At 40.0% G+C, this 72,089-nt stretch overlaps 2 protein-coding genes across 3 annotated transcripts; both read left to right on the top strand.

Annotated features, from left to right (window-relative positions):
• The first annotated feature begins 14,774 nt into the window (after positions 1 to 14,774).
• On the top strand, positions 14,775 to 44,025 carry LOC137006990 (tripartite motif-containing protein 16-like). 2 transcript variants are annotated; one of them, XM_067368218.1, is made up of 4 exons: positions 14,775 to 15,234; positions 32,656 to 32,742; positions 42,930 to 42,971; positions 43,180 to 44,025. In XM_067368218.1, exons 1-4 carry the CDS (start codon positions 14,856 to 14,858, stop codon positions 43,728 to 43,730), a joined length of 1,059 nt encoding a protein of 352 aa, XP_067224319.1. In that variant the 5' UTR covers positions 14,775 to 14,855; the 3' UTR covers positions 43,731 to 44,025. The 2 variants fall into 2 exon arrangements, with proteins under 2 accessions (XP_067224319.1, XP_067224329.1); XM_067368228.1 differs by lacking the exon at positions 32,656 to 32,742 and having other exon boundaries at positions 14,783 to 15,234; positions 43,180 to 44,018.
• Positions 44,026 to 54,528: 10,503 nt separating this feature from the next.
• On the top strand, positions 54,529 to 60,410 carry LOC137006884 (zinc finger protein OZF-like). Its single transcript, XM_067368025.1, has 3 exons — positions 54,529 to 54,618; positions 55,133 to 55,325; positions 59,080 to 60,410. The coding sequence occupies exons 2-3, from the start codon at positions 55,133 to 55,135 to the stop codon at positions 60,057 to 60,059; spliced, it is 1,173 nt and encodes a 390-aa protein (XP_067224126.1). The 5' UTR covers positions 54,529 to 54,618; the 3' UTR covers positions 60,060 to 60,410.
• The last annotated feature ends 11,679 nt before the right edge of the window (positions 60,411 to 72,089 follow it).

Raw genomic sequence — 72,089 nt, 5'->3', positions numbered from 1 at the left:
TGATTCACTGCCACCTACTGGCGGGTTTATTTTCAGGTTTAAAGTGTCTTCATTTTTTTAATAATTTCACAGTATTTAACGTTTTATATTTTCAACATTAAAAACATTTTATGCATCTGTAACTGCTCTTGAATAACTTTAATAAAGATTGATTATTCTATAGTTTTACATTTGATTACAATTTCTGTACCTGAAAATCTCCTGTTTAAACCTACATGAAAAGCACCATTTATTTAATTTATATGTTTGTTCTGTTGCATTTATTTGTGCTATTACTCATAATTTGATTATTTGTAACTATTTTATTACTTACTGTTTATTTGTCTAACAATATTTAAAATATAAGTTAATGTAGTAGCTTTTGGTGTGTCATAACCCTATTTATTGAGGTTAAATGTATCAAAAACAATGAAAACAATTGCTATGCTTATTTTATAGGCCCATTTTCTTGTCTTTTACTTTTATTAATTTTTTGTTGTGGGGCACGTGAAAATTTTGGTGGGGAAAGTAAAAATTTGAACCACTGGCCCGACCGCATTGGAACTGCATAATTAATCGTTAAAAGTTATGGTCCCACCCCTTTTACTGTTAGGTCGTTTGTATCCATTACACGTTACCCCACCAGGTGGCAACAAGTGACAGTTAAAAGTGCATTTGTCATGGAATCATTCTCAATTTAACTCAATCTTCTTAATCACAAAGCCTTTTATTTTACGTGAATAAATGGTATTAAAAAACATCCAAATCTATAGGTCTGTCATATAAAATACACAAATACACCCAAGTGAAAAAGTACACTTCCATAATGTACTTAAAGGAACTAAAGTGTGCTATTAATATACTTTTTTTTTTTTTTTTTAAATACAGAGACAGTATATTAAAAGTACATTTTAGTTCATATTCATGGTGTCTCAATATAGCAGTTGAGTACACTTAGATGTTCTTAAGATTATCGTAGGAAGTACTAAAGAAGAATTTTAGTATATAAAGTAAAGAAAGTAAAGTAAAGAAAGTAAAGAGTATGAAGTGCACAAAAATAGAGAACTTTAAGTACATTATGGAAGTGTACTTTTTCACTTGGGTATCACTGCATGAACAACACATATACACATAGTCTGACATATTTTGCACAGGCTATTTAGAATTAGAACTGCCTACATCAGCCTTTTGTTTTTCAGAAATAATGCAATAAAGTATCTAAACTTTCATACACACAATTTTACTCTATTTATAATTTCATATAAAAATATACAAAATGTTATTGTCTGAACATGTTTCTTATGATGCTGAAAATTTGATCATGGTTACAACCTTAATACAAAGGTTTCCTTCTGCTTTTTTGGGAAGAAAAATCTTTTATGACGTCTGAAAAGTTCAACTCCCTCAGTACATCACTTTCAATTGACATGCGTGTCAGATGATTAAGTCTTTCTTGCTCCATTGTCGAGCGCAGTCTGTTTTTTACCAATGTCAGTTTAGAAAAAGAACGTTCTCCAGAGGCATTAGTGACTGGTAAAGTTAAAAAAAGCCGCAGGGAAATGTCCACGTTTGGGAATACAGTGTGAATGTTTCTTTTACGAATTAGCTGTAAACTCTCCCTTGCTGATTTAACATCCGTATTCTTAATGTACTCCTTAAAATGTTCCAATTCATCAAGGAAATCTTCTTCTAAGTCAGAACTGTATTTATTTTGAAGCAGTGCGGCAGATGAGCGAATTTGTTGCGGCGAGAGTTCAGTAATCTTGTTTAAAAATCCAAACGTGTTGTCCAGTCCTTTGTAGGACTCGCATCTCTTGCTTAACTCTGCAACAAGTTTATCAATGATAACATTAAAAACATTGACAACAAATTTCTGTCTTCCTGACATTGCAATCTCACAATCTGCGCTCAATGACTCGTCCGCTTGTTTTTTGCGTCGTCTGGTTCTGTGTGTGTCTGCCTTGTAATTATGTTTGACACTTTGTGACAGTTCTTTTGCTCTCCCCTCAAACATGTCAAACTGGTCACGAAGGCCAGAGATGAAGTCTCTCAGTGATGAAATGAGCTGATGTGCTTGTGACAGGTCCATTTCAACTTTTTGCAGGTACTCACTGACATTATTACATCGCCTTAGAATAGTGTCCCACATAATAGTGAGAAAAGCTACCTCGAGATTGTCCATTTTGGTTATGGAGGGTTTCTGCCTCGCTTGCGTGTAGTTATGTTCTGGTTTTCGTCCTCTGCAATTGTTTTAAGAGTGCCATGAATGTTTTCATAGTTTATATACAATGCATGCACTGCCTGGGCATGTGCTGACCATCTAGTCTCTGATAAAGATTTAAGTGTCTCTATTCTCCCTCTGTCATTGCAGTGCAGTCCAGCTGTTAGAATTTGCCAACGCCAAGTAGACTTTGAAAAAAAGTTGAAAAGATTCTGAACAAAAGTGAAAAACACATTTGTTTCGAGGCAACAGTCCACTGTATTTACTCCAACTAAGTTTAAAGAATGAGCAGCACACGGAACCCATTCTGCCAATGGGTTGATCTCACGTATGCGAGCCTGGACTCCTTTATACAAGCCAGCCATATTGGAGGCGTTGTCATAGCACTGACCTCGACAGTTCTGTACGTCAATGTCCATTTCATTCAAAGCTGCAATGACTGAATTAAAAATGGACTCACCAGTGTGACTTGTTATTGGCAAAAAGGTAACAAACCGCTCCTGTATCATACCCTCAGGTGAGATGTAGCGCATAATGACAGTCATTTGATCAGTATGCGCGATATCTGGAGTTGAGTCAACACTTATGGCAAAATACTTAGCTAGTTTGATTCTGTTAATTATTTCTGAGTAAACTTTTTCTCCCATTAATTGCACAAATTCTTCACAAGTAGTGGTTGACAAGTATGAGGGAGTGCCTCTACCGGCATTCCCAAAACGAGCAATGTGATCACTGAGAAATGGATCAAACTGACTAATCAACTCAAGCAATCCCAAGTAATTGCCATTGTTTTGCTGACCAAAAACATGCGTCTCGCCTCGAAATGCAAGTCCACGCTCAGCTAGGAACTTCACAACGGCCACAACCCTTTGTAGTACACTGACCCAGTAGTTGCATTCTGTCTGAAACTGTTCTCGTAGTTCGTTGTCGATCTGCCCTTTCTCTGCAGTTCGAGATCCCCACACAAACATACACCTGTGATGTGACTCAGAACTCTCATGCTCGGCCACACGCTGTTGTGCGTGCTTCCAGTCATTAAAGCCACAAGAGGAAAACGGGGAATCTTTCTTCTCAGAAAACAAGAGGCACACAAAACAAAATGCACGTCCCTTCGATGGAGAATAAAGCATCCATTCCCGTGACACAGATTCACCATTTGTAAGCTTGCGTGTGAAAAGGCTTTTAGAAAAACTCCGTTTCTGGTGTTTGTACTGTTTTTCTGATGCAGAAAAATCTGCATTTCTGTTCTGGCATATTAAAGGTCCTTTCTCAATCCAGTATTCCCTGGCTGCTTCTTTAATGCAGCCCAGCAACCTGGATCTGTGCTTGTGTAATCCGGTTGATTTGAGGGTGAAGTTGGTACTTGTTCACTTGCCGTGTCATTCTCCAAGCTTTCCTCAATGCAGTCATTTAAGATGTCAGAACTTTGTGGTTCATCATCTAATGTCAGGCTGGGGGCTGTGTAAGATTTGAAGAAGAAAAAAAAGGAAACGTGATTTTAAATATATTAAAAATGTATTAAAACATTTTAACAATTCCATAATTAATTATTTAACTTACTTTGTCATATAAAATTGTACATATAAAAATGTGTAGCATTAAATTGTATGAGTTAACGTTATGCATTACAAACTAACATGAAATAACAGAGAATGAAGGTAAATAAGTGTAGGTGAATGTACACCTTTACAAAATGTTCTGTGTCTTTCCGCTTGTGGATCTTTCTATCAGGCTGGTAAGTTCATTTACATTTTTTACAAATCTTAACTAAAATTAAGGCCTACAGCCAAATCACAGCCATGGAGATTCAACTGTATGACAACAGCACTCTTTTTTTAAGGTGATATTTATAAATAGACAAGGTATGAATCTTCACTGGCCTGGATTTGATTTGAATTCGATTCAGAGGGTAACAATTTGATTATAAAATGATTATTGATGCATTATAGTGTACAGATTATCATTAACCAAATGTAAATAATTACTGCATAGTCTTAAGTGTATTCATTACAAATAAATATATTATTAATGCTACAAAAGTTTAATCAAGAGCAGTGATTCCCTCTTTGTCTTTTGTTGTTTGATTACCATTCATGACATATACAGCAGCATGCTCATTAAGACCTAAATCACGGATGTAATATGATGTAACACATCAGATATTTTTCGTATGTGCGCCACAATTAATTCAGTATTGCATGATGTCTGTGAGGGTTTTCTGCACACGCGCTTAGGGTGTGTCAGTCAACACGAGTACAGAGATCTTTTTCATGACTTATTATTGCGATTAAAAAGTAGTTTTAACATCAAGCACGTCCCACATGATTTTCTCATTCATGCATTTTCTTTTAGTAAAAAACGAAATGTGCCCAAATATCTTGTTTTAAAGAAGTGATACGAACATCAGGCGCAATTAAGTGCTTGCTTCTGAAGCCATACGCAACTTTAATATATGTAACAAGAGTGCTTTATTTAAAACATCATGTTAATATGATAAGGCCTATTTAATTACATGTATGCAGAGTCGTTCGCATCAACATTGCAATACATAAAAATTATTATAATCCACAGCTCTAGAGTGGTGGCTAACTAACTACTGGGAGCTCAAATAAGTTAAGTTTAAAAGGAGTTAATTATTTTGATAGACTATCATATCTAGCTACTGCTGCTAGCCTGCTAGTATATCACAACCTACCTGTAAATGGTGGTGATTCCCTTTCCCCTTCACCATTATCTGCATCTTCATCTTTCCCTGGGCCTGCGTTAAAATATGATGTTAGTTTCGGAATTTTTTTTAACAAACTGTTCTGACGTTCTACTTTATCTTGTGCTGTTTTTCTTTTTTGCGAACCACTTTCATATTTACGAGACATTGTTGTCGCATTAGATTAGCAATTAGATTAGTTAATGTCATCATTAGAATAGGCGGCAATTATCTTATTAAGAATTCAACGTCTGTATGTCACGTGAGTTCGATACAGGCCAATCACTGAATGCCTACAGACAATGATGAATTTTATTGGATTTCAGACAAGACATTAAATAATGCCCACTGTGACTGATGATTGCAGGGTTCATTGAGTGAGAGGGTTTGACTGACACTTCTCGAGCAGGACTTGCAACGCCCGCACGTGCATTCAAAGCAAGTCGATAAAGCGTAATTTTAAAGGGACAGCCAACGAATTATAAAATCCGATTACAATATTTTCCAGCATCATCGGGGCCCTCCCCCAGCCCGGGGCCCTGGGCTTAAGCCCAGGTAAGCCCGTGCATTAATGCGGCCCAGAATGTCAATACTGCAAAATACACCCAATGTTACAGTCACTGCCCTTACCGTCCAGAATAAAAGAGAACATCCCAATCCAGTGAAGGGATTTGTGGAAACTTCTAATTATTGTCATACAACACTTGCCTTGCATTTCAGGATGAAAAGACAAACATTTCAGGTGAAGGATAATCCACTTCTTACCTCCGAGACTGTGTTATGATCTATATTATTTTTATTGGTTGTATTAGGCTTATCATTATCACTGATCACTGTTGTTGTGGTTTGATATTGTAATATTTACCATTATATAATCATAGTATAGAAAAGTTTATGAAAGTGTCACTTCACAATACAACAGCAAAATATATAAATATAGTATTTTTATGTGACATTAATACCCGTTGTGCGAGCTGTCTCTTTAATACCGCGTGGTTTATATACATCTTGCTGCTGATTGGGCTGACATTTCTGACACACCCACCTAACAAGAGAAAACATATCTTAAACCCGTTGCTCACCGTTTCCAGGAAACATGTCGTTCAACCCGGAAAATGTAACAAAACGTTGTGCTTGAACATGTCCCATGTTAACAACTTCCCTTAGTCTTGTTGACTCGGGCTGCGTTCCAGTTTCAGCTTCCCTCACTAACTTCCCTCAGTCTCGTTGAATCAGATGTACGTCATTGCTTACGTTGCACGAGTGCCCACTTCTGGCAGAACCTTTGCAATGGGCTGAACTGGAACGTCCTAAACCCTTGATCACTTGATATCCGGTATGGAGCTGATTTATTATTTATTTTTCCTCTTTCAAAATTGTTTAATACAGCATTCTATATGTATATATGTGTGTTTTAAATGTTTAAAAAATAATTAATATAGGTCTATCAAGTGTTTGTGGTGGGGTAACGTTAGATTAAACACGATATGTGGTGATGTGCGAGTTAGCGAGTACTTTGTGTGTCTTGTTCATTATGTTTATTTTCATATAAAAGCAACATAACTTAAATTACATCCAGTTTATCAGCAACACAGCGCACGAGTGTGAATCCCGCGATATCCGCCTTTGATTTCGTAGGTTCTGATCCACTAGGAGAACAGAGAACTGTTCGTCTGTCCTGCACTTTTTTCACTCCTCCCCTCACTGCAGCCGCATACTCTCTCAGCTGAACTTCAGGTGAGGCGCATCTCAAACAAGCCTAATATCATGTGACCTACGACGTTATCACAAGCGCAACAACTTAAAAGATATGAGTGACATTCATCTATCTGTAAATATCTTGATGTTGATTAAACTGCTTATTGGTCTTGTTGAAGAAACAGCTGCCTGTAATTTAGTAATTGTAGTACAACTAATATAGTTTTAATTTAATTTAAAGTTAGTATATTTTTATAATGTAAGTTAATTTTTTGCTACGAAATAAACAAACAAATAAATAAAATAAATAAATACTTTTTATGCGTTATGATGTATTTAAAATATTTAACCTTGTCATGTTTTATGTCTGTGTATATAATGATGTTTACAAACATGTTTTTTCCTTTTTTTTGCCATTATTATAGTTCATTTTTAAAGATAAAAGCATGGTATCTTCCTTGATCTTGTATGTAATTATATGTCCTGTAATAAAAATAAAGATATGAGTGACAGGTGCACTAACACCGCACAGCACCAGTAACTCAACCCTACCTAGAGCAGTTTTCCTCAGTGTTAACAATGTCTGAAGCCAAAGAAGACATCAGCAGCTGCTCGAAGATCTCGCCTTTGGAGAACAATGATTTTATACATTTTTTAAAATGTAAGTATAAACTACTTTAAATTAAGATTACCCCAGAATGAATTGCTTTGCTAGACCACCCCAAAATTTACACACAATAATATTGATAAATGCTGATAAACCAAAAATTATATTACTTTTCATTTTACTTCAGTAAAACAAGCAAAAAGTGATATTTTGTTATATGACACAGCTGTGCATGAACACACACTAGACAAATACAGCTGATGTGAATACATCTCCATTTACAGTCAAGCAATGCATTAATGCATGAAGTAATACAATATATACATTTACTGACAATAGCATAATTAAAAAGTAAAATAATAAAAGTAATAATGACAATAAATAAATGCATATGAACAACAAACAAAACAAAGCTTTATTTAAATGTATTGCTTTAACAATCACATATTTACCGTCCTGTTGTCATCTCAACACAGCTGTGCCAGTTCTGCAGCTTTATTCTGATGAAGCAGCTGATGAACACCTTCATCCATCATGTCCCTCACTGCTGCTCTTCTCAATGGAGACATCGTTGATCCAGAGGATGAGGAAGACCATGATGATGGTCCTCTGAACCCCACAACCTTGAAGCAAGAGCGGGAGAAGATGTGCGGGACAATCTGTGTCTGCTGCAAACATTCATGTGCTCTCCATCAGCATGACTGAATAAACAGATTAAAACATTTTACACTTCATTCAAGCACAAACGCTGATTAAAGCTGCTTATTTCTTAAAGTTTACTTTTTCAAGGTACTATAATATAAATGCATACATACATTTCATAGTTTCTATTTGGGGCATAAAGGGTTAATTCACCCAAACATATAAATTCAGTCATTATTCACTCGCCTTCATGCTGTTCAATCCATCTGCTCATTTTTTTTCTTTTTCTGAACACAAAAGGTGATTTGTCAAGTTTTTCCTGTCAGTTTCTGCTCATACAATATCAGTAAATGAAGCCTGACTTCCAGAAGCTTCATGACATTATTTGATGATGCTTTTGAAGCTCCAGTCTATGAACAGAAACCAGCAGAACAAACTGGACCAAAATCACATCCTCACTGTCCTCTGGATGTCTAGATGCTCTCTGAGGATGAAGAACTAACTGTTATTAACTCCAGGGGTCAAAGTTCAGTGTTTTGTAAAATTTAAGGCTGCCAAAGAAAACACAACTTTAATCTGTCAACATTGCATACATTTGTAAAACATTAAGCCAGCACAACAATATTTTTTGAGAAACAGTCATATGCTGTAGGCTATTTTGTCTGTCATTGGCTAAATTGTTAATCATGTGAGCATTACTGAAGATTATGGTATAAAAGCATTCGATTTGTGACACTCTGAACATACAGATACAGCACACACTACAGTGAAGCTCAGACCTGTGTCCATTTAAATCATCATACTCAGATGTCATAACTTTTTTAGGAAATACTCTGAGATTTGGACAATGGAGGAACTTGAAATAATATGACAGATATGAAAAGAAATAACATTGTATAATAGAACCACTGGGCTCTGTAATTTTGAAAAGGAGAACACTGATAATATCTTAAAATATAATTTCAACATTTTATTTCATATTTAACACCAAATAAAACAAAAAAATATATATGAAATGTTACATTGCAGTGTTTCCCACAGGATTTTGTGAAACTATGGGGGCACGTTTGTCATTTATAAGGTTTTGTATATTTTATATATCAAATATGATTCAACAGGCTTTGAGGAACATTCATTTGTTCATCTCTCAATCATCATTTGCATTGCATTGCATTGTGTTTTGCCCCCCACAGTAAAAATTATAGAGCTTTCATCATAAAACGAAGCATCTTCTTATTAAGATATATTGTAAGAGATATACAGTGACAAATTATATTTATATGCATTTTATGAAAGTAGTCTGCTGTACTGTTATACAGATCTCATTGATTTACATAAATAATTTTTGCTTAGTTTTGGCCTCTACAGCACACAATAGTCGCGGATCAACGTCATCACCACTTAAGCTTCCTCAAACTTTATTTAGAAAACAACATGCTACAAACAACATTTTATAAACATGCTCGCTGATTATGATCTGAGCTGTGTATGAATACTTATCCACTTTTTCATGAGAAATGCTGTCCAAATGTCCCGTTTTTAATGATGACGTCTAAAGTCCCCGCCAAAGGAAGTAGCCCCTTTTAGCAATTTGTTAGCAACCGTCGATTTTAAGACACAGTAAAAGTTTTAAAAATCACAAGCGGGTTATAACTGGTGTGTTTTATGTCATAGATCAAAACGTGAAAGTATTTAGAGGCTTTGTTAACCACAGACCTTATTTCAGGCGATTTAGCAAAAACCCATTCAAAAAACCCATAGACTTGACGGCGTTAGAACCGGAAGTCCTAAAATGCTAACTCGCTTCCGGATTTTGCCTACAAAAACGCGTCATTCCTGAGGCACTCTATTGCGGTGGTTAACTGACTGACAGATGCATTGCCGAATCAGCGCCGCAAACAGTTGTTTATCGATCGATTCACGTTCAATGTAATCTACTTCGAAGTGGGCTTTCCTTTGGCTGAATGTACGTTGTGATTACACACTGCCTGTTTTATTATTGCTGACCACCTATCAAAATCTGTGTGGCAATGCTGCGCGAGTGGAGTATCCTTCACCTGAAATGTTTGTCTGTTCATCCTGAAATGCAAGGCAAGTGTTGTATGACAATAATGAGAAGTTTCCACAAATCCTTTCACTCGATTTGGATGTTCTCTTTTATTCTGGACGGTACCCAGATAGCACACGTACGTCTGCAAGACGTCTGTTAAAGATCACTTCATCTGGAAAGCATCTGCTGTTTACAAACATCTAATAGACGTCTTTAAGATGTCAGGTTTACATACATTCTAAATCATAAACATCTTAAAGACGTCTTCTAAACGTCTATTTGACATCTGACAGGATACGTCCTATAGACGTATTCCAGATGAGCAAACACCCTAAATAATACGTCTTCCAGACGTAAACACACACATCAAATAGACGTCTCCGAGATGTACGTGTGCTATCAGGGTAAGGGCAGTGACTGTAACATTGAGCGTATTTTGTAGTATTAAACACGTATTTATACCGATTTCATCAGTCTCTGAAAATTCTTCAAAAAGAACACAAAGAATGTCCTTCTCAGCTGCCATAGTTGCAACTGCTGCGTCATCAGAAGAGGGTGTTCAACACACCACCGTTTCTGTTTAAAAACGTTTTTGTCAGGGCTGAATGCAGCCATGATGTTGGTTGCCTTACGGGCAAGAACTGTAGACAGGATTCAGCATTATGGTGAGTTCCTGAACCTGTGAGATATGTTGATATTGAACAAATATGTCTTTATTATAGTTTTCAATCCTGCAGGTCATTAGACATGACATAGAATAACTCCAAGACATGGTGGTGCCTAAAGAAAAGTCTGGATTACAAAAGTTAAGTGATTTCAGCATTTTAACTAAAGGTAACCTTAAAAATGATCCTAGCATAAAATATTTCAAGATTGTTGTAATGGTTTTTATTTGGTAGTTAAACATTTACATTTGAACATTAAGGGTTTTATATCGTAATGAATTTAATATTAGATTCAGTCTTAGGAGGCCATTGGAAAGATTATTTGTGCTGTAAGAGAGAGAGAGCCTTAGTGGAAGCAGGGATGTTATCTGCTAAAGCTTAAACAAAACATAAAGTAATGATATCACAACCAAAACAATCCCAGCTGACTCTTTTAAAACTAATTTATAATGATCAGACATGCTTTAAAATGGTTAAGAGACCATGTAAAGAACTAGGTAAAACCAGAAAAATGCAACATTTAAATGTTTTTAGAGTTAACACCAAAAATCAAACCTTGAAAATGAGCGGCTAATAGTCATGTGTGTCTAGTATGTGTGTGTGTGTGTGTGTGTGTGTGTGTGTGTGTGTGTGTGTGTGTTTTCACTGGACTTTGTTTTGTATTTGTTAGTTCAAGGTACTATTCTGTCCCTACCGTGTGTATATTGTCACTAACCTCTGGAAAGAGTGTCATTACAGATGGGTTAAATGAAATGACAAAACTTTAAAGAAGCTGATAATTCTGACTGAATCTGATGAAAAAGAGGATACAGATGAGCTTTAATTATCAGTTCTGTCTGCTAAAGACTACTTCTGTCATTTATGATGTTGATTTGAATTACATTCAGGATTAGTTTAAGCAACGATATTTTGTTGCTCATTTGGATTTCTGTTTCTAAAAAGGCAAAAGCTGCTGCCACCCAAACAAGGGAGATTGTGTGTACACGTTATCTGAAAATAACTCTTCTAACTCTCTACAGAGCATGAAATATTTTGCTTCAGAGGCAGAGAGGCCTATGTTATTGAGTGAGTGCAAGAAATTATTTGGTGATGGTATTTTTTAATTTGTAAAAGAAGGGGGAACAGATTTAGGATTTAAAGGTGCACTAGAACACACAGATGTAATATAAGTCTAAGGTGTCACCAGAATGTGTCTGTATATTAAAAAATCTATGGGGTATTTCACAATGTTTTAACTGCCTATTTTGGGGCGTAATTAAAAATGTGTGGCCCCTTTAAATGTTCGAGCCCCCCGCCCCCGAGCTCGCAACTCTATAATACACTGAATAAACAAAGTTCACACAGCTAATATAACCCTCAAAATTGATCTTTACAAAGTGTTCGTCATGCAGCATATCAGATCATGTAAGTATAGTATTTATTTGGATGTTTACATTTGATTCTGAATGAGTTTCATAGTATGCTCAGTGGCTAACGGCTAATACAGAATGAAGTTGTGTTTATGAATTATACAGACTGCAAGTGTTTAACCCTCGACCACATAGTGTTGCCATATGGCAACATACTCTTTGTGTTCATTTCCTTGCCACCGTCTCTTTAAAAGAACATTCTCGTTTTTCTTGTTGGTAAGAGAAGACCTTAGTTTAGCCAATGATGTGCTTTGGTTAAGTCACATGACATACATTTTTTCTGTGGCACGATTTCTGACAGTCTGCCGTCTTTTGTCGGTAGTTGCTGAAAGCAAACTAAAACGTCAGTAACAAACAAAGACCCGCCCATGTCATTTTCACAAAAAATCTCAGGTAAGGTATGATGACATATTCACCACTTTTTTTTTTAATGAAATTAGTTTTTGGTAAATTGATAAAATGTCTGAATAATGGAATGGCATTATTATTATAATAGGTTAGATAGCTAGCAAAGGTCAGCTGCAGTCTGTTAAGCTATAACAATAAAAACATTAATGCTAGTGATATAATGTTGATTAGTTGTATGTTAACGACTGCCATGGCATTTGTATTATGGATTAATTCAACATCGGAGACCTGCCTTCCCACTGCCTCCACAGCCAGTATACTGGCCCAGACCAACCACTGGCCCACCATGATGTCTCAAAAACTGTCTACATTTGCAATTTAAATAATATTCACAAAAAAACTTAATTAAAGCGTAATATATAGCATTATTCAGCAAAAGAGAATGGAATAAATAAAAGCACATGATTTTGGAAAATAAGTATAAGGTATTGTTTATAATTAATATTCAGTATTAATATTATAAAGCCACAAGAATATTTTTGGTGCACCAAAAAAACAAAATAACGACTTATTTAGTGAAGCATCGGAGCGTTCTGAATCAGCATGTTGAATCTGCTGTTCGGAGTGTTCAGGTGACCAAAAGTCAGACCAAAGTCACGTGATTTCAGCAGTTTGGCGGTTTGATGCGCGATATGAATCATGATTCGATACACTGATTCATAATGCTCCGAAGCTTCCTATATAATGATTTTATGATATATTCTTAGGGCTGGACAATTAATCGAAAAGTAATCAAAACTGAAATTCAGAACCTCTAACTGACGTAATTTTGCCTTGTCGATTCTTTCGGTTTTTTAATCCTGTTAATACTTCCCTCTTAAAAACATACTATGTGACTCTGTCCCGTCCAGTCTGTGGCATAAAAGCAAAAAATGGAGGTGAATGTCATTTCAACACCTTGTGGCATGCGAGCGGTGAGCCTTACGTCTTCATTAAACTTTGTCAGTTGTATTTGTTTTATGGTTTGGACATTCAAGCGATTGGACGATCGGATGTGTGTTGTTTTATCGAGCTACCGCGCTTGTGCAGCTGGATTATGGCACAAACACTCATACAAAACGTTAAGATCGCGCACACAGAGAGGAACGCAGAAACTAGTTGTCAGCGCTGTCCTGTGATTTATCACTAAAGTAGCTTAGAAACTCAAAACTTATAGCATATATTTTTCTACTTTTGAAGGAACTATTTACAACTATTTACCCACAGCTGTACTACAACTGTACTAATTTATCTTTAACTGATTTACAACGAGCAGAAATCTGTAAGGAAAAAATATTCCACCTTTAATAGGCAATCATATTTACAGTACAAACCTTGTCAGTGAACTATGAAGGCAAAAAAAAAAAAAAAAGAGAGAAACAAAATAATCATTCATTAACCGTAATCGAGGTAAAATGTTTAATTAATTGAGGTTTTGATTTTAGGCCATAATCGTCTAGCCCTATATATTCTGATTGTAAAATATGTGAAAGAATGTGTTTTGTCACGCGATGAGTTTTCACGCCAATTCAGAGCTGTCAGATTTACGAAATCTTCCCCGAAATACATAAACTTTATTGTTTCATAAACAATGTGCATCTGATATGCATAAAACACTTCATCAAATTCTATAATTAAAAGGGTTATTGTTGCAGCTTCTGTAGACATCAGAGAATGGAATTTGGTTTTAGAACTATAAACTATAAATGCCTTTTTATATGCAGTAGCCTACTTAATTTTATTTAAACGTGTATTTAAATGTCTGAAACCTAAAATAAACCTGATGAGGTCAAAAACACTGACACTGTCACTCCTCATGTTCGCTGCATTTCAGGAGAGCCAGGGGAAAACACCGTATTATACACAAACCTGTAGGGTCACTGCAATAATGAATGATCGAAACTCTTTGAATGAATTGAGCACAAATCAAATAGCTGCGTTGCTGTTTCCTCTGTCTGTGTGTCTCAGAAATCAGAGCTTGGCAAGAGTAAATCAACTAAAATACTACATTATACAAATGTTCTAGTATTTGATATGTTTATTTAAATTATTTATACCTTGTACGATATAATACATGAATTAATGGAATAAGCACAGCAGGATCTCAAACAGCCGCGTTTCGTCACTGTGCGGCTCTCAGAATCCAAACTACAGTCAATGCAGAAAAAAACATGTTGCAAACATAGAGGAATGCATGTCTAGTACTGGATAGTTTGTGCTGTTATTAAGCCCAAAGTTCAGTGTTTTGTAAGATTAAAGCAGCCAAAGAAAACACAACTTTAATCTGTCAACATTGCATACATTTGTAAAACATTAAGCCAGCACAACAATATTTTTTGAGAAACAGTCATATGCTGTTGGCTATTCTGTCTGTCATTGGCTAAATTGTGAGCATTACTGAAGATTATGGTATAAAAGCATTCGATTTGTGACACTCTGAACATACAGATACAGCACACACATCTCCAACACGCTTTAGCTAAAGCATTAAGAATGAAGTTCAGAGTAGCTGTTCTTCTGCTTCTGTACAAATGTCTTGTATTCGCTCCGAATGTCATATTCGCGACAGAACCTGCCGTCTCAGGATTGACTTGTCCTTTGAAAATATGCACAGATGTACTGAAGGAACTTGGAGCCACAGAGAAGCAACTAAAAGATCTGGAAATCAGACTTGCCAAGAGTGAAGCTCAGACTGAGGAAATCAAAAAGGAAAAACAAGCTCAGATTGAGGAAATCAAAAAGGAAAAACAAGCTCAGATTGAGGAAATCAAAAAGGAAAAACAAGCTCAGATTGAGGAAATCAAACAAGATCTGGAAATCAGACTGGCTAAGAGTGAAGCTCAGATTGAGGAAATCAAAAAGGAAAAACAAGGTGAGACGTGATTTGAAAGTGATTGAAAGCAGATTTTTTTTCTTTCAAAAACATGAAAAAACAAGAAATTCAACTATATTTTTCATTTTTCGTTCAGGGAACGACTCTGTGTCCATGAATTTGGCAACTTACGTGTGCTTATCTCAGAAATATTATAGTTATACTAGTTTATCTCAGATATAATAATTCACTTCACACCTGCACTTCACAACTACCTAATAGCCAACAGCTTTGGCTCACTGCCTGTTTTATTATTGCTGACCATCTATCAGAATCTGAGTGGCAATGCTGCTCGACTCGCTGGACAGCACAGAGATATATTGAAAAGAAATAACATTGTATGTATCAGTTATTGTTCACAGCACATCTGTTATAGTTCTATTATGATTTTTATTCATACAACAGATGGATATAATAATGCCATTATCTCAAAGAATGGTTGTTTCAGTATATGACTTTAGTGAAATATGAATTTGAGGCTAATGATTTTAAGGTGAACTTGTTTGAATTGAATAAAACCCTGAAATAAGACTTTGTACAATAAACCACAGATGAAGGGTTTTCATATTTACTGTCATCTACCAGTGTCAGAAATTAACTTTCTCTTATGAAACAATCGATTTACAGGGTATTTTTCTTTTACCTTTTATATAGAATTTATTTCCTAATCTTATTAACCCTCACACATTATGATACACATTATGATAAATCCATAGAAAAATATTTGATGCTTTTTCTTTTCTTAGAATGGCTTAACTTGAAGTGCTGTAAAAAAAAAAAAAAAAAAAAAAAAAAATGGAAAAAAATATTATTTTAAGGTACTTTATAATATGTTGCAATATGGCAACAACGTACAATAGTGGAAGTAAATTAGAATAAGTGTAAGTGTATATAGTTAATATTTTCCTCAGAAAGGTTGTTTGTATTGAATCAATTGGTGCTATTATAAAATTTAGCAGTAAATATAAACAACACGGTAACACTTTACAATAACAGTACATGAATAATCATGAACTAATACCTGAATTAATGGTTACTTCAACATGAACTCATGGTTAGTTAAGATATGAACTAATAAAGAGTGATCCTTAACTTCGACAGGAGTCATAAGGATTCATGCATGAAAACAGAAGCCTTAACTACGTGTTAATATATGTTTGATAATTAATGCATTAATTAACATTTAGGGTAAATGAAATAAATCAGTCTCCATAAGAGTAAACAAGAAGTACTCTGAATTTGAATTAAACGTGATTTAATACTGTCATAATTTACAGTGTAATATCATAATCTGCCATCTGCAGCTTTGTGACAAATAATTGCAATGGCACATGATTATTTAGCCATTAATTCCATAGATCTGTCTAATCAAATGTGGGAAATAGACTAAATACAACTAATAAATTTAATTTGATCTAAACTGTTTTCTGATTTTTATAGTTCATTTACATTTATTCATAGCTAAATAGTCATAGTTTATTCCCAGAACTAAAGTATTGTGACGTTTTGCACTGTCCCAGAAGAAACAGACAGGAGACGACATTCCAGTTTGAAAGCACCCAACGGGCTGTGGTTTATTTACTGAACGTTTACAAACTAAAACTCGAGTATTAGGAGGTGTCTTACTTCCCCAAAAATAATAAAACGCAGAAAAAGCTTGTCCCGCTTGACCAACGTTCCACCCCATTCCTCTCTTTTTTTCCCCCGCGGGCTGTGTTAGCCCCTCCCTTTAACTCTTTTTTTCCCTGAACACCTCCTCCCAACAGCAAGTGAATGAAGTAAAACACATTTATAACAAAGAATAAACAGCGTCATCGCACAGTAGTGTTGTCAAAAGTACCGACTTCGGTACCTAGTCGGTACTGAAATTTTGAAAACGTGACGCTTTGAGCGCTGTTGAGTGGATTCGTAAACATCTCTGATTGGCCGTTGTTTTCACGGCTCATCGGATATGTCTGTGATAGGCTTCAATGATCAACGCTGTAAAAATGTTGTAAATAGTCATCAATTAATCTCTTCACTAAGCGCTTACACAGATACACACGGGAGTGTTTGAAAGCAGGCGTCTATCGCGGATCGGTCCACTGTTAGATGCCTGCTTTCAGTCGCTCGCGCTCCCACTTTCAAAACGCTTTCAAATTCAAACACTTCCGTGTGCTTTCTAATGCTCCCACGCGCTGATCATTGTAGCCAATCACAGGCATATCCGATGAGTGCGTCAACACAATGGCCAATCAGAGAGTTTATGAATCCGCTCAACAGCGCTCAAAGCGTCACGTTTTTAAAATTTCAGTACTGATAGGTACCGAAGTTGGTACTTTTGACAACACTATCGCACAGTGTCATGATCACTGTCAGTTCCTGGACTACATATCCCATAATCCTCCCTGCCAACCACCTGCACTCACTCACACATCAATAACTAACACTAATCGCCACACCCAGCTGCCATGCATTACTTGGACTATATAAGCCAGTCACACACACTCACACTTTGCGAAGTCTTGTTTTCCCTGTGATACATTTCTGAGCATTATTATCCTGTCTGCCTGCCTGTTTACTGAACCTGTTGTCTACCTTCTACGATCCTGTGCTGCCTGTCCTGACCCTTGCCTTGTCTGCTGTTCTGTGAATGATATCTGCCTGTCCTGACCATTGCTTGTATCCTGACTACGATTCTGCCTGTCCCTTGCTGTTCCTGTTTGTTCCCGTTGGACCCTGCCTGTACGACCACGCTCACTTTTAATAAAAGCTTTGCAATTGGATCCCTGCCTGAGTCCAGCTTCGTTACACACAGTATGTAGGGTTTGTTTCTGGCGGGACACTCATTAGTGGCGCACGCTAGGTGTTCTCTTGGCGCGTTTGTTGTGTTGCTGGCATTTTAAACTAATAAATGTTGACTGCTTTGGTAAACTGAATTAATAATTAAAGACATATTTACATGTATGTTTTATTGGGATTTTCAGGAGGTTATGTCCAGTTATTAACTGTTTGTCGCGACCGTCAGTGAGAGTGCCCGTATCAGTCACTAGAGGGCACTCCATCCTGGACTCTTGTTTTCACCCCATGAACTACATTACCCATAACGCACTGCCGGACTCATTATCTCATGATCACTTCATTACACACACCTGTTTTGTATTATGTTATTAGTGTCTGTCTATTTATACTGAGTTGTTTCTGTCCTTGGTGTGGTTCGTTGTTTTCATGTTATGTGTACTTCTGATTCCCTGGTTTTCTTGTTTGGTTTTCTTTGTTATTTTTTGTTCCTGTTTGTTTGGACTGTCTACATGGATTTTGACCCTTGCCTGGTTTTGGATTACGTTTCTGGATTTCCCCAATAAATACTTATGCTGCGATTGGATCTACCATCCTTGTCTTTGTGTGTACCGTGACAGAACGAACCAACAGAAAATAGATCCAGCGGCATGGAGTTCCGGATCCCTTTCCCGGTCCACGGTAAGGAGCGGATGGCTCAACTTCGGGCATTGAGGGCCCTACGGCAAGACGGATGGGAGGTAGGCTGCTTTGCCAAGGTCTTTTGGGCGATGACGGTGGGGCTGAGTTACAATGATACGGCTTTGAAAGACCTTTTTAATTGCTGCCTTGATGAGCCGTTGCCCCGATGTGAGACGGAGGGGCTACGGAGTGTAGACTTCTGGAGATTTGCCGCTTATCTCAGCCGTCGGAGAGAACGGGCTTTGCAGAGTCATCCTCATACGGGCACGGAGGCCGTCACCAGTGTAAATGTTCCAGCCCATGAGTCCATTTCAGAAGGCACAGGGGAAGTGGGCACTGAGCCTCAGCTTCACCCCAGTAAGGGGAGGAGGAGAAGGAAGAAGGCTTCCTTCATCTTTCGAGGCCTGGAGGCCGCTCCAGCCAGTGAGTCCACTTCAGAGCCCGCTCCAGTCGGTGAGTCCACTTCAGAGCCCGCTCCAGTCGGTGAGTCCACTTCAGAGCCCGCTCCAGTCGGTGAGTCCACTTCAGAGCCCGCTCCAGTCGGTGAGTCCACTTCAGAGCCCGCTCCAGTCGGTGAGTCCACTTCAGAGCCCGCTCCAGCCGGTGAGTCCACTTCAGAGCCCGCTCCAGTCGGTGAGCCCAGTTTGGGTGAGCCACTGCCTCACTCTCGTAAGCGGAGGAGAAGGAGGAAGAGGGCTTCCTCCGATCTGCAAGACCCTCTGACCATAGAGACTGCTCTGGCCTCACCGAAGCGCCTTGCCCTGCCGACGCCAACGAAGCGCCTTGCCCTGCCGGCGCCAACGAAGCGCCTTGCCCTGCCGGCGCCAACGAAGCGCCTTGCCCTGCCGGCGCCAACGAAGCGCCTTGCCCTGCCGGCGCCAACAGAGCGCATTGCCCTGCCGGCGCCAACGGAGCGCCTTGCCCTGCCGGCGCCGCCGCCGCCCAACCCTCCTGCCCTGCCGTTGCCGTCCAAGCCTACTGCTCTGCCACCATCCAAGCCTTCTGCCCTGCCGCCTTCATCCAAGCCTTCTGCCCTGCCGCCTTCATCCAAGCCTTCTGCCCTGCCGCCGCCGCCAAGGCCGTCTGCCCTGCCGCCGTCATCCAGGCTTCCTGCCCTGCTGCCACTGCCCTGGCCGTTGGAACTGCTGAAACCCGCCTGGTCAGTTCCTCCAGCGCCGCCCTGGCAACCAGCCAGGACTCCAGACCCCAGGGAACCCGCCTGGTCAGTTCCTCCAGTGCCGCCCTGGCATTCAGCCAGGACCCCGACCCTCTTAGAGCCCCCGTGGTCTGTTCCACCGGCTCCCCCTGGCCTTCGGTTGGGGGCTCTGGTCCTGGCCCACCATCCCTCCCCCTGATCCACCTCCGGTCCACCTCCCTCCTGAGTTTTGGGTGTTTTTTTGTTTTTGTTGTCTGGTGGAGCATCTGGTAGCCGCTCCTTTGAGGGGGGGTAATGTCACAACCGTCAGTGAGAGTGCCCGTATCAGTCACTAGAGGGCACTCCATCCTGGACTCTTGTTTTCACCCCATGAACTACATTACCCATAACGCACTGCCGGACTCATTATCTCATGATCACTTCATTACACACACCTGTTTTGTATTATGTTATTAGTGTCTGTCTATTTATACTGAGTTGTTTCTGTCCTTGGTGTGGTTAGTTGTTTTCATGTTATGTGTACTTCTGATTTCCTGGTTTTCTTGTTTGGTTTTCTTTGTGTTATTTTTTGTTCCTGTTTGTTTGGACTGTCTACATGGATTTTGACCCTTGCCTGGTTTTGGATTACGTTTCGGGATTTCCCCAATAAATGCTTATGCTGCGATTGGCTCTACCATCCTTGTCTTCGTGTGTACCGTGACACTGTTTTTGTATTTTTGTCGTTTAAATGTATATGCTTTGATTAGCATTAGCTTGTGGACGTGCGCTATTTTACATGTAAATGTTCCTTATGTGTGTCTTTACAGGTATGTTTATGGCTTGCTTTCAAGTCCATATATGTTCAATTATATAAATAAAAATAAAATACAAATACATTTTATTTAGTTTTTTGTACCGGGGTGTAAAGGAATAAGGATGGCACTCTTAGTGTTTATTCATATATTAGTTAATGATTTGTAAGTGCATCTGTCATGACTTTACTTGAGCGGGCACAATCATAATTAACTCATTATTAAAGGGATAGTTCACCCAAAAAAGAAAATTTTGATGTTTATCTGCTTACCCCCAGGGCATCTAAGATGTAGGTGACTTTGTTTCTTCAGTCGAACACAAATGATGATTTTTAACTACAACCGTTGCCGTCTGTCAGTTGTATAATGCATGGCAATGGGAACTCAATCTATAAGAGTCAAAAAAACTTGCACAGACAAATCCAAATGAAACCCTGCGGCTCATGACGACACATTGATGTCCTAAGACACAAAACGATCGGTTTGTGCGAGAAACCGAACAGTATTTATATAATTTTTTACCTTTAAAACCCCACTATGTCCAACTGTATTCATCAATCGATTCGTGATGTCTGATCGTGCTCTGACGGAAGTGATGTCTTGATGTCTTGACTCATTGAAGTATATGCGCGAGACATCACTGCCGTTGTCAGAGCGCGATCAGACCTCACTAACCGATTTCTCAATGCTGTTGGACAGAGTGGTGTATTAGAGGTAAAAAATTATATAAATACTGTTCGGTTTCTCGCACAAACCGATCGTTTCTTGTCTTAGGACATCAATGTGCCGTCACGAGCCGCAGGGTTTAATTTGGATTTGTCTATGTGTGTTTATTTGACTCTTATAGATTGTGTCCCCATCCACTCCCATTATTTGACTGACAGACGGCAACGGTTGCAATTAAAAATCATCATTTGTGTTCTACTGAAGAAAAAAGTCACCTACATCTTGGATGCCCTGGGGGTAAGCAGATAAACATCAAATTTTCATTTTTGGTTGAACTATCCCTTTAACTAACCCTATACTAACATCAACTAATGGTTTGTTAGTGTATACTTATGTCATGACTTTACTTGAGGGGGCACATCGTAATTCATCCACTGTTAACTACTTACTGAATTCAGCTCATGATTTATCATTAACTTATCAAATACACTTGTACTAACACAACTATATAAGTATTCAGCCCAGTTAAGTGATGTTGTGTGACTTTTCATAAAGTCAGAGAATGGAGGTACAGTATGATCACGGCATGTGTCTGGATGGAGAGTGAACTTCTGAATCTGATCCCAGCAAACGTTCCCTGACCTTAGTTCATGTTTCCTGTTCGGTTATTTTTTTGGGAACGATTCCTCAGGAACTGATGTAAGTCACAGTAGTTTAGTTTGATAGGAAAGAATATCACAAAACATATTAAGACTTTTTAAGATAAATTATTAGTGTATTTAGTATTTTATATGTTTGATAAGGAGGATCAGTGAAAATAATGACAAACTAATCCTGTGCCTTTCAGTAATGTTTATAATGAAGCTGCTGATGTCAGTAATTTAACCCTTTGAGCGGTACGGTTCCACATATGGGATTTCGAACGTTCAGCGACGTCACATAACTGCCAGATTCAAACTGTGCTTTCGCGCTCTGGCTGCGAGACAGACGCGCGCGCTCTTGTCATATATCACAGCTATGCAGTGTTTTCAGCCACATAATGTTTATTTTAAGGTTTCAGACATTTAAATATGCATAAGCACCATTAAAACAATACATTAAGAGTTTATAATTTACACATTGATGTCCGACATCAGTGGAAGCAGCAATAACAAATATAATTTGGTGACATTTATTCATATTAGACACACATAATGGGCCTAAGTAACTATAAAGTTTACTCTATTATTCTTCCAGTTCACCAGCCACTTACTTGCATATATTTCGGAAGAAAATTATGAATTCACCTGCTGTAAATCCGACTGACAGGACTCTGTGAACTGCAGCGCAAACTAAGATGGTGGCGCCCATCTCGCATTATAGATCAAGATAAAGATAATTTATAAAGGTTTTAAAACGACAAAGCACACTCACTTACACATATTTGAGAATCGGAATATCATATAGTTGATGACATGGTAAGCAATTTTGCGAATATTTTAAATAAAAAAGGAAAAACTAACGGCTAACGCTGCACTGTTGGAGTGATTTATAAAGAATGAAGTTGAGTTTATGAATTATACAGACTGCAAGTGTTTAAAAATGAAAATAGCGACGGCTCTTGTCTCCGTGAATACAGTAAGAAACCATGGTAACTTTAACCACATTTAACAGTACATTAGCAACATGCTAACAAAAGATTTAGAAAGACCGTTTACAAATATCACTAAAAATATCATGATATCATGGATCATGTCAGTTATTATTGATCCATCTGCCATTTTTCGCTGTTGTTGTTCTTGCTTGCTTACCTAGTCTGATGATTCAGCTGTGCACAGATCCAGACGTATAATCCCTTTCATAATGTTGGGATCATGGGCTGGCATATGCAAATATTGGGGTCATACATAATAATGATCCAGACTGTTACGTAACAGTCGGTGTTATGTTGAGATTCGCCTGTTCTTCGGAGGTCTTTTAAACAAATGAGATTTATATAAGGAGGAGGAAACAATGGAGTTTGAAACTCACTGTATGTCTTTTCCATGTACTGAACTCTTGTTATTCAACTATCCCAAGATAAATTCAATTTTTGATTGTAGTGTATTCCAAGTTCTTATGATCAGTTAACACTTGGAAGGGGTGTTTGGCACCCTCCAACCAATGCCTCCATTCCTCCAGGGCAAGCTTGACGGCCAGTAGCTCGTGGTCACCAATGTCGTAGTTGACCTCCGCCGAGCTTGCGGGAGAAGGCGGCGCATGGATGGAGTTTACTTAGCGTCCCCTGCTGCTGAGATAACACCGCTCCCACTCCTGTGGTGGAGGTGTCCACCTCTACGACGAATGGCAGGTCTGGATCGGGGTGGACGAGGAGGGGAGCGGTGGTGAAGGCACTCTTGAGGGCTTCAAAGGCGTTGGTGGCTTCCTGGGACCAGGACAGAGACTTGGGCTGGTTACGGAGTAGATTGGTGAGTGGATGGACTATGGAACTGTAGTTTTTGATGAAGCGGCGGTAGAAATTAGCGAAGCCAAGGATGTGCTGGAGTTCTTTGATGGTGGATGGTGTGGGCCAGGAATTGATCGCTTCCACCTTCCCCTTGTCCATCCGGATGCCACTGTGATCAATTATATATCCCAGGAAATGGACAGAGGGCTGATGGAAGGAGCACTTTTCTGCCTTGAGGAAGAGATGGAATTGCCGTAAGTGTTGGAGGACCTCCGCAACGTGGTGGCGACTTTCGGCCAAGCTCCGGGATTATATGAGGATGCCATCAATGTACACCAGTACAAACTTGTGGAGGAACTCCCAGAGCACCTCGTGGATGAAATCCTGGAATACGGAGGGGGCGTTGACCAGGCCATACGGCATTACCAGGTATTCGTAATGGCCGTTGGGCATGACGAAGGCGGTCTTCCACTCGTCCCCCTCACGTATCCGGATGAGGTTATACATGCTGTGGAGGTCCAGCTTGGTGAACAAAGTGGCACCACAGAGATGTTCCAGAGCCGCTGGGACGAGGGGAAGGGGATACCGGAACTTCACGATTATCTTGTTCAGTGAACGGTAATCAATAAAGGGCCGCAAGCCTCCATCCTTTTTCGCCATAAAGAAGAAACTCGAAGCAGCAGGGGAAGTAGACGGGCGGATGTATCCTTGGTTAAGGGCCTCTTCGATGTATTCCTCCATGGCTTTCTTCTCCGGTACAGACAGGGGGTAGATTCTTCCCCTAGGCACTGGCTCACCTGGTAACAGATCGATGGCACAGTCCCATGGCTGGTGTGGAGGCAGCTTGGAGGCTTGTTGCAGGCAGAAGACGTTGCTGAAGGGGGCGTAACAGGATGGAATGTCCACTGAACGGGCGCCCTAGAACCACGTCAGTGGTGGAATCCTCCCGAACCAGCAGATGGATGTCTTCCACGTGTAGAATTCCCACAAGGAGCTGAAGGGGACCCACACATCGGCTGACCTTCTTACGGCTCAATGGTTTGCCCGTGATGGAGTGGATTTGGTAGATGGTCGGAGAGGGCAAGGTTTTGAGCTTCAGTTGTCGACAGAGGGAGCCGGAGATGAAGTTTCCTGCTGACCCTGAATCGAGGAGCGCCATCACTGGAACAGATATATCAGCGGCAGTAAGGTTTACAACAGTAGTGAGTGGTTTCATCTTCTTAATGGAGGGAATGATAGCACTCACCATGGGACGAGGAGGGCGGATGGGGCATGCAGAGATGACATGCCCAGGAGCACCACAATATAAACAGAGATTCAGGGTCAGCCTTCGTTGACGTTCTGTGCCGCGTCACCCCCTGGGTGGTTTCTGCCGCGACCACGTAACACTTTCTTGGTCACGAGCCACTTCATCTATTCATATTATTCAACTCCTGTAAAAGGTTTACCTTTATAGATTCAGGAGGAGTCAGGTAGGCATATAATATTTTCTTCTTAGATTATATTATCTCAGGGTCTACTTCTGATCACTACCGTTCCTCCTAGGCCTACGGTTCAGATATCAACCAAGCCTACCTGGGTGGGGTGGGTTAGCCTTCCGTTCAGTGCACCACAGCTAGCTCTTCGCCCTCAGAGGACAGCTATGCCTGCTAATGCACTCCCATGGCCCACTCTGTTGCGACTGGTTGGCAACCTTGACTGACTTTGTAAAGTCTGTCGGGATATCTTTATAAAAATCTATCTTTTTCAGACAGTCAACTTCTGATACCCCAAATGGATTCTCACTCTACAACAATAAACAGACTGAGACAATACTATCAGAGTTTGAGGGCAGTCCCCATTCTCATTTTATTATTTCTTGCAAAGGCAAAAGCTAAATACACCACTCTATGCCAGCTAAGCTGGAAGTTCCATGGGCCAGATAAAAAATTACATTTTTAAAGCTTACCCTCTTCTCTATTCAATATATGTTCTTCTCTAAGAAAATCAGGTGTCTTCTTTGATGTTCTGAGGGTTGTGGTCTGGCGACGGCTTCCGCTTGCTGCTTGCTTGTATGCTCTTTCTTTCTTCAGCAAAAACTACACAATATTCTACTACTACTCCTAGAGCTATTGAGGCCCGTTTTTATATTCTCTTTTAACGCATTTTTCTCTTCATTTACACACATGTGGTTTCTTCTTGCGTTAGCATATTACCTGCATGCGTCAATTGCTATGTTACTTGTCTATCACTTTTTTTTTTTACTTGCGTCAATGCTTTTTCAGTTTGCGTCAAAGGCTTAAGCAATACACACATTTATTTATTATACATTTTTATCAGATTTCTACCTTGCTAGACATTTATTTCCTAACTGTCTTCATTCTTATCAGTTACACACAACAATATTTCTCTCCCCAGAACCCATGTTCACCTACACACATAATGCAACATTTGTCATTTTTCCAGGATGTGGTATACACTTCACTCAAGCCCACAGCATGTGTTTTTGTATGTCTTGTCTTATGAAAACTTCATAGACCCCAGAGATTCTTCAAGTTTAGCAATTTTTGCTTTTTATTATATCTTTTAAAATCTTTATCAAATTGTTTGGAAGAGAACACTCCATTTCTCTTGACAGTTCATTAGAAGAGAGTCGAGAGTTATCAATTTGCATGGGTTCGCTGGCTGGTTCTGGAGGGCTGACGGGTTCGGACCAACGGAGGAGGATTTTGGAGAGTGGCTGGCCCTGGTGTTCTTCGATACACGACTGCATACCAGAGCCTACGCAGACGGCGAGCTGGATGAAGCGTTCGAGGCAGATGGATTCCTCATATGCAGCGAGATACAACCACACTCTGGGTTCCAACCCCTGACAAAAAGTGGTGATGAGGGCTTGTTCGTTCCATCCACTGGAAGCGGCTAGCGTTCTAAACTGCAAGACATAATCATTCAAGACATTGATCCTTGTTTGAGGTTATAAAGTTTCTCGCCAATCGAAGAGTCTGCAAGGGGCTTGCCGAACACTTCACGGAAGTGTGAGACGAAGGAGGAGTAGGATTGAACAACTGGACCTTTCTGTGTCCAGAGGTAATCTGCCCAGTGCAACGCTTTACCTTACAGTTGAGAGATGATGAACGCTATTTTCGCCGTGTCGTTGGGGTAGAGATGCGGTTGCATCTCCAGGACCAGCGCACATTGCAGGAGGAATCCGCTGCAATCCTCCGCCGATCCTGAGTAGGGCACTGGTTTGGCCATGGGACTGGCGTGAACCACAGGTGAAGGAGTGGAGACAGTGGTTGCGAAAGCAACAGCGGGTGACGGTGGTTGAGGAGTGAGTGCTTGGCGCAAAACGTCAACGAGCTCTTGAAATGGATCCGGGAGACTCATGTTGATATCCAATTGGTAGTGTCCGGTCCTCTGTTACAACACAGAAGGCAGACAGGTAAGTAGAGAGCTGGAGTCCTTGAGGTAAGCATTCAGGTAAGTGAAGTGCAAACGAAACCGGACAGTGAGTGTGTGTGAGTGTGGTTCTTAAGTAGTGCTGGTGATTGCAGTGGTGATGATGTGCAGGTGGCGGTGATTAGTACTCCGGGGATTGAGTGCGCTGGTAGTGGTAAATGGTGGAACCTGACGTGTCTGTGACAGACGTTTTGAGCACTTCAATTTGGAACAACCCTTCAATATGGCGGCCATGATTATTTTCACTCTGAAGTGCCCTTAGGAGGGCAACATATCCCGTTTGGAATGCACCGTATATCATGAAAATTAATGTGGCCACCTCCCTGATCAGTGCCCTGACTACTGAACTAGGGAGCTGAAGCTGATTGAGACGCATCCTTTAGCTCCGCCCACGGCATGACGGTAGACACGCCTCCAGGAACGCTGCTTTTTACAGAAAGACTCTGTACAGCATATCTGTCTTTTATAAATATGATAAAACTAAAGACTCTTCAAAGATATGAAAGGTGCCCTCAAATGAAAAATTGAATTTACCTTGGCATAGTTGAATAACAAGAGTTCAGTACATGGAAATGACATACAGTGAGTTTCAAACTCCATTGTTTCCTCCTTCTTACATAAATCTCATTTCTTTAAAAGACCTCCGAAGAACAGGCGAATCTCAACATAACACAGACTGTTACGTAACAGTCGGGCTGTACGATAGATTGTAAAAAAAAAAATATCATGATATTTTTAGTAATATTTGTAAACAGTCTTTTTTTTCAATTATTTTTTTGATTATTTATTTTTAACATTTTAATAACATAACGCACAGAATAGAAAAAAAAAATATAATAATAAAATAGAAATTAAAAACAAAAAAAAAACAAAAAAAAAACAGCAAGTTAAATCAAGTCAGTCCATGGTCACAGATCACAGTTCAACCTTTGTAAATGTTATGTAAACATGCCAAACATTGTAGTGTCAGAGGTCCATAAGCGGTTCCCATATCTTCCTGAAGGCATCCCACTTATTTTTTAGGACATATGTGCGTTGTTCCAGCCTTAAAGTTTCATTTAGGATTTGTTTAAACAGATTGAATGATGGGGGTCTCTGTTGTTTCCAATTGAGCAAGATGCATTTCTTTGCTATATACAACATTAAGATAATCCTCTTCCTGCATGTGGTGTCCAGTGTCTTGTCCAATTCAGTACCAAAGAGGTACAGTGTTGGTGTAACGTCCAACGGGGTTTCCACAATCTTAACAGTTAGATCATGAACTGCCTTCCAGAAATGTTTTAATTTCCTGCATTCCCAAAAAACATGCATAATTGACCCTTTACATGTTTTACAACGATGACATCTGGGGGATGAATTAGGAAACATTTTACTTAAGCGGAGCGGAGTAAGGTACATTCTGTGCATGAATTTATAATTTTGTTCGATTATTTTATTACAGGACAGTGAGGAAAAAACATTCTGACATATCGTATCCCACTGATCGTCATCAAAAGCACATCCCATATCCTTCTGCCATATGTTCCTAAGTGGGGTTAAGGAAGAGCTGTAATGATCCAACAAAGTGCTATATATTTCAGAGATTTTTCCTTTTAATGATGTTGATTTTACCAAAATCTCCTCAAGATTTGTTAGCCCCAAAGATAGACGTTTTTCCCCTTTTAGGGTGTTTATTAGATGGCGAATTTGTAAGTATTTATAAAAGTCCTGTTTCAGAATTTCATATTCTGACATTAAAACAGCAAAGGACTTGAGCGTATCACCATCGAACAATTGTTGGAGTTGGTATATGCCATTACTTCTCCACTCTGCAAACAAAGAACCACCAATAGATGATGGCAGATCTGGATTTAGGGATAAGGGGGAAAGCCTGGAGATTTTACCAAAATTCCCACAGAACTTGTTTGTGTCTTGCCAAGCCCGAAGAGTGTTGTAAACTACATACGTTTTTGTTATTTGATGTAGTTCCTTTATGTTGTTAATGAATGGTAGCAAGGTTGTAGAAATAGGAGTACAGAATTCTTCTTCTATGTCTATTCAGACTGCACTATTACGTCTTTGCACCCAGCTAATAATGTTCTTTGTCTGGGCGGCCCAATAGTACCTCTGTAAGTCTGGTACTGCCAGTCCCCCTTTCTCTCTGGATTTTGTTAAAGGCTATTCTTGGTGAGGAATTTTTCCAGATGAAAGAGGTTAACATTTTGTTTACAGATTTAAAGAAAGTTTTATCCAAGTAACAGGGCAGTGACTGAAATAAATAACTAAAACGGGGCAGAACATTCATTATAATTACATTAGTTCGTCCAAGAAATGAGATGGGGAGCAATTTCCAATGTTCTAATTCTTCTTTAATCTTTTTAAGCAGTGGAATGTAATTTATGAGGTAGAGGTCCTTAAGTTTTAGAGCCACATTCACCCCAAGATATTTAAAGCTGCTTTGAGCCCAGGTGAACGGTGAGATTGCCTTGAGTCTATTCGAAACTGACGAGTTAATTAATAATGCATTGGATTTTGTCAAATTGATTTTATAGTCTGAAATTGTTCCAAATTTAGTGATAAGGTCTAATATTGCTGGGATTGATTGCTCTGGACTAGTTAAGTATAAAATTATATCATCGGCATAAAGTGAAATTTTGTTCTGTGTTTTCCCGATATTTATACCAGCAATCTCTTCATTAGCCCATATGGCTTCTGCGAGTGGTTCAATTGCCAAATTAAATAAAAATGGAGACAAAGGGCACCCCTGTCGACAGCCTCTAAACAAATCAAATTTTTCAGTGAGGGTAACATTTATACATACTTGGGCTTGTGGATTGCTATACATAGTTCTGACCCATCTAATACATTTTTCACCAAGATTAAATTTCTCCAGAACGGCAAACAGATATGACCACTTGACCCTATCAAACGCTTTTTCTGCGTCAAGCAAAAGTAATAAGGCTGTTCTGTTGTGTAGGGATGAGTGGTCAATTATATTTAGTAGCTTCCGGATATTGTCAGATGCATAGCGTGCCTTCATAAAGCCGGACTGATTGGGATTAATAATCTGGGGCAAAAGGTCTTCCAGCCTGTGTGCAATTAATTTGGATAATATCTTAAAGTCAACTGGAAGTAATGATATTGGGCGATATGATGTTGTCCTTCTTGTGTATTAACCCTTGTGCATTAAAAAAAAAAAGTTACACTTAGGTTAAAAATTGACAAAAATGTCCATGCCAAAAAACTGTTAGATTCTTGGGTGGGTCAATGAAGAACAACAACATTAATTTTGAGGCATTTATATTTTTTATGTAGTGTCAATTTTTTAAAAAAAACTAACACTTAGGTTAAAAATGGACAAAAGTGTCCATGCCAAAAAACTGTCACAGAAATATGATTTATTAATATTTTTTTCCACTTTCACTGATGTCATTTTTTTAACCAGCATCTGTTCTATCCATAGATACCAAATATTCATTAATTTTAAGAACTTTAACCCTTTAAATGCTGGTTTGTTTAAATAATGCCATAGGTGTTTTTTTATGAAAAAATTAAAAATAGTAGTTAATTTTCATAAACTAAATGCAGAATTTTTTTTTTCTTTGCTTATTAGATTTTTGGGTGGGTCAATGAAGAACAACAACATTAATTTTGAGGCATTTATATTTTTTATGTAGTGTCAGATTTTTTACAAAAAATAACACTTAGGTCCATAATGGACAAAAATGTCCATGCCAAAAAACTGTCATAGAAATATTATATATTAATATTTTTTCCACTTTCACTGATGTCAATTTTTTAACCAGCATCTGTTCTATCCATAGATACGAAATATTTATTCATTTTCAGAATTTTAACACTTTACAAATCGGTTTCTTTACATCCTCGGCTTCTAATGCACCTGTGTGCTCAGTGTCAGTGGGCAGCACTAGTTTCAGAGCTTCCTCTGCTGAGTAACGTCTCTTCAAACACTGAAATGATCAACCCCTCAAGCACCACATATGTATAGGTTTGGCTGTGAGGACACCTGTGTGAACTCAAACTTTGTATAAAATCTACCAGACTAAAAAATCGGTATTTTCTTGTGGTGAAAACTAAAATAATGTGTTTAGGGGCTTCTGAACGTCTAATTCAAATTCAAGCGTAACTTTTATCTCCGTACAAAAACAATAACAAGTGAAAAAGTGCAATCAAGGGTTAAGATGCGTGTTTGGTCAAAAAGAAGAACCTTAAAGCCTTCTTTGACCTTTTTCATAGTTTTCACATGACCCTATGACCCTGCCAGGGGTGTGACTCATACATGGAGTGGGATTTTTGATTGCCAGTATGATATAATTTCTTTCAAACTAATTACACAAATTAAATTTTCAATAAACACCTGCAAACTACACTCTGACATCCTTACCAGTATACCCAATAACTGCGTTATTTTTCAAATTGACTTTATCATAGACTATAATATGCATAAGCAGAAAACTCAAATAAAGCGAGTATTTCTTTTATATGCCAAATTTGAAAATATGGCACAATCTAGTAAAAAATGGTAAAAATGTAAAATTTGAAGCCTTGCCGATAGAATGAATGCCAATTTGCAAATATTGTATCATTTGATAGTCAAATGGCCCTGGGTTAAAAAATTGCAGTTTTAATGGGTTTCAATGTGGACATTTTTGTCCTTAAGGTCCTAAGTGTGAGTATTTTTTATACGGAGGGTAAAATTGATTTTTTGAAGGAAATGAGGGTAAAATATTAAAATTCCAATAAAAATAAACACCTGAGCCAAAATTCATGTAGTTGGCATTAACAAAGGCACACTTATAACAAAAAACAAAACTGAAATGGACAAAAATGTCCATAAGGATGCACAAGTTAAAGATATTATTGCTGTCTTCATAGTGTCAGGAAGGACGCTGTTTTCAAAAAAATCAGTAACCATGGGCATGAAAAGTGGCTCGATTTGCACCCAGAAAGCCTTATAAAATTCTACAGAATATCCGTCCAAACCTGGGGGTTTTCCAGAGGGCATTGACTTAATTGCTTGTAACACTTCCTCTGGGGTGAATGGGGCACTTAACTGCTCCTTCTCATCCTCAGAGATAGAGGGTAAGGATATTTTTTCCAAAAATCTGTGGATATCTGTTGCGAAGGGATTTTCTGACGCGTAAAGCTGTTTATAAAAATCAAGAAATGATGACTTAATAAATTGTGTATCATATTCCAACTGACCTGCCGCATTACGTGTGCATTTTATTGTGCTTTCTGCACGTTCTTTTTTGAGTTGATAGGCTAGAAATTTCCTCGGCTTGTTACCATATTCATGATATTTCTGTTTAGTAAAGAATAAAAGTTTTTTAATATGTTCTGTTTGAATGAGATTAAGATTAGTTCTGGCTGCATTAAGTTTTCTTAAGTTTTCCACTGTAGGAGATTGTTTATTGCATTGTTCCAAATCGATTAACTCTTTCTTAAGTTGTTCTGCTTGTTTAGTAATTGATTTTTTTTTGCAGATGCGTATGAGATCAACTGGCCCCTAATTACTGCTTTAGCCGCATCCCACATCACTGCCGGAGTAACAGGGGAGGACACATTATCCTGTCTGTACTGCTCTAACCATTTTCTAACATTTTTACAGGCTTCACGGTCTGTGAGAAGTGAGGCATTAAATCTCCATTGTTTGTTTTGATTTGTCTGTTGGGGCAGGGATAACCGCAGGTAGACTGGTGAGTGGTCTGATATAAGAATGGGCCCTATATCACACGAAACTATAGATGAGAGATGATCTTGGGGTAAAAAAAAATAAATCTAATCGGGAGTATGATTTGTGTATAGCCAAATAGAAAGTGTAATCTTTCTTTGTGGGATTAAGTTCTCTCCAAACATCGACCAGGCCTATATCAGCCGAGGTTAATCTCAGAGTCTTAGAAGCATTGGGGTTAGACAGTGTGGATGAAGATTTGTCTAAGTTACTATCCATATGACAATTAAAATCTCCAGCAACTATTCCAAAGTCTGTATTATATTGATTAAATAGGCTGATTATATCCATCATGAATTTAGGGTTATCTTCGTTTGGTGCGTATACATTCAACAATGTCAGTTCTTGTCCATAAAGCATCCCCTTGATTAGTATTTGTCTGCCACCTAAATCCCTATATTGCTTGTTAATTATAAAAGGTATTCTTTTATGAACAAGTATTGCGGTTCCCCTTTTATTGCTAGTAAAGCTAGAAAAATAAACTTGCCCGACCCAGTCTCTCTTGAGTTTTTTGTGCTCTTCGTTGGACAAATGGGTTTCCTGAAGGAAAGCTATGTCTACTTTTTCTTTTTTTAAGAATGTAAGAACTCTCTTCCGCTTGATTGGGTGGCCAAGGCCTCTGACATTAAACGTTATTACATTAAGTGTACTAAACATACAGAGTTTTGCCTGTTACATTGCTTTCGCGTGACCATGATAGAAATGAAGTAAAAGAAAAAACAATATAAGACCAAAGAACTAATGAAAGCAAAAAATGTAACATGGGTAGAGCATGAGGGGCCCCCTCTACCCATTCCCTCCCCGCCTCCCCAAAACCCTAGCCTAGTCCCCAAACGACAAGGCAACACCCTTGAAACACGTAACACCCTCAAGTTGACTGGCAAGTAACAACTAACTGTCAACAGCACACAACTATTTAGAAAAAGACAGCGTCTCTGTGCAGGAGGACGGCAAGATAAGAGTTAAACCTTAAATTTCTTGGGTGGTACTTCACTCCACATAACAACAAGCATGCAGGTAATGTAAAAATAAATAAATAATAATAATAGATAAATAAAAAAATAAAAAAAAACACCTTTTAAATTAGTCCAAATAAACAATATAATAGCATAAAAAAAAGATATATGTATAATAATTGTTCTCAAGTGCATACATATACACATATATATATATACATATACATATATATATATATATAAAAAAAAAAAATCTAACCATGTTAGAAAAGTATAAAATATATCCAAAATAAAGTGACAGTTACATAAAAAGGCTGCTAATATTCATGGAAAATAAATAAATAAAATAAAGATAAAGCAAGAGACTGTTTTATAGTAGCCTGTGTGTGCCTGCTGCGGATTGTTCATATATCCCACTGATGTAGAGCCCAACATTACCTGGCTTAACTGTCCACCAACAGGCCTAATAGTGAGCCTGATTTCTGCACAGAAATGTGTGTACTCATCCCTCTTCGGGTATAGAAAACGATTCAGATCAATCCTGGTACATTTAGGCTATTTTGCAGTAATTTTGCGGTGAAATTCCTCAGCCTCTTGTGGGGAGGAGAACATCTGGATCTTCCCGTTGTGTAGCACTCTCAGTTTACATGGTTGGAGGTGAAATCCTCGGAAGGTCCCCATGTCAACAAACAGCTTTTTAACAGTGTTGAACTCCCGTCTTCGTCGGATCGTCTCCGTGGAGAAATCCTGGACAAATGTGAGTTTGGATCCGTCGTGTGTAGTGTCCCGTTGTCTTGTGGAGCGTAAGACGAATTCTTTATCTTGATAGTTGAGAAAGCGAAGGAGAACGGCTCGATTCTGGTTGGGGATAGCTGAGGCCAGGGTACGGTGGGCTCTTTCTAATATGAATACTCTGTTGGATTCGATGCCCAGCCACTGGGGTAACATCGGTTATAAAGTCCAAAAGAGGACACTTACTCTCAGCTCCCTCCTTAAGACCAAACAGCCGAATATTTTTCCTCCTACCGCGGTTTTCTAGGTCTTCTGTCTTTTCTTCCAGGTATGCGAGCCGCCTTGTTGCTTTAGCCAGATCCCTCTCGCTCCTATCCAGCGCGTCCTCTGTAGCGGCTATGCGGGCTTCAGCTTCCTCGATTCGTTTTTCATTAGCTGTCACGTCTCGTTTAATTTCACCTAAATTATTCTCCATCACCGAGATAGAGTTCGTCAGCTCCCCCAGTTGGTTGTTTATTCCGTCCAGCTTCGAGCTGAACTCAGAGCGGAGTGATTTAAGCTCAGTTAGCACGTCGGTTACACTAGCCATGTTGTTGTCTTCGACACTCTCGACCGGAGAAGATATCTTCGCGCTTCATGCGCTTGTCTTGCGAGCATTCGAGAAGATTTCACACTCCTTTGGTACAGGGGGTTTAGGCATTATTTGTATTATGAAGTTGACCAGGTTTGCAAAGGTCTGGAGCTGTTTAATGTGCGATGTTGTACGGAGCCGTCAAACTATGCTGCCATCTTGTTCGGGCTCTCTAGCGCCCCCTCGTAAACAGTCTTTCTGAATGTTTTTGTTAGCATGTTGCTAATGTACGGTTAAATGTGGTTAAAGTTACCATCGTTTCTTACTGTATTCACGGAGACAAGAGCCGTTGCTATTTTCATTTTTAAACACTTGCAGTCTGTATTATTCAAAAACACAACTTCATTCTTTATAAATCTCTCCAACAGTGTAGCATTAGCCGTTAGCCACTGAGCACAGTCTCAAACTCATTCAAAATCAGAAGTAAACAATATAACAGTATACAATACTCACATAATCCGACGCATGCATGACAAACACTTTGTAAAGATCCTTTTGAGGGTTATATTAGCTGTGTAAACTTTGTTAAGGCACTGTTTAAGGCAAGCGCGAGCTCTGTGGGCGGAGAGCACAAGATTTAAAGGGGCCGCAGCATAAATCGGCTCATTTTTAATGATGCCCCAAAATAGGCAGTTAAAAAATTGAATAAAAAAAAATCTATGAGGTATTTTGAGCTGAAACTTCACAGACACATTCAGGGGACACCTTAGACTTATATTACATCTTTTAAAAACATGTTCTAGGGCACCTTGAAGGATGCTATAGGTGTGAAACAATACATTGATACATCAATCTAATGTCTAACGATATGATGTATCGATGCAACGCGTAAAAAAATGATACCTGTGGGCTATTTATAGAGGCACCTTTTTTTTAACACTATCCACATTTTCACACAATGACAGTCAATGCATTATCACCAATGTGTGCTTCTGGTTTAAAGGTGCCATAGAATTGAAAATTGAATTTACCTTGGCATAGTTGAATAACAAGAGTTTTGTACATGGAAATGACATACAGTGAGTCTCAAACACCATTGTTTCCTTGCAACAGTCGGGATCATTAATATGTACGCCCCCAAATTTTGCATATGTCAGCCCATGTTCAAGGCATTAGACAAGCCAGTATTAATGTCTGGATCTGTGCTCAGCTGAATCATCAGACTTTATGCAGGTAAGCAAGCAAGAACAATAGCGAAAAATGGCAGATGGAGCAATAATAACTGACATGATCCATAATATCATGATATTTTTAGTGATATTTGTAAATTGTCTTTCTAAATGTTTCGTTAGCATGTTGCTAATGTACTGTTAAATGTGGTTAAAGTTAACATAATTTCTTACTGTATTCACGGAGTTGTTATTTTCATTTTTAAACACTTGCAGTCTGTATAATTCATAAACACAAACACAACATTCGTAATAAATCTCTCCAACAGTGTGTAATGTTAGCTTTAGCCATGGAGCACCATCAAACTCATTCAGAATCAAATGTAAACATCCAAATAAATACCATACATACATGATCCCATAGGCTGCATGACAAACACTTTGTAAAGATCCATTTTGAGGGTTATATTAGCTGTGTTAACTTTGCTTATGCAATGTATTATAGAGTTGTGAGCTCGGGGGCGGGGGAGCATGAGCGTTTAAAGGGGAAGCATGTTGAATCTAAATCTCAATAATGGGTAGAATATTTGTAATCTCAATCATCAGTTTAGAAACAGACGTCTCAACCCCTGTGATGTGTGGCAGCAGCAGCACGAGATCTCAGGAGAATGACCAAGCAGACACAGATCAAGTGTGGTACAAAGCATTCTCAGATTTATTCAGGAAGAAGGGTCATATATATAGACATAGGTCAAACAACAATCTCCAGGATGGTTTGAGCATCCAATCATACGACTTAAGAATCAAACCTTACCATGTATGGCATTTCAAGAAATATAATAACAAATAAGAAATGTATGTGCGTAAATGTGTGCGTGTCTTCAACTTCTGGTTACGTGTGAGAGTGTCAGTGTGTCCAAGGACTGCTACTTCTTGTTTTGTCTAGGTAGGTACCAGTGGCGGCTACTGGTCTGTCAGAGAGGGGAAGCTCATTTTCGGCCTACATCATAAAATTGTCTATTTATTTAAAAGTAAATTCTGCCCTACGTTCCTTTTCAAGAAAATGGTCTGTGACCCTGTCGTACCAACTAGGAGTCTTTTCAAGTGACTTGACCAGTGTCCTCTCAATGGCCAGCAGATGGTTTCATCAAGAGGCATGGCCAGCAGTACATTTTATTTGTCACAGCACTTCCAGTCAGCCAGCTAACTTTGTCATACCAGGAGAGCTGAAAAGACCTGTTATTTTTCCCTATCTTTTGCACTAAATCAATCTTAGGTGTTGATCTGCCCTGCTGTTTAATTCTAAGTTTTTCCTCGTAAGGAACACTTTCAAATGGCTTCGCCAATATTAGCACCGTCTGCCATCGTGCGCAGTTTCACCCACGACGCTAGCCTAGCCTACTAACGTTATATGAATGAATGAAGGAATGAATGAATGAACGATCTAAAAAAAAAATATTCAACTCTGTAAAACTGAAACAAAGAATGTGGTATATAATTGTGTGAAATGTATGATGAAAATCAAGCAATTTCGCCAAGCAAATATCAAAGAAATAGGTTGCAGCAGTTTTTATTTTGACTGAACTTGAGAAATCCGCGATGGGACTGAGCGCGAATAGCTTCAGTGATTCCTTATAGTGCAGAATCGCTGTCAGTCAAAAGGAGATGCAGTCTTTCGACAGACCCTCCAATCATCACGCAGAAGTTCGGAGTCCGGGCCAGCCCACTCCCCATTCACCCCCAGAGACGCTGAGCGTCCGTGGGCGGGACATAATCGCAGCGTTTATCCAATGACCGTCTAGTTTCGAAGCGCTGAAAAAAAACGTTCAAAGCAGCCCCATTGAAGTCAATGGACACTGGGCTTCAATAGGGAAATGCACTGTGACGCTGCGGGAATGTATGAGAAGGAAATCGAGTCAGCCGACCTGCTATATGTAACTGATTCTGAACGAACTCGTCTTTGAGATGAACGTTTTCTAACACATTTTTAGTCAATAAAATGTTAATACAATAGTACATATTTGACCATTAATTTTGTGACATTATAAGGGAAGCCGAGCTTCCCTTGCAGTCTTAAAGAAATCGCCACTGGTAGGTACATAAGCTGCACAATGGAAAAATCCCAAGACACAGAGAAAGTCAAAAAGTGAAGCCCAAGAAATAAGAGATTATTTAATTATGCCCCAAAATAGGCCGCTAAAAAATGTAGTAAAAATAAATCTATGAGGTATTTTGAGCTGAAACTTCACAGACACAGTCAGGGGACACCTTATACTTATATTACATCTTGTGGTAAAGTGTTCTAGGGCAGAGCGTCTTTCAGAAAAACGCTCGGGACAGTAGATGGAACTGAGCCAGTGCTGAATCTTCACAAAGGTTTATCATTTGTTCGTGTTTAAAGCCTTGCAAAAAACAGTGTGCACACATCTCAGACAGTGTCTGTTACTTAGATCACAACACTGGAGAACAGAGCACTGTGAATCGTTCTTCACACACACACAGTAACTGTTAAAAGAAAATCCTCAATAAACTGTGACTCTGTGTTGCTTCAAGCGCATCATTGTGCACTCGGGATGTGTATAAGTGCTTTGTGCCGCTCTGTATTGGAGCCTTTATAAAACTTTTGCAGAACGAGAGAATATTAATGGGCAGTCTTGCTCTGTCCTACGTACAGTGGGTACGGAAAGTATTCAGACCCCCTTAAATTTTTCACTCTTTGTTATATTGCAGCCATTTGCTAAAATCATTTAAGTTCATTTTTTTCCTCATTAATGTACACACAGCTCACCCAATATTGACAGAAAAACACAGAATTGTTGACATTTTTGCAGATTTATTAAAAAAGAAAAACTGAAATATCACATGGTCCTAAGTATTCAGACCCTTTGCTGTGACAGTCATATATTTAACTCAGGTGCTGTCCATTTCTTCTGATCATCCTTGAGATGGTTCTACACCTTCATTTGAGTCCAGCTGTGTTTGATTATACTGATTGGACTTGATTAGGAAAGCCACACACCTGTCTATATAAGACCTTACAGCTCACAGTGCATATCAGAGCAAATGAGAATCATGAGGTCAAAGGAACTGCCTGAAGAGCTCAGAGACAGAATTGTGGCAAGGCACAGATCTGGCCAAGGTTACAAAAAAAATTCTGCTGCACTTAAGGTTCCTAAGAGCACAGTGGCCTCCATAATCCTTAAATGGAAGACGTTTGGGATGACCAGAACCCTTCCTAGAGCTGGCCGTCTGGCCAAACTGAGCTATCGGGGGAGAAGAGCCTTGGTGAGAGAGGTAAAGAAGAACCCAAAGATCACTGTGGCTGAGCTCCAGAGATGCAGTCGGGAGATGGGAGAAAATTTTAGAAAGTCAACCATCACTGCAGCCCTCCACCAGTCGGGGCTTTATGGCAGAGTGACCCGACAGAAGCCTCTCCTCAGTGCAAGACACATGAAAGCCCGCATGGAGTTTACCAAGATGGTGAGAAATAAGATTCTCTGGTCTGATGAGACCAAGATAGAACATTTTGGCCTTAATTCTAAGCGGTATGTGTAAAGAAAACCAGGCACTGCTCATCACCTGTCCAATACAGTCCCAACGGTGAAGCATGGTGGTGGCAGCATCATGCTGTGGGGGTGTTTTTCAGCTGCAGGGACAGGACGACTGGTTGCAATCGAGGGAAAGATGAATGCGGCCAAGTACAGGGATGTCCTGGACGAAAACCTTCTCCAGAGTGCTCAGGACCTCAGACTGGGCCGAAGGTTTACCTTCCAACAAGATAATGACCCTAAGCACACAGCTAAAATAATGAAGGAGTGGCTTCACAACAACTCTGTGACTGTTCTTGAATGGACCAACCAGAGCCCTGACTTAAACCCAATTGAGCATCTCTGGAGAGACCTAAAAATGGCTGTCCACCATCGTTTACCATCCAACCTGACAGAACTGGAGAGGATCTGCAAGGAGGAATGGCAGAGGATTCCCAAATCCAGGTGTTAAAAACTTGTTGCATCTTTCCCAAAAAGACTCATGGCTGTATTAGATCAAAAGGGTGCTTCTACTGAATACTGAGCAAAGGGTCTGAATACTTAGGACCATGTGATATTTCAGTTTTTCTTTTTTAATAAATCTGCAAAAATGTCAACAATTCTTTGTTTTTCTGTCAATATGGGGTGCTGTGTGTACATTAATGAGGAAAAAAATGAACTTAAATGATTTTAGCAAATGGCTGCAATATAATAAAGAGTGAAAAATTTAAGGGGGGGCTGAATACTTTCTGTACCCACTGTACGTAGGACAGAGCAAGTTTCGAAGGAAATGTTAGCAACTCACCCTCGGGCCACACCAGGCTGTCAGTGACAGCATTCCCTACGGCCAACAGCCCAAGCTGAGCCTCAAGAAGGCCTTCCAGAGAGAGAAGGCCGCTAGAGGCATCTGAGACAAACTTTTCTGCAGACAAAGTGGTTTCTTTAAGGGAATGAGGCCAGGGAACCGAAGGGAACCCCGTCCAGTCACTAAAGGGGAACGAAGTCACCCCCAATGCCACCAGGAAGGCCGATCTGGTCTGTCATAGGACAAACTAAGTCTTGGCCAACCCTGTCTGAGTACAGAATCTCCATAACGCATTCTTGATAGAAGAGAGCAGGTAAGAGTGACTGCAGAAAGGCAGGAGCAACTCAGACCCACGCGTAGAGACGGGCATCCTGGAGAGCAGAACTCAGCTGGGTGTTATGAACTCTCGTATTGAGGGGAGTATATAATAACTTTAAATTCGGATACTTTATTCTGTATATGAGCTAGGATCCACGTGGCTAGTGTTGTTAAACTCACCACAAAGCTCGGCGCTGAAACCGATCATATGCGTGCTCCGCATCTATATCATAACAGTCGTATTTTTCATGTGTTCAAACTCCAGTTCTGACCGCATCGTGAGCAAAATACAAACAACACTCATGTGCTGCTGTGCTGAGGGAAACATACATACGGCTCGCTCTGAACGCAGCTAGAGCAGGCAGAGGTGAATGAGCCGCACTTTTGTTACATTTGAATTCTCCGCTGTAATGCGATCTTATGCGAACATATTTTCCAGTTGTGCTGGTAGATTACAGCAAAACAATCCACATGCACACAAACCTCTGCTCTGGTCGCGTTGCAGGAAAACACTTTGTGTTGTAGCTCTGAGGAAATGAAAATCAACGATATGTCTCTGAATGACAAGAGACCGAGGCGAGAGAAGTGACACTTCCTCATGCATAATACCGCAATTATAATTGTATGCATACTACAGCGCAGTGATTGGATTAAATGAGCTTTATCTCATGAACACAGAAAACACAGAACACAGAAACTGTTGATGTCAGCATGTTCAACCAGCCCATACTTGGAGCCAATCAGCACTCTGGATCTTGCCGGTAGTACACGATGACGTCAGATTTTGTGATGTTGCTCCAAATTTGCTTTTCAAACCGGAAGACAGAAATCGCTCTGAAAAATGCAAAAATAACTCATTTTAACTTTTAAATAAAATGAACAAGTACCTTTAGTGTTTTCAATGATGTGCAGCCTATAAATATCTGTTCACAGCTCAAAAAAATTTGCACTTAGATTTAGTATCTTTAAAAATAAAATGCTGTGTTTTATTCAAGGGATCAGGCGTTTCCATCATGCAAAGACCGATGTGACACTCGTTAGTCAGGTGACTGACATTGCATACCTGAGTGAAGTAAGAAACAGTGCTCTAAAGAGTTACCCACAGTTCTGTGTTGTTTGATACACTTACTGCAAAGATTTTTTTTACCTCTAAATGAAGAATGACTTAGCTTGACATATACAGAGCCTTGAGAGATGCTTTTCTGCAATGAATTACTCACATTTTAGCTTTATTTTATTTACTTAATGCATTTTTTAGGCGTTTTAGGCAAACTTTATAGGAATGCTATGGGGTTAATATCAAGATTTGTTTATTGCTGGTAGATTATCTGAGAGGCATAACCAGTGTGAAATCATAATGTTGCTAATGTAAGGATGGTAAAGTTGCAGAATGAGAGTAAAACCGGTTCAATCTGGTGAAATGAAGGAGAGAAGAGATCGCACATTCAAATACTGATGATACCAAATATGTTTTTAGAAGAATTTAAAACCAAAACATAATTTTTATGATTTTAATAACTAAAGCTGAAATGTGGCTTCCATGTATTCAGTCATTTTCATAATAAACAGTAGAATTATAATATACTGTCGGCTAATCAAATGATTGAGCAGGAGACATTTATTGATTGATCAGTCTCTCTGAAGAACATTACTAAGGAGGTTGAAGTTTAATCCACGTCTTATGAAGCGATACGATTTCTCTGTATGGGGAGCAAAGTGAAATTTGATCCTGTTCCCTCTGATCAGTTCATGTCTACAGAAGACAAATCAAATATGGTGATGTGTCAATAATATCAAACCCTCAGTAGTGTCTGTGTCAGGAAACAGCAGAGGCATTTCTCTAAATATCTTCTGTGTTGGAGGATTTCTGCATGTGTGAGCGATGGATGCAGGGATCATTTTCTCCTGACATGATAATCACATTCTTCATGTCTCTTGATTTCCACAGACAAAGACTTTGGTCCCAGGACCAGGAACGACTTCCTAAAATGTAAGTCACTGAGAAAACAAGCAGATAAACTCACTGAGTGAGAAAACACGACAGAAGAGATTTAGAGTTGATCATGATAATGATGATTTTCACAGGATATCTGCTCAACTGTACTGAGACACTGATGAAATACTGAACATGAAGAGTTCAGATACATTTAAACATCAGATTGATCATTCCTGATTGTGATGTGTTTTATCTCCATCAGATTCCCTTTGGATCACTCTGGATCAGAACACAGTGAATCAAGGCCTCCGTCTGTCTGAGGGGAACACACTGATTACTGGAACTAACACAAAGCAGTCATATCCTGATCATCCAGACAGATTTAATCAGTGGCCTCAGGTGTTGTGTACAGAGAGTGTGAGTGATCGACGCTCTTACTGGGAGATTGAGTGGAGTGCATCTGCGACTATATCAGTGGCATATAAGAGCATGAGGAGGAAGGGAGGGGATGCTGATAGTGGGTTTGGATTAAATGATCAGTCCTGGAGTTTGAACTGCTATCCCTCCAGTTACTCATTCAGTCACAATTACAGAGACACTGATCTCCCTGTAAAGCCCGTCATCACTAGAACAGTGAATGGGAAGAATCACTATAGAGTAGGAGTGTATGTGGATCACAGTGCAGGAATTCTGTCCTTCTACAGCGTCTCTGGAGACGCAATGAGCCTCATCCACACATTCCAGACCACATTCACTAAACCACTCTATCCTGGGTTTAGGCTTTATGGAGGATCATCAGTGAAACTGATTTGATGAATCTATCCGACTCTACCCATAATTCTTTGAGCTGATGCTGAATCAGATGTTATAGAGTCTCTAAATTACATTAATACTGTGACACTGAAATATCATGTCAGAATAAAAGTGTGTGACAGATTATTGTGTATCTGTGCTTTTCTCAATCTCTGTTAATGGTAATCACCTTCATTTAGTTCTATTATAGTGTCACATCAATTATAATTTATGAGTGTAGAATTGAGATTTGTTCAACATCTTGTAATCAAGTGTGTTTTAGGAGTCAAAGCACAGAAGCAACATTATCAGGTTGGCTTGAAAAAGCTGAAATGCTGTTTAAACTTATTATTAGTGCTGCCTGGAGCATCATCATTGGCAGCTGCCAAGACACTCCCTAGCAACCAGACAGAGTACCCTAGCAACAGTTTAGCAAGACCCATATCTCTGCATCAGATCATCGTATAGAGATGTGATTGGTTCTTTTTACCAGAGACTTTATTATTACAGGGAGATGGGAGGGTCTGTATCTCTTACCATTGGAGAAAGCGTAACGGCTAATGTAATCACATGCACCACCTCTCAGCCTATCATGTAACGGCTTCTGCTCTTCTTCCCTGCGCACTGAGTCTTTACTGCAGCATTAACTTTAGCCATTGTGCTTTTTTGGCTAATGGTTGCATCTAGTGGCTTTGTTTTTATACTAGCAAACAGGACTTCCAAAATGCTACACATGCTAGCAGTGAATAGCTACATGCTAATAACAACTAAGTGTTAAAACATGTTAATAACATGCTAAGAACTCCATAAAAACTCCATAGTAACCATCTGTGCCAACTACCAACCACCAGAACACCCTAGCAACTAATTTACAAAAAATCAGAACACCTTAGCAACCACATAGCAACACCCTAGCAACCACCAAGATCATGCTTAGCAACCACACAGGACACTTGAGTAACTTCATACAGTAGGCAGGCAGCCAGATAATATAATAATACTTTGGGCCGTGTGTTTGCTGCCTTTTATTGCTAAGTCTCGCTACAATCACAGACTTTTAAAAAAAATAATGTAGGCGTTTATTATTTGCATCAAATTTAAGCAAAGCAAATGTTAACACTGTGAGCTGAGTTTTTTATGTAGGCCTATATTGAGAAATGCTAGCCAATAGGTTGTCTCTTATATACTTTGTTTTCTTTTAGATTGTAGATTAATTAACTGAAACATTAACACTGAAATAAATGAAACTAAATGATCATAAAATTAAGACATCAGGACTTGCTAACCGACTCAGCAGCTTTTGTGTTTTTGCTTCTGTATGATATTAAGAATGAAATACAGTTAGTTATGATCAGCATACTTTAATAATATAATAATATTATTATTAATAATAATCAAATATTGCAAAATGAAATTATAAAACATGCCGGTATAAAAAGGCTACATGTGTTATGAACGGGAGACTCAGGCTGGAGATCCAAGTGCAGCGTTTTATTAGAGTAGAGTGGTCGTACAGGCAGGGTCAAAGCAGGAACAAACAGGAACAGTGAGGAACAGGCAGAATTGTAGTCAAGGGACAGGCAATGATCAGGACAGGCAGCAATGGGTCAAAAACAGAGAACAGGCAGTAACGGCAACAAGGAACAGGCAGACAGGGAATACAGAAAAACGCTCGGAATTGCAACAACAGTTAAACAAGACTTCGCGGTGAGGTGGTGTGTGTGAAAGTCCTTTATAGTCCTGGTAATGATGTGCAGCTGGGTGTGGTGATCAGTGTGGAGTGCTAGGCTGTATGTGGCAGCAGGTGATTGGTGGAGTGAGTGCATGTGATAGGCAAGGGAGGATTATGGGAAATGGAGTCCAGAGTGAGCAGGAATGTGACAGGAACAGATGGTGATCGTTACATGATTTAGGTTTTGCACAGACTTGTAGTGATACCCCGATGATAGTGTATCCAGCAATCAGAGTTCGAGTTCCGGCTTTGTTGGTTTAATATTTGTCACAAATAAAAACATTTGAAATGTAGGCCTACATTTATTGATTCAAAACACTTTTTAGAGCTTTATTATTCAATATGTTGTTTTTAGTAAGATGATAACATTGTACGCTGTTGATGTCGGCCCTTTAGCATTTATTGATGCTCTCGCTGGACTCGGTTCGGAAATATGAGAAATACATTTTTTCTAGACTAGTAGTTGTTCATTTAAACAATTAGTTGAAAAATTACACATTTATATTAATTTAATAACTTAAATATATACTGGATAGAATACTAAACCATAATGAGCATTTATTCCACGCACATAAAGCTTGCCATAAACCGGCAAAAGTATAGAGTTGGTATGAACTTAGTTCATTTTTAAATAGTGCCTTAAATAGTACTCTGGGAACACCATAAAGTGATATGACTGCTGCTGATATTTGAATTATACAAATGTAAATTTAGTCATACTGTTGGGTAATAGTTGTTCCTTAATGGAAATGGGTAATTTAATAAAATGTTTGCAAAAACAAAACAACAAAAACAATATGGTGGAACTTAATGTGTTTTAGAACTGCAGGAGACAAATATCTCTTCATTAATATTAATAATAAAGCAGTAGGCATACTCAGTGTGGACAAGAGAGAAGCGCTCTTCATTCGTCTCATTCCACAATAGTGAAAATAATCAGCATCATTGCACCTATTTTATCACTGACTGCGAGATATGATGGTCCTGTGGTGTATTTGTTGTTTATTATAGTGTTGTTTAGGCTTCATGCTCCCCTGAGGAATATCCGCTGTTGCCCATCAAAGGCTACTGATTTCGTCGTTTTGATTCTATTTTTTTCTGTTCTAAAACAGTGTTCTATTCTGTAAATGCAAGAAAAAAAAAATTAAATCGTGTGCATGATTTCCTAAAACGTTGTTACTTGTGCCCTGGGTCTGTGCTCTGTTTTCATTATATGGACTACATTTCCCACAATTCCCCGCCTAGAAACCAATCATGTACTCAAACCTGTTTCCCATCAGTGACCCTTTATAAGCTGCACTCAAACACACATTGCTGAGTATTGTTTCTACCTTGTTACCTTGCCTTGTATCCGTGTATTTCCGTCTGTTCCTTGTTCTGCCTAGTAGGGATGGGGAAATTAAGCCTCATGAAGCACCGAGGCTTTCCGCTGATTGTTCCGGAAAAGATTCAAAGCTTCAAAAGTGTTGAGAACAAATAAAGCAGCCAGAAGCCTGTGGAAGGAGCTCTGTCAGATGAAGAAACCACAACACAGTCCATAGTTTTTAATGTGTACCAGGGGCGGATCTAGAAAATTATTTATAGGGTGGCATGAGGTCTATGAGGGGTGGCAACACCAAAGCAACCGCCCAGACATAGTTTTTGGAGATTTATGGCCTGACATACACAGTTGCGTTGCCACCAAGTAAAACATCAACAGATTTAAAATGAGTCTGACCTTGTATCACTAAAGGAGATGAGCAGTTTTATTAATATTACACAGGTTACTTCGATTACATAAATCACATGTTTTAGTGCAAGTTAAAGAACAACAAAAACAACTTGTTTTTGCAAACAATTTTTGAGTTTCTGTTGTTAACAGAGGTGGGAATGTCTGTGTGTGTTCACCCAGAACAGCCTATCAACTACATACTCTAGCAACACCCCAGCATCTGCAGCAAGAGCCTAGCAACCACCCAGAATCTCCTAGAAACACTTAAGCAATCACCCAGAACATCTACATTCTGGCCTAACTGACCAAACTATTTATGTTTTTTAAACAAGACTTGAAGTTGACTTTATGACAAGCCAGCATAAATTTGTCTTTTAAACTTTTTAATCTAGTTGAAATTAAACAATTCAATATTTTCTCACAAATATAAACACAATCTCAAAACTTTGCACCAACTTGTACAAACCTCAAACTTCCAGATCAAAATAAAATATTTTAGTCAAAAACTTTTTACCTAATTAACTGCACATTTGGCCAAATTTTATTACAGTATATAAGGAACTATATACTGTATATGTATGTATGTATGTATGTATGTATGCAGTGTATTGGTCTTCCGACACAAGACAGTATAACAAATGGCTACAGAGAAAGTTGACAATCACAAGTTTGAGGGTGTTCAACTTGCTACAGTTTACGGTACATAGTGAAATTTCCCTCATCTAAAGTACTGGTACTGTGTAAGTTTAAAACCCCTGTAAATTATAACTTACCCTAACTAGTTTCTGTGATCGGGATCTTCTTATTGATTTCATGTTACAGTTTCGTTGGATAGCAAAAAGACCTTTATCCATGATGAAAGTGGAGCGGTCGGTCTGTGAATCAGCTTGCAAAAATTAAGAAAATTAGAGGACTTCTGAGTTAGCCGAGAAGCAGTAATTTTCCGATTCACGAACAAATGGAAAACAATTTGTAAGTGAACTTGGCTGCGCATTGTTTTTCATAGACACCCTATCGAACGCTGCTGCCTATTGGCTCGGTCGAGCAGTGGAGCCGCCATCTTAGACCGGTCGCCAGCTCCACTTAGTGTTACTTGTTTAACAGGTGCAATGAGCTGTCAGCCAGTGTTGGGGAAAGTTACTTTTAAAAGTAATGCATTACAATATTGCGTTACTCCCTAAAAAAGTAACTAATTGCATTACTTCGTTACTTTTTATGAAAAGTAATGCGTTACATTACTTTTGCGTTACTTTTTCTCACTGGGGCTGGGCTTGTTTGTTTTTAATAACAACAAAAAAGTTCTATTTTTGGCAAAAAGGCCCTTTCACAGCAAAAGTGAAATGAATAAGCCTCAGGCTAGAGGAAAAGCATATTTACACCTGCACAGTAGAGGGCCCAGCTCAAACAAACCTTTCTAATCTAAAGTATTTTTTGCTAATTAGTATGGTTGAATTAGGTATATTGAAGATCAGCAGCAAAGACATTGGTTAATAATTGAGATTAAATACATAAAGTACATTTGTGTAATTTAATATAGTTAATTCAGGTTTGCAAAAATTCTGAGATTGCATTTCACTGTTTTTATTCATTTTGAGGAATACTGAATGTTTTCGTGCAAGTGAGATGAGTAAATGCATGTTCACATTTAGTCTAAAACTACAATAACCATCATGTTCACACAGCGCACACAACACCCTCTGCACTTTATTTCTCTCAAAATGGGGACAGGAGAGCTGTCAGTCAATAAATGTGAAAAAGTAACTTGCGTTACTTATTTGAAAAAGTAACTTAGATATTTTGTTGTAAATTGAAAAAGTAATGCCTTACTTTACTAGTTACTTGGAAAAGTAATCTGATTACGTAACTCAAGTTACTTGTAATGCATTACCCCCAACACTGCTGTCAGCGCATTTAATTAATCATACCTCACTGAATACCTAACTGATTTTGACGCGGGCTTTTTTGCTGCAAAGGTCATTCTTGTAGCTATGATACACGACACATGGTTCAGCGTATTTTAATATTCATAGTAGGCTTAACAGTTATATAATATTCTGATATAAGATATAAAGTGACCAGACGTCCAAAATCAAAATATGTGATGTAGGATATAAGGTAATTTATAAATCACACACTATGAATATGATAAAGAAGCAAAAACAGATAGTTTCAGTAAAATAAGATGTTTTAATAAGTTGAAGAAACAATTTATAATGATTTGTGACATACACTCTCTCTCTCTCTCTCTCTCTCTCACTCACACACACACACACACACACACACACACACACACACACACACACACACACACACACACACATTTCAATAATGCTTACTAGGTTTGTAGGTTTGCATAATCAACCATGTTCTAACAATAAAACATCAACAAACCTTTACAACAAATTAATGTAGAAATAAGTGTATGCCACAATTACACAAACTTGTCACACCACATCACAAACATCCGTCTGATGAGGTCAGACATAACGTTACAGGTAACTAGAAGATCTCTCCTCTCCTTCACTGGTTGTGCTGATGGTGCCACGCTGCCGTCATCAGGAAGTCCATCAACTTCTACACTGGAATCAATGACATCTAATGTTGACGAGCCTTGAGGCGAGGGCTCCAGGTCATTTGTTTCGACACCAGTGGGCAAAATACAGGAGGATTACTTTTCCATGCCCAGACCTACGGCCTGTGTCCACAGCACCTCTGTATTTCATCCGAACTGCCTTAAGCTTGGTTGTAAGGACGACGCGGGCAATGTCCTCCTTTTGGTGAGGAAACTCATCGGTAGATGCGTTGGGGTAGTGCTCTAAAAAGAGGGTCAGTATGTCGGCATATTTACTTTGGCACGTCTCCCAGTCGATGTTCTCCTGTAATTTTGTGGTTTTGTAATCTAAAGTTACATTTAACAGGAGCTCTACCTCCTGGTCAGTCCACACGAATGACGATCCTGGTGCCATCCTTGTTCAAAAGAGGAAGAGGAAGTGATTCGTTGCTATTTTCGGGATTCTGATTGGCTTACATGGGCTTCAGCTTCTCGTTACACCGCCACCTAAACGTTTGGCATGCTCTTGACTGCATATATACACGGGCACGTGTAAACGAACACTTTTCTGAAAACTCACATGTGTGCGCAATGTTATTTTTGAAACCGGAGAGGTTGAAATGTCCGTTTATGAAAATAGCCGCCCACGTGTAAACGTAGCCTTAATCGATAATGGAAATATTTAATAAAACCAAAAGGTAAAGTAACATAAAATCTGAGTATTGTATCTAATAGATGAAGATTAAATACCAAAAAGAAACAACAATAATTAAGACATTTACAGATAGGAGAGAAGAAGCACAAGGGAAAGCAAAGTAAGGGAAAAAGCCCAATTATCAAAGACTCAGTCCATATTATATCATAAGCATATAGGGAAATTTACTCAAACCTTGTTTTCGTTAATCAAAAAAGGTCAATGGATTTATCTGTGACACCATAGGGCCTTTCCCTTTAAGGGTATTTTGCAAATATTGCACTTTCAAATGTCAGGAGAAATAATAACAGACCTATTTTGTACAATTGTGTGAACCTGACCTGTCACACTGGAACACTTTAAAGAACAATTGAATATAACAAGCATAAATACTTTAAGTATAAAAGAATAAAGACCATAAGGGTGTAAATACTTGAAAATATGATGAGAATTAATATATAAAGTAGGAGTACATGAATATATGAAAGCAAAAGTAAAATTTGATGAATCATAAGCCATGAATGATTAACATAAATATTAATAAAATGCATATGAGGATCCACTCCACTTATTATATTTATAATGCAGTGCTAATCAAGATAGCTTTTCTCATTGTGCAGTATAGCCTAAAATGATATATTTTCTGTCTGATTTTTGATCCGAAGCCACATCAACATCACAAAAGGTTATTTAAAAAACTCGACTTGTAGGTTTGGAGCAAAAACATGGTTTTAATCTTATAAATTGTCGTGTTTTGTTGGTGTGCTAAGCTAACATGCTAGCGAGCCCAGAGATGCACCTGTTCTGAGCTAATGTAAATAAATAATTTTGAATTGTAAACCTCACTGAACTTTTTTTCTCTTTTTTTTTCAAGAAGGACATTAGATACAGTTTGAAAGAAGGTGAAGTGAGAAGTTTGGTGTAAGAAATTAGGGATTAAATCATCCTGAATAGAACATCAGTCTAATTATAATATAGACAAAAGAAAAGAATAATAGAGCCATAAGCAGGGCGGAGAGGTGTGAATGTGTTCAGGGGAGACTGAAACTTAATGGGGCAGTTAGCACCACAAAACATTATAGGCTATAGACTTGAATACATGACAATAAACATCAGTTTTTCAATATAAAATCACATGACATGGTCTTGAAAAACATGTAATAAAACTCAGAGTTTTAAACCTATCATCTTCAGATTTGAAATGTAACATGGCCAGACATGTGGCTTTAGCTGCAGTGCATTTTTATATTGCTAAAAGGCCAACTTCACTTTTATTTTCATAAATATATTTCATAAAAATACATTTCTAATAACTTTTCAAAACTTTGAGGCTATTTGACTATTTTCTTCATTTTGACAATAATTAATTATGACTTTACAATAAACTGCAAAGTGTCTGCTTTCAAACGAGACCATACATGCTTTTAGTGCAAATGGTTCATGAACTGTATCTGTTTTAGTTTGGGTATGTCATTTCTTGGGATTTTCCAAAAGCGGGGGTGCAGGTTAACAGGTTAAATATGTCTTTAGTAACTTTCTGGATCTTTAGATCTTTGAGCCATCAGATTTTATGAAAAATATCTTAATTTGAGTTCTGAATATGAACAAGGGTCTTACAGGTGTGGAATGACATGAGGGTGAGTAATAAATGACATTATTTTCATTTTTGGGTGAACTAACCCTTTAAAACAATTTTCTCAGAAATGAATAAAGTTATCAAACAGACTGCACTGCATAAATAAATTAAATGTAGATAAATCCTTAGTAAAAATACAATTCTCTCTGTAACCATTGTTCTTTTGATTAATATTGATGTCAGCCAATGGTTTATTAGGCTGCTGTCACTTTAAGATCTGACACGGATCTGACATGCATATCATTTTCTCAAAACTCTTTAAGTTAATTTAAGATGTTATTTCACTAATTTAAGACTGCTCTTGTGAGAATACTCAACAAAACAGACATTTTGGCATAATTCTGTGTGTTATTGTTCGTTCAAGCATGAAAAACTCAATGACACGACATTCACAGACAGCACGTTTTTCTTTTGTCTTTTTGCGCTTGAATGTTTTAAAGGCATTTGCATGTATAAGAGCGTGATCATATAATGTAACGCTAGTAAAAGGATGACAGAAAACAGATGCTAAATATTTTTAAAATTCAACTGAAAAAAATAATTTCATGCATTAACATGCTAATTTTGACAGCACTAATATTAATACATTAACATTAATGTATCTATTATTAAAATTTGTATTTTAAAATGAATTTGTTATATACACTGTTAACTTTAATGTGCATGGTATAGGCCTACTTATTAACCCTCAGGGGTCTGAGGATTTTTGGGACCCTGGAGAAGTTTTGACATGCCCTGACATTTGTGCTTTTTTTCAGTTGTTCATAAACATATTAATGGAAAAAGTGTCATTACACTGTATTCAGCACAAACTAGGCTACAATAATATGTGAGGAACATGTATGTACATGTTTGTGTTTTTGAAGGAATAACGTTTATGCGTGGTTATTGAAAAAACAAAAAACTTAAGTCACTGAAATAAAGCCAAAAAAATATATATTAAATCTTTGTTCACAAGACTTCTGGGTATTTGAGGTTGTAGACTAGAGTTTTTGCTTCAAAATGAGGTAAAAAATGATGCTGCCTACTCCTTCATATAAAACAATAGAGAGATTTAAATTTTCTAAAACATCTTTGGTCAAGAAACACAGTATGCGTGGAGGCGTGAATCATCATGAATAATGGGTGATTCTCACCTGAGAAGACAAAAGAATTGCATAAAGAGCTCTAATGAGCTGCATAAATAATGAGCTCTTTCAGTCAGGTAGGCTGTGAAAAAACCCTCTGTGATCATGATTCAAATCTAATAATGGTGTAAATCAAACATACAGAAAAAACAGCAATACTGTGAAATATTATTACATGAATGCATGTATTGACTCTGAATTTGCGTCTGAATAGCGCTGGCTCCGTGGGCGTGGCCGCATTAACGATAATGAGTTGAATCACGGACTTCTGACATGGCTCTCTTTTCATACAGATTACATAAACACAGAATGTTTGTTTTCGATTTGACTTACATGATTTAAAACCTGACATTTCAACGTCAGTCTGATTTTTTTGTGATTAGTATTCACTAAGTTACAGTTCATTTTCTGAGAACTATCAGATTGGACTTCCTTCAGAGGGAGATGAGAGATCACGCATCATGTTAGTTTTCTTTATTTTACAAAAAGCACAACATTTTATTTTTACTCTGAGTGTACACAAATAAAAGAAGATATTCCACAGATTAAAATGGTGTATAACTCTTAATTGTATGTGCAACGTTAACAGAGTATTTTGAGTCTCTTTCACACTGGTAAGAAAAAAACGCGGTGGTATCGCCGGAGATACCCTCAGACCTCAGAGTGTTAATGTCACTTTAAGTCACTTTGGACAAAAGTGTCGCTAAATACCATAAACATCAGTCAAGTTATTATACTGCTGACTCTAGCATCCATTTCATTATCAATTGTAACCTAAACAATCAGGTATTTAACTTAACCTGCTGGCCCAAGAACCATCACTGATTCTGCCTGTTGCTTGCTGTGCTCTGCAAGATCTCCTGTAGCAGACTCTGCCTGCTCACTGGCTTGCTGACATTATCTTCAAGTGTATTCTCACCTTCCTCAGACCTACACTCCCCTGTGCTACATTTCTTCTTAAAAAAAATTAGAGATGCTTGTCAATTTTCTCTTCATCCTCTAGAAATTGACATAGCACAGTTGACTAGCCATAGCTAGTAAAATAACTTTGCAGCACCAGCGTTAATTTGAGTTAATGTTAATTCAAAACTGTAAAAACTTTACTAAGGAACATTTAGTTGGCAAAAAAGTTAACTTTAGAAGCAGTGGTGTAGCCTAATGCTGTAAACTACACATTCATATTGAAGGTTAAAATTAACTGATTTGTATACAAACTAAAACTTTTCAATTCAGACACATGAATAAACTCTGCTTTATGAACTCATACAATCTTTTTTACCATGATTGTTTGTATCATGTTTCTCACTGTTTTAATTTTAATACAAATATTATCTGGTAAAACAGTCAATGCACTTCTGTGATTGTAGACAATGCAGCGTCTGAACAGGACTTTTATTTTGGAGTGACGACATGACGTCATAAGACGGCGCCGAGCTGCTCTGATTCTGCTGAAGAAAGGTTTGTTTTAAGAATTTAAGCTGTTTTAATCGACAGAAACAGATCAAGTGTTTAATATTTTTACAAGCGATGTGAAATTAGTTTATTTACTATTTAATGTAACATTGTGATTCTTTATCTAAGTGTAAGGATATTTGTGTGAGTAAAACTCATATCCACTGATGAGAAACAGTAAACCTGCGTCCCATTTCTCTCTCTATATATCATAAATCAGTTTATCATGAACACGAGTTCAGTCTCTGGCGAGTAATGATGGAGCTTAAACTGAACTTTTCAACTCCGAGTCAATTGAATCAAACATTTTGAGAAATGATTCAGTGAATCACGACTCGTGCTGCTCAAACAGTGAACATGAACGAGAACAACAAACACTAACAAACGAACTAATCATGTTTTCATCAGTCATAAATGCCTGAATATGAAGTTTATGTATTTGGAGCGTTAGTTTTTTAGATAATTTTTGTCTAACCGGGTCATTAGACCAATAACAATGTAAATTATTCTCTTATTAAAGATGGCGTTTAAAAAAGAGGCGAGTGAAGACATGAAGATGGAGTTTATTAAGGAGGAGGAGACTGGAGATCTAAAGATGGAATCTATTAAAGAGGAAAGCGAAGATATGAAGATAATTATTAAAGACGAGACTGAAGACATGAAGATTGAAGAAACATTCAGTGAAAAAGATGAAGAAACTGAGGAACAAACAGGTTGGTTTCTCACAGCTGAACTCAGTCATTTGATCATTATTAAAATATCCAGCTCTACAGAAATAGAAGCATAATCTTACAGAAAAGTGTCCGAATTCACTAAGTCGGTTCATTCACTCCTTCAAGTGCACTTACTGTAGAGCTAGAGTTAGGGTTTGGTTACTTTTAATTAAGCATTATTAACTCATTACGATAGTGAGTAAATGTTGTAATGTGTACGTCACTTTAAATTCAGTGTTTTCATTAAATCTGATCCTGGACCACAAAATCAGTCATAAGTCTCACGGGTATATTTGTATATTTTGGGGGCACCACTACTATTTTAATTATGAAAAAAATAATATATAAACGTTAAGCCAAAACTAATTCATTTAAAGCTAAACTGAAACAGAAACCGGCGTTATAACCTATACTTTGGCACAAATCCAAAAGTTTCCATATTCACGATTTGGAGGCTAAACTATATTATTTAAACACTTTTATTGTACACATACTACTATAACTTTTTATATATTTGGTTGAATGCATGTTATTTTTTATAATTAACAGGCTGCGCTGTCAAGGTACTAAAACTGATATATGTTGTGTACGCGAGGCGCCGGCGCGATCACTTGAATTTTCTTATAAAAGTGTTTGTCACTTTGTCCTTGGCTACGCCTACTCAGACATTTATGGTGACATAGATGTAACACCATTCAAATCTGTGAAGGGTTAAAGGTTAAAGGGTTAAAAGAATTTTGCAGTTAAATATCCAAAAATCACTAGGCCAGTGTTATATATTCTGTTCACTTCAGTATTTACATTATCGCAAATGTTTCTAATTATTTGTAAATCATGAGAAAATTGCAATTTTAACCAAGGCTCCAGGACGTGTGAGGAGTCCTGTCTATGATGTCATACCCGTGTTACCCTCGGTTTTCCGGTTTTATTTTGTAGAAACCATGGAAACACCAAAGACGTTTTAATAAATCACATGTTTTAATAGACAAGGGAACAACTTTTTTATATATGCATAGGCAGAAAACGATTTGTTGTTATTTAGCTCAACACATTTAGTCTTACTGTTCAACTGAAATTGTCTTGATTTTTTGCAAGTAGCCTACCATGCTTTACCATGCCAAATAGCTAACATAGCATAATCAGATGCAGCTTTATTTTTAGTAACAGTAATACAGCATTTTTTCCATCATACAATACGTTTTAAAATTAATTGTATGCCATTTATTAACACAAGCCATCCAGCATTTAATATATTGTAAAATCGATCTATCTTACTGCACTGTGTAACAGTGTCTCACAGCAGCCGCCGAGCGAACACACAGAGTAACGATTTAACATAATTTTCAACACACAAAAAATGTATCTAATATGATAAACAGAGCTGCATTAACTCATACTAAAGGGTATATTCTCTGCTCATACTCATGACCGGAAGCAGCGCTACTGTTAATAATAGTAGTAGTATTATCTTCTTTTAATAATAATTACTATTATCTGTTTTTTTTACATAAACACTGAATGTCAAACAATATCTGAAGTCCCACCACCAGTTCTGCTTAGGTAAAATGACAAATATGCATTCATGGTTGCCAAGTTTTAGTTCTCGTTAGCCATGTAAAGCCCACTGTTGCAGAATTACAACATCACTTTCAACAATTAAAAAAAAAAGGCCTGCAAATGTTTTTTTCTCTCAAGACCACATTTACATAGTTAATGAGTTTTATTGTTTGTCCTCACAATTCTGTTGGATAGAAGAAGTGTTTATAGGTCCGGTCATCTAGCCATGAACTCACTCTACAAACTTTGCATCAAGCTGCAGACACTGCAATAATGAATACCCAAACACACTGTGTAACAAGTGCAGTGTTCGCCTGTGCTTCTCAAATGAAAAGAACTTGAGGCAGTCTTAAAAATCTTTTAATAAATGCTTATTCATAAAAATATGATTGTTGTGTGATTATTACTCATGATATATACTGTTATGGGGCTTAGTAAGCAATCAACTTTTTACATTCAGTAATCACTAATGTAATCAAATTACAATTTTAATGTAGTAATTTGTAATTTGTAGTGGATTACTTTTTTGAGTAACTTACCCAACACTGCCTATGACAATGCCTGACGTTTATGTTTGACGAGGCGTGAGCAAGTCAAATAAACCACGCAAAATCTGATCAGAGCGCTCAGACTGAAGCCTAGTTTTACATAAGGAGGTGGGGTAAAGTAATTATTACCAGAGCTTCTCAGTGATTTTAGTCACGTACGATGTGCCATCTCAGTAATCATTACGGGCAATGTCAATTTACTTCATATTGGTGCAGTTTTTGAGTAGGTTTTTATACAAAAACAGCTTTTTATGTAAAATTCACTTTATAAAAGACCCATATTTCTAACTTTCATTCGTGAGGATAACATGGATAATTTGACATGGTTTAAGCCGCGCACACACTTAACGATTGTAAGGGCGATTATGAATGTAAATCGATACTTATGACTGATCAAACTCAAACGTGTCCAGTCAGAGCCAGTTGCGTTCAGTCTGCGATTACAGTCAGTGTTTAAATTCCATGTAGAAGTATTTAAATCAGCTTCAGCCACAGGAAACAATCACTGTGCAGTCTTAGAATGTTTTAGATAGTCGTTAAATGTGTGCCCGGCTTTAGTGTAAGATTTTTGCCCATCTTTTAAAAAAATGCAGTTTTAAAAGTAAACTATCAATTTTACCAGTAGATGGCTGCAGAGCTCCACTATCCTCCAAAAACTATCCTCCAAATGTTGAGTAAAAATAAATAAATAAATAAACAGAGTAAAAAAAAAATGATTTTGTTACAAAATTACATTTTGTTGCCTGGGGTCTGTGGAGACCCCAAAGACCCTGAGGGGGCTCGCACACTGGACGTGAAGCTCGGCGTCCGCGCCACGACTTTAAAATTCGAACGCATTGTTTTCTATGAGTGTACGCACACCAGTGGTGACATTCGGCACCTGTCTGCAGTGCCCAGCTACGACTCAGAAAACAATGCGTTCAAATTTTAAAGTCGTGTCCAGTGTGCGAGCCCCTTGAGTGTACTGCACAAGGGTTAAAGTAGCTAGACAAGGGCATAAAAATCTGAACTTGAGTGCAGCCCTGGAGTACCTCAACAGGACACTTTGTAGATTTATTTGAAATATCCATCAGTCTCAGATCAGAGAATCAGAGCTGATGAGTTGAACCTAGAGCAGGAATGACCAAACCTGTTCCTGAAGATACCCCCCCCCCCCCCCCCCCCTGGGTACAGGGGAAGACCAGAGGCTGTTTTTTGAATGGATATCAATGGATGCAAGGCTTCACTAAGCTGATTCAACAGCTTTTGTGGGGAAATAGCTTATCATTTTAATAAATTGATAACTTATTTGCAAATCTTCAGCATGTTTTACAATAAACAATACTTTAGAATAGACGTGTAACATTTTTGAAGAGGTGTGCGTCAGGCTACATCCTAGGTTACGTGTGGCACTCACAGCCTATGGCATACCTACGGGGTACACACGACACGGAAGTATAAATCAGCCTTAAGTCTTCAGGAATGCTTAAATTACTGGCAGGTGTATTTGATTAGGGATGAAACTTAACTCTGCAAAAGAGTGGGCTTCCAGAACCAAAGTTGCCCATCCTTGATCCATAGGATAGGATAGGATAGGGTATAGATCATACATGTTGTTGATTTTGATGCTTTAAATGTCTAAATTGTTTTTTTGTCTATTTTTGCCCTAGATCTGATGGCACCGAGAGAGGCGAGTCATGAACTTAATGAAAGGGATGAAGAGAAAAAACATAATTTAATGAGTGAAAAAAAATCAACAAAATTTTCCTTACAAAAAGGAGCTCAAAAGACTGGAACTAAAAGTTATTTCACCTGCCAACAGTGTGGAAAGACTTTTGATCAACATAGAAACCTTCAAGTCCACTTAAGAGTTCACACTAGAGAGAGAGCCTTCACTTGCCAACAGTGTGGAAAGAGTTTCATACGTAAAAAACACCTTAAAGTTCACATGAGAATTCATACTGGAGAGAAACCTTTCACCTGCCAACATTGTGGAAAGAGTTTCATTAGAAATGAAAATCTTAAAGTCCACATGAGAATTCACACTGGAGAAAAACCTTTCACCTGCCAACAATGTGGAAAGAGTTTCATTAGAAATGAAAACCGTAAAGTCCACATGAGAATTCACACTGGAGAAAAGCCTTTCACCTGCCAACAGTGTGGAAAGAGTTTCATTAGAAATGAAAACCTTACAGCCCACATGAGCACTCACACTGGAGAGGAGTGTTACACCTGCACTCTGTGCGGGAATGGCTTCACACGGCTAAAAACCCTCAGGCAACACATGAGAATTCACACTGGAGAAAAGCCTTACACCTGCCAACAGTGTGGAAAGAGTTTCAGTCAAAAAGGACACCTTATAGTCCACATGAGAGTTCACACTGGAGAAAAGCCTTACACCTGCCAACAGTGTGGAAAGAGTTTCGTTAGAAATGAAAACCTTAAAGTCCACATGAGAATTCACACTGGAGAAAAGCCTTACACCTGTCAACAGTGTGGAAAGAGTTTTAGTCAAAAAGGACACCTTATAGACCACATGAGAATTCACACTGGAGAAAAGCCTTACACCTGCCAACAGTGTGGAAAGAGTTTCAGTCAAAAAGGACACCTTATAGACCACATGAGTACTCACACTGGAGAAAAGCCTTAAGCTTTGATTTATTATTTTCTAAAATCAAAATAAAATTGAACAGCTCAATACTGCAATAAATTGAGGTCGACACAAAGCCTCTTAAATGTTAAAAGTGAGAAACTCTCACAGTTCACAAAGCTTAAGCTACGTCCTATGCCTTCTCTGTAGGTTGTTTGCACATGATGTCAGTGCTGCACGTGAAATGTGGCAGGAGGGCAAGGAGTGATTGAAAAGAAGATTTCCCATTGAATGATAATTTGGTGTTTTCACTTCAGTTTTGTAGAATTCGGTTTACAATGTTGATCTGGTTACCATGAGAACTGTGTCACGTGCTGCTGCTTCAGCCATCATATGGTAGAAAATGTCAGAATAAATAAATGTGTTCAACAAGCTGACAGAAGTTGATCCATTTCTTTGTTGGTCGAGTGTAAATGTAACGTACTCGGTTACTAACGTAACCTTGGTTCCCTGAGATATGGAACAAGTACTACGAATGGGGAAAGGTCTCCTTTTTCCCCCGTTACTAAAGCCTTTTTCAATAACGCAGTGTAACTGCATCATCATTGGTTGACTCATAGACAAGTTGTTTAACCAATGACGGCGTGGCATAGCTGCACGGCCTATGGCCTATGGCAAAACCCGCCTAAATGGGCCGGGGTACGGCTATATAAGCAGTCATTTCGCCATAGGATTTCAGGTCATTCGACTGAAGCAACGTTTTTTTTTTTTTTTATTAATCCTAGGGTGTTTAAAATGAACTGTGTGTTGTGGATTGTATGTATGTATTATGTTGTATTGTATGAGAGCCTCTTAACCAAATAAAAATTTCTATCATTGTTGATAGACAATAAAGATTCTCTGAAGTCTGAGGTTATGCTAGTAACCGTGTACGTTCCCTTTCGATACTTTACTTGTACTGCGTATGGGGAACGAATTCAACCGCGCCGTGCCACGGCAGGGAATGACTGGACTTGTCTTGGACACCGCAAGGGAACAAGTGGACGAGTGAGAAGGCCGGAGCCGTCGAACCCATAGTTACACTTGCAAACGGAAGTTAACTCCCGGAGTGGCATGAAGCGGAGCTCGATAGAGGCCGCTGTACCATACCAAGAGGGCCCGAGCTAGTAAAGTCGGGACATCTAAATTATAAAATCTGACAATGGTGGACAGCGAGGACCAGCCGGCCGCCTCACAGATGTCTTAATAGAAACTCCACTGGACCAGGCCAAAGAGGAAGCCATTTCTCTAGTGGAGTGGGCTCTGACTCCTATGGGGCAGTTCTGGCCCATAGAGGAGTAACAAAAAACGTTGACTATCCAACGCAAGAGACGATGCTTTGAGACCGAAAACCCATTGGTGCAGCCGCCAAAGCAGACAAAAAGCTGATCAGACTGCCGGAAGGCTGTGATCGCTGAACGTAGGTCCTCAATGCCCTGACAGGGCAGAGTAATTTCAGCTCTCTCTTCCGACGAGAGAGGAAGCGCTGAGAGGGAAATGACTTGTGCTCTGAACGGAGTTGAGAGCACTTTAGGAACGTAGTCATGCCTATGTTTCAAACGACATTGGAGTCGTTGGGCCCGAACTCAAGGCATGCAGGGCTTACAGAGAGGGCCTGCAAGTCGCCAACGCACTTAACCGATGCTAGTGCAAGTAGCAGAGTGGTTTTAAGGGTCAGAGGCCTGAGGTCAGCTGAACGCAGTGGCTCAAAGGGAGGCCCTTTAAGAGCTCTGAGGACCAGAGAGAGGTCTCAGGTGGGAACGGTGAGAGGACGAGGTGGATTCAATTGCCTAGAACCTCTCAAGAAACGCACCACAAGGCTGTTTCGTCCCACTGACTGGCCAGCGGTAGGAGAATGAAACACTGCGATGGCTGCTACATAAGCTGAGCGTTGAAGGGGGTGCGACCCCTATCTAAACACTCCTGGAGGAAAGACCATATCAGAGAAACGTCACACTCCGCTGGGTCTATGTTGCGTGCAGAGCACCAGTCAACAAAGACCGACCATTTCTGGGCGTAGAGGTGTCTTGTGGACAGAGCTCTCGCCTGAGAGATGGTATTTAGTACGTCCCCTGGGAGGTTTGCAGGCTCCCATCAAGGGACCAGAGGTGCAGAGCCCAGAGTTCTGGCTGGGGAAGCCAGATTGTCCTTTTCGTCTAAGAGGAGAGGTCCCGTCTCAGGCGGATCGCCCACGGGGCTTTCGTGGAAAGCCTGAACAGCTCTGAGGACCAGACTTGGCTCCTCCAGAACGGGGCCACTAGGAGGACTCTGTGCTTGTCTTTTCCGATTCATCTGATGACCTGAGAGATCAGAGCAATCGGGGGAAATGCAAAAAGGAGGGTGCTGGGCCAGACGTCTTCCTCCTTCGAAAAATAAATTGGGCAGTGAGAGTTGTCTTCTGAGGCGAAGAGGTCTACCTCTGCCTTCCTGAAGAACTCCCAGATTGTGAGAACTGTCTGGGGGTGGAGCATTCACTCGTCTGAGGGGACAAAAATAGCATATCTACTCCCAAGTTCGTTCTCCCAGGTATGCGAGTCGCTTTGAGCGTCCGGAACCTTGGTAATGCCCACTCCAGAAGACGCTTCACCAGAGCGCATAAGTGGCTAGACGAAAGACCACTCTGGTGATTTATGTATGACACTACTGTCATGCTGTCCGACTGGACTAAGATGTGGTGTCCCATCAGGTGAGCCTGAAACGCATGGAAGGCTCGGATCACTGCCAGCATCTCTAGGCAGTTGATATGCAGATGGCTTTCCTCGTTAGACCACGAGCCAAAGGCCGGTCTGCCCTCGGAAAGCGCGTCCCAACCCATGTTGGACGCATCTGTCGAGAGCACTGTCTTTCTGGACACCGCCTGTAGGGGTACTCCTTGACTGAACCATACAAGGATTTCAGAGCTGTCAGATAGGCCCGATTGACCCTGAGATGCAGGTGGCCATGCCGCCAGGCGTGAAGAGGGACCCAAAACTTCAACCAGTATTGCAGAGGCCGCATCCGAGAGAGCCAAGCTGCAGAACCGGGAGGGCGGAAACCATCAGCCCTAGCATCCTCTGAAAGAACCTCAGGGGGAGATAGGCCATGTTCCTGACTGATGCCGCGAGCTGCTGAATGGCCAGAGTGCGCTCTGGTGAGACTACAGCCATCATACGGGCTGAGTTGATAACTGAACCCAGGAACGTAATATGCTGGCTGGGGAGCAGTGAGCTCTTGGCAAAATTTACCCTGAGTCTAAGGCACTCATGTGCTGTGATGGGGGGCTATCTGGATGTGAAAGCAAGCATCTTTCAGATCCAGTGAGCAGAACCAGTCCTCGAGGTAAATCTGTGCGAGGATCTGCTTCAGCGATAACGTCTTGAACTTCCTTCTCATGAGGGAGAGGTTCAGGTGTCTTAGGTCAAAGATGGGTCTGAGACTGCCATATTTCTTGGGGATGAGAAGTAACGGCTGTAGAACCCTGATTCGCTCTCTGGGGGAATACTATTTCTATAGTTCCCTACTTCAGAGACATTACTTCGGCTCGGATAACATGAGCATCGTCCGAGATCACCTAAGTGGGAAGCACCCCACTGTAGCGCGGGGCCTTCAGGTGAATCTTAAATATTATCCCCAGCTTCCAGCTTGGGACCCCAGGTATGGCCTGTCAGCTTCAGCCCGCATGTAAGGGAATGGATCAGAGAGCATGTGTCATGTAAAGCTAAGCATAAATGAGCATGCTCCCACAGAGAGCGTATGTCCTCGAAGAATGTGGCTTGAAGGGCTGGGCTGGCAAGCGACACGCTGAGAGGCTGGGCATTTATAAAAATACCAGGAAGATGCTCATATGTGCTCAGTGAAAACGCTCTTTCTCAAGGACGTGGCTTGCAGGGATGGGGCCGGCAAGCGACACGCAGAGAGACTTGTAATACGCTATACATAACATAAGTTTTACCCAAGATGGGGGAGTGTGTCATGTTATAATTCTCAAAGAATGCGGCTAGCAGGCCAGAACCGGCGAGCAACAGGCTGAGAAATCAAACAAACTCGGCAGAAATAAGCTGTATCAACTGAACATGTTTAACATAGGTCTCACCTGAGACGGGGTAGAGTGAAACGTTATATCTCTCAATGAACGCGACTTGCGGGGCAGAAAGCGGCAAGTAACGCATAGAGAAACTCAGCGTGAACAGCAGAAATGTGCTCTATTAAATTGGGTATTCAACATGTGTCTTACCCATGCTGGGGAAGAACGCCATGTCATATTCCTCAAAAGACGTGGCTTGGGGGCGGAGCCAACAAGTGACGCGTTGAGAGGTTAAGACTCAGCAAAAATCTGCTATGTCAACTGAATATATACAACATTGGTCTCCTGAGAAACATGTTATATTTCTCAATGAATGCGGCTTGCGGAGCAGAAGGAGGAACTGCGTTGCAACGCCAGTGAGAAGAAGAAAGAAAGCTCTATACTCACCTGACAGAGATGGCAGGGGACGAGCTGAATGCTCTCAGATGCTGAAGGAGACGAGGGCAGCGCAGTGAACAGTTGCTAGGGAGCGAAGATCCACAGTGCAAGGCTGTACATGTGCCACAGCTGTGTCGCGGCATTGAGGCAACGCCGCCACTGTGAAAACAGCAATTAAGCTTTTTTAGAGTGGTTGAACTTCTGAGAAAAGCTCTTTTAGAACGGTGATAAACTACAGGAAATGCTCTTTTAGATGCGCCGGATGGTGGCCGGAAGCGGGCGGCTTGAGAGCGGTGCTCGAGGCGGCCGTCTGTGAGGGTGCCAGTGCTGTCTTCGTCTGGCGAACTCAGCTCAGTCCGCTGCAGGAGCCTCTTTGATGGCGACGATGGCTTCTTCCAGGCGAGAGCTTTGTATTTTTTTGTATTTATTTCAACAAATGACAACCAAAATCAAACCCATAGACAGGGGCGGATCTACCGGGGTGGCACGGGGAGGCAACTGCCACCCTAAGAAAAAGCTTTGCCGCCCCATCTGCCACCCCAAAATGATCACAGATTTAAATATAAATGTCAGCAGTGTTTTAATTACTGCTTTTCAGCAGCGGCGCTTCAATGTGATGTCCTAAATAAAAATCAGCGTAACACAAAATAATGGCAACAAAACACATCTTTCAATAAACTATGATGGTTGCACACGCACGCAGCGCGCCCAGTGTAGTTAACTTCATTAACAAATTACTCTTATGAACCGGTTCTTTAAGAATCAAAAACACAGTACAGCCAAGTTCACTTACGATTTTTTCCCTATTTGTATGTGAATCTGCAAATTAATGCTTCCCGGACTCAGAAGTCCTGTGAGAAATGTAATTCCATCCGAATACGTCTGAGATTGATTTTCGTAATTTTTTGCGATATGATTCTCAGATCGCCCACTCCACTTTCAACATGGATAAGGTCTTTTTGTCATCCGACAAAACAATAACATGAAATCAATAAGGAGCCCCTCGATCACAGAAACTAACAGCAGACTTAGGTAAGAATCTAAATGTACTTTTCTCGCTAACACATTATAAGTGATTCAGTTGGCCCAGTTTCCCAAACCATTCGTTCAGTTCTCAAAACAAAGACACATTTCTCAAAACGTTTAACAATGACTACATTTGGTAGCAAAACTGATGACAAACAGTCAAAATCTGAGAGAGAGAGCTGAATGAATCATTTACATGGGTTTATGAATCAGTACTTTAGATGAGGGAAATTTCACTACAGTAAACTGTAGCATGTTGTAGCCTACACCTGTACAATTACCCATGTTGTGATTGACAACTTTTTTGTAGCCATGTGTTATGTGTACTGTATTTTTGCAGAACTGAGAAATGACTGCCTAGCGATATAGTCCTGTGTCAGAAGACCAATAAACTGCTATAGTATTGTATATATTGTAATGAAATTTTGCCAAATGTGCAAAGGATGCTGAATTTACTTTTACTGCAATTGACAGTATACTGTATTGTGTTCATACCAAGTTCATACTTATTTTTCTCATGCTTTTCATCTACTGCAACATCAATTTATAATAGTAAAATGAAAAAAGAATCCCTCCAAAAGTTCATTACTGTATTTTACTGTATCTGTATATGTAAATGTATTTTTGTATAGTGTAGTAGACATTGAGCTGCAAAATAATTCCTGAATCCCATTAAGAGGTATTTTTGTTAGTTTTATATGAATTGATCTCACTAGTGTTCACTAGGCAGTGCAGTAGTCTGTGTATTTGTTACGTTTTGTGTGTCATCTGAGGCCAAAGTTTGTCAGACAAGAGTAAGTTTTTGACCAGAACATTTTATTTTGACCTGGAACATTTTATTTTGACCTGAGTTTGACGTTTGTATAAGTTATTGTATAGTTTTAAAATTGTGTTTATTGTTGTAAGAAAATGTTAAATAGTTTCATGAATTGTGCATTAGCAATGAAGAAAAACAATAACTAGACTGAAAAGTTTGAAAGACAAATTTATGCTTGCTTGTTATAAAGCCAACTTAAAGTCTTGTTTAAAAAATGTTCAAACTTTGGTCAGTTAGGCCAGAATATAAAAGTTCTGGGTGATTGCTAAAGTGTTGCTAGGTGGTTGCTAGGAGATTCTGTGTGGTTGCTAGGCTCTTGCTATGCAGTTGCTGGGGTGTTGCTTGAGTATGTAGTTGATAGGGTGTTCTGGGTGACATTCCCACCTCTGTTAATAACAGAAACTCAAAAATTGGTTTGTTGCTCTTTAACTTGCACTAAAACGTGATTTATACCATCGAAGTAGCCTGTGTAATATTAATTAAATAAGTAATGCAATGTCTGTGAACACAACTGTGCATGTTAGGCCATAAATCTCCAAAAACTAAACATGGGCGCTTGCTTTGGTGTTGCCACCCGTCCTAGACCTCATGCCACCCCTTTGCCACCCTATAAATAATTTTCTAGATCCGCCCCTGCCTCCACTAAATAATACACTTACAATATAATTAATTCTTCTTCCTTCTGAGTGTGTGTGTCGTATGTAATCCTAATGTATTCAGCTGTAATCTCTGGTATGTTCACACACATTTAAAAACGTCTTATTAATTAGTGGCTGGGCTGGCAATTATTCATGTTTTATGTAGTGTAGGATAACAATTCAATATAATAATGAATAAATTATTCAATCCATCATAGTCAACTAAATTTTATTACAGCTTATTAACAAGTTTCTCAAGCAGATCAAGGTAGCGCTGTACCCTGTCCGACGCTGCCCTCTCTCTTTTTTCCTCTTAGCAGCTGCCTGCCTCTCTCTTTCCTCATCTTTTCTGCATGGATGGGGGCAGAGGAGGAAGCAGGCACTATTTAATCAGATAAATCGAATGCTGTCGCTAGAAAACGGCATCCTTTTCTGAATACTACTGTCAGGTGGCAGCTGTTCTTCCTCCCGCCTCTACCGATTTCCCTGTTGGTTGGTCCCTCAGCTGCTAATAATAATAATAATAATAATTATTGTTACTATTATTACAAGAAAAAAAAAAAAAAAAACATTTTTCCTTTCACTGCATTGTAATTTATATAATAATACTCACACACACCTTGTATTTTTCTTTCAGATTGTTCAATTTTTTCTTGGCTAGTTTAACCGTAACTGGAACAGCCATGTTCTCAACACAGACCCTGAATAGAGAAGACATTTAATCAGCAACAGGAAACTACAGTAACTAAAATAAATCACAGTGAGAAATAACCCCACTAGGAATTTTCACTCCCAGAACATTCTCAGAATGTCCCCACTGGTGTTAAGGATGTTGCCTAGTAACATTCTGATGTGGAGTTCTTTTAAGGGTTGGGGCACGTTACTTGGTGGACCTCCAGGGAACATTCAGGATGTTCTAGGAATGTTTAGGGAACTATTACTATAGGACGTTCTGTTACCTTCCCAGATGTCCTCTTTGTAACGTTCTTATGTGACCATAAAATAACCAAAATGGAAAAAGTTGCTTAAGGAAGCTTGAACTGCAGCACTTTCTCTACCAAAAGAGGATGTTTTAGGAACATCCCTAATGCTCTGTAAAGGTTCAGAATTTGTCACCTTTAGAGAACTTTTAGGGAAAATTCAAGGTCGTTCTCATGACAAGGTCATGAGAACGACGCTTTCTAAGTAAGGAAAAATACATACAAAATAAAATTAGTGTTACTTACTCCCAGCCAGACCTGGATGAGTTTCTTTTTCCAGTGAAGAGAGCTTCATTCACCCCTCGTCTCTTCACTGCTTCCTAACGAATACAGATTCGTAGTAATCTAAAGTTAGTTAAGCATGGTTTAAGGTAAGCTAATTTAATTAAAGATTAATTAAAACTAGTTTTCAATGACCTCAGAGTGAAAGCTAGCGTAGTTTAATTAAAACGCTTAATGTTATGTTCTGAGGAATAAATAAAAAACTTGTGAACTGATTTGTCAACAGGCAAATTTCCTAATCTAAATTATATATGTAAATGTATATTTGGGGTTTTGTTGTTAAGACGACGTAAAAAACGGTTACGTGTAGCGCTTCCTTCCTCCTCCATTGTTTTGCTAGTAGTATTTTACTACTATTTACAATGTTACAAATAATTCTATTGTTAACTAAATGTTTAAATGAATAAATTCTAAATGGCTAAATGCATTCATTAATGAATAGGTTAATTTTGTTACTCATTAACCTAAATAAAATGTAAAAAAAGTGAAAAAGATGCCTTGTGTTGTGTGAGTTCCTAAACAGGGTCATAACTTTGACTGGCTTCTCTGTGCAGGAGTACCCACCATCGCCGAGGAGGAAAAAGCTCTGCGGTGGATATTTAGCCTGTTTGTAAATGGAGCTGTACTTAAGCACCCGCGTGTCGTGGACACTCCCAGGGTACCCGACAAAAACGTCCAAAAATGCTCCTTTATGGTCACAAATCCCTTGAAGCAAGATGGAGGCAAACAGCTTTCTGTTTTTGTATCACTGTCCATCAGGGCCAGCTGGTGGTTTTATTCTGACATGAAATCCATCAATTGCTCCAACAGCTTTACCAAATGCCTGGTGATTGGTGAGAGAAGCAAAGCCTGAACCAATCTGGAGCAGATGTTCTTCTGACCTTGGCAGGGCCACAACCTTTGGCAAAATAGCCATGACTTCATCAGCTACTTGATGAATAATTCTGTGTATGGATGGTCGTGGGATCTGTCATGATCACCAGTGAGAGTGCCCTTTCAGCCACTAGAGGGCACTCCATCCCGGACTCTTATTTCCACCTGTAACATGGACTACATATCCCAATACACACTTCCCGGACTAATCATCTCACATCATTGCACTCACCTGTTTTGTATCATGTCATTAGTGTCTGTCTATATATAGTGAGCTGTTTCTGTCTTTGGTTGTGGTTCGTTGTTTAATGTTACACACACTTCTGTTCCTTGTGTTTTCTTGTTTTTTTTGCTTGTGCTTGTTTTGTTTGGACTGCCTTTCTGGATTCTGACCTTTGCCTGTTTTTGGAATACGACCTTGGATTACCCAATAAACAACCGCTGCAATTGGATCCTATCTTCTTGTTTTTGTGTGCACCGTGACAGAACGAACCAACCATGCAAGGATCCAGCAGTGTGGGGTTCCGAATCCTTCCTCCAGCCACTACCAGGGAGCGTTTGGATCAACTGCGGGCGTTGAGGGCTCTACGCCAAGAGGAATGGGAGGTAGGATGCTTCGCCAAGGTCTTTTGGACGATGGCGGTGGGGCTGGGTTACAATGACGCGGCTTTGAAGGATGTGTTTAATTGCTGCCTTGACGATCCTCTGCCTCAATGTGAGATGGAAGGGCTACGGATTTTAGATTTCTGGAGATTCGCCGCATATCTCCGCCATCGGAGAGAATGGACCTCACCGAGTCAACCAGGCAGTGTGCATGCTCCAGCCCATGAATCCGTTTCAGAAGGCACAGGGGAGGTGGGCACTGAGCTTCAGCTTCACCCCGGTAAAGGGAGGAGGAGGAGAAGGAAGAAGTCTCCAGCCAGTGAGTCCACTCCAGCCAGTGAGTCCACTCCAGCCAGTGAGTCCACTCCAGCCAGTGAGTCCACTCCAGCCAGTGAGTCCACTCCAGCCAGTGAGTCCACTCCAGCCAGTGAGTCCACTCCAGAGCCCGCTCCAGTCAGTGAGTCCACTCCAGAGCCCGCTCCAGTCAGTGAGTCCACTCCAGAGCCCGCTCCAGTCAGTGAGTCCAATCCAGAGCCCGCTCCAGTCAGTGAGTCCACTCCAGAGACCGCTCCAGGCAGTGAGTCCACCCAGAGCCCGCTCCAGTCAGTGAGTCCACCCCAGAGCCCGCTCCAGACAGTGAGTCCACTCCAGTCAGTGAGTCCGCTCCAGAGTCCACTCCAGTCAGTGAGCCCACTCCAGTCAGTGAGTCCGCTCCAGTCAGTGAGTCCGCTCCAGTCAGTGAGTCCGCTCCAGTCAGTGAGTCCGCTCCAGTCAGTGAGTCCGCTCCAGTCAGTGAGTCCGCTCCAGCCAGTGAGTCCGCTCCAGCCAGTGAGTCCGCTCCAGCCAGTGAGTCCGCTCCAGCCAGTGAGTCCGCTCCAGCCAGTGAGTCCGCTCCAGCCAGTGAGTCCGCTCCAGCCAGTGAGTCCACTCCAGCCAGTGAGTCCACTCCAGCCAGGGAGTCCACTCCAGAGCCCGCTCCAGTCAGTGAGTCCAATCCAGAGCCCGCTCCAGTCAGTGAGTCCGCTCCAGAGCCCGCTCCAGTCAGTGAGTCCGCTCCAGAGCCCGTTCCAGTCAGTGAGTCCGCTCCAGAGCCCGTTCCAGTCAGTGAGTCCGCTCCAGAGCCCGTTCCAGTCAGTGAGTCCGCTCCAGAGCCCGTTCCAGTTAGTGAGTCTGCTCCAGCCAGTGAGTTCACTCCAGAGCCCGCTCCAGCCAGTGAGTCCGCTCCAGCCAGTGATTCCGCTCCAGCCAGTGAGTCCGCTCCAGAGCCCGTTCCAGCTAGCGAGTCCGCTCCAGAGCTCGCTCCAGCCAGTGAGTCCATTTTGGGTGAGCCACCGCCTCACCCTCATAAGCGGAGGAGAAGGAGGAAGAGGGCTTCCTCTGTCCTACAAGGCCTGGAGACCACTCTAGGGGGTTGTTCGTGGGTTCTCCAAGCGCCTTGCCCTGCCGGCACCAACGAAGCGCCTTGCCCTGCCGGCGCCAACGAAGCGCCTTGCCCTGCCGGCGCCAACGAAGCGCCTTGCCCTGCCGGCGCCAACGAAGCGCCTTGCACTGCCGGCGCCAACGAAGCGCCTTGCCCTGCCGGCGCCAACGAAGCGCCTTGCCCTGCCGGCGCCAACGAAGCGCCTTGCCCTGCCGGCGCCAACGAAGCGCCTTGCCCTGCCGGCGCCAACGAAGCGCCTTGCCCTGCCGGCGCCAACGAAGCGCCTTGCCCTGCTGGCGCCAACGAAGCGCCTTGCCCTGCCGGCGCCAACGAAGCGCCTTGCCCTGCCGGCGCCAACGAAGCGCCTTGCCCTGCCGGCGCCAACGAAGCGCCTTGCCCTGCCGGCGCCAACGAAGCGCCTTGCCCTGCCGGCGCCAACGAAGCGCCTTGCCCTGCCGGCGCCAACGAAGCGCCTTGCCCTGCCGGCGCCAACGAAGCGCCTTGCCCTGCCGGCGCCAACGAAGCGCCTTGCCCTGCCGCCAGCCCTGCCGCCACCGCCATCGCCCAGGCCGCCAGTCCTGCCGCCGTCGTCCAAGCCTTCTGCTCTGCCACCACCGCCCAAGCCTTCTGCCCTGCTACCTCTGCCCAGGCCGCCTGAACCATTGAAATCTGCCTGGTCAGTTTCTCCAGCACCACCCTGGCAATCAGCCAGAACTCCAGACCTGCCAGTGCCCGCCTGGTCAGTTCCTCCAGCGCCGCCTTTGCAAACAGCCAGGACTCCAGACCTGCCAGTTCCCGCCTGGTCAAATCCTCCAGCGCCGCCCTGGCAATCAGCCGGGACTCCAAACCTGCCAGTGCCCGCCTGGTTAATTCCTCCAGCGCCGACCTGGCAAACAGCCGGGACTCCAGACCTGCCGGTACCAGCCTGGTCAGTTCCTCCAGCACCGCCCTGGATTTCAGTGGGGGCACCC

Source organism: Chanodichthys erythropterus, chromosome 3 (genome assembly GCF_024489055.1).
Source record: "Chanodichthys erythropterus isolate Z2021 chromosome 3, ASM2448905v1, whole genome shotgun sequence".
NCBI lineage: Eukaryota > Metazoa > Chordata > Actinopteri > Cypriniformes > Xenocyprididae > Chanodichthys > Chanodichthys erythropterus.
The sequence above is the reverse complement of the archived record's forward strand: the minus strand, read 5'-3'. Positions and strand labels throughout refer to the sequence as shown.

Coding starts and splice junctions, on each gene's coding strand:
- LOC137006990 (XM_067368218.1), top strand. CDS start 14,856: ATGAAGTTCAGAGTAGCTGTTCTTCTGCTTCTGTACAAATGTCTTGTA. Junction 15,235..32,655: donor AATCAAAAAGGAAAAACAAG/GTGAGACGTGAT, acceptor TTTTTTTTGCAG/ATGCGTATGAGATCAACTGG. Junction 32,743..42,929: donor AGGGGAGGACACATTATCCT/GTCTGTACTGCT, acceptor TGATTTCCACAG/ACAAAGACTTTGGTCCCAGG.
- LOC137006884 (XM_067368025.1), top strand. CDS start 55,133: ATGGCGTTTAAAAAAGAGGCGAGTGAAGACATGAAGATGGAGTTTATT. Junction 55,326..59,079: donor AGAAACTGAGGAACAAACAG/GTTGGTTTCTCA, acceptor TTTTTGCCCTAG/ATCTGATGGCACCGAGAGAG.